This window comes from Lactuca serriola, chromosome 1 (genome assembly GCF_051521515.1).
Source record: "Lactuca serriola cultivar US96UC23 chromosome 1, Lser_US96UC23_V15, whole genome shotgun sequence".
Taxonomy (NCBI): domain Eukaryota; kingdom Viridiplantae; phylum Streptophyta; class Magnoliopsida; order Asterales; family Asteraceae; genus Lactuca; species Lactuca serriola.
This window is the reverse complement of record NC_136408.1, coordinates 24,130,580-24,202,668: the sequence shown is the minus strand read 5'-3', so window position 1 is coordinate 24,202,668 and position 72,089 is coordinate 24,130,580. Positions and strand designations below refer to the sequence as shown.

At 34.3% G+C, this 72,089-nt stretch overlaps 4 protein-coding genes across 4 annotated transcripts; 1 reads left to right on the top strand and 3 right to left on the bottom strand.

Annotated features, from left to right (window-relative positions):
• Positions 1-21,831: 21,831 nt before the first annotated feature.
• LOC145075630 (thylakoidal processing peptidase 1, chloroplastic-like) lies at positions 21,832-23,844 on the bottom strand. The gene is made up of 6 exons (XM_079021814.1): positions 22,839-23,844; positions 22,643-22,711; positions 22,487-22,555; positions 22,300-22,386; positions 22,133-22,200; positions 21,832-22,019 (listed from the first exon to the last, which is right to left on the bottom strand). Exons 1-6 carry the CDS (start codon positions 23,520-23,522, stop codon positions 21,908-21,910), a joined length of 1,089 nt encoding a protein of 362 aa, XP_078877940.1. The 5' UTR covers positions 23,523-23,844; the 3' UTR covers positions 21,832-21,907.
• A 10,098-nt stretch (positions 23,845-33,942) lies between these two features.
• Positions 33,943-36,601, top strand: LOC145075542 (lysine histidine transporter-like 8). The gene is made up of 5 exons (XM_079021770.1): positions 33,943-34,412; positions 34,891-35,024; positions 35,121-35,548; positions 35,746-35,877; positions 35,971-36,601. Exons 1-5 carry the CDS (start codon positions 34,027-34,029, stop codon positions 36,454-36,456), a joined length of 1,566 nt encoding a protein of 521 aa, XP_078877896.1. The 5' UTR covers positions 33,943-34,026; the 3' UTR covers positions 36,457-36,601.
• A 1,768-nt stretch (positions 36,602-38,369) lies between these two features.
• On the bottom strand, positions 38,370-41,706 carry LOC145075457 (B3 domain-containing protein Os01g0723500-like). Its single transcript, XM_079021719.1, has 7 exons — positions 41,316-41,706; positions 40,250-40,760; positions 40,012-40,148; positions 39,424-39,910; positions 39,183-39,346; positions 38,776-39,089; positions 38,370-38,679 (listed from the first exon to the last, which is right to left on the bottom strand). The coding sequence occupies exons 1-6, from the start codon at positions 41,379-41,381 to the stop codon at positions 38,787-38,789; spliced, it is 1,668 nt and encodes a 555-aa protein (XP_078877845.1). The 5' UTR covers positions 41,382-41,706; the 3' UTR covers positions 38,370-38,679; positions 38,776-38,786.
• Positions 41,707-50,443: 8,737 nt separating this feature from the next.
• Positions 50,444-52,603, bottom strand: LOC145075381 (seven transmembrane domain protein). The gene is made up of 7 exons (XM_079021663.1): positions 52,421-52,603; positions 51,517-51,586; positions 51,343-51,402; positions 51,158-51,272; positions 50,969-51,084; positions 50,746-50,870; positions 50,444-50,664 (listed from the first exon to the last, which is right to left on the bottom strand). The coding sequence occupies exons 1-7, from the start codon at positions 52,495-52,497 to the stop codon at positions 50,535-50,537; spliced, it is 693 nt and encodes a 230-aa protein (XP_078877789.1). The 5' UTR covers positions 52,498-52,603; the 3' UTR covers positions 50,444-50,534.
• Positions 52,604-72,089: the final 19,486 nt, after the last annotated feature.

Below are 72,089 nucleotides of genomic sequence, written 5' to 3'. Positions count from 1 at the left end.
TGGAAACCAACCCGGAAGTTAATTGCCTCCTGGGTTTTATTCAATCTGGGACCTATGCTCTGCCTTGGACTTCCATGGATCATAAAGGAACCTCTCCTTCATGAAGAATTTGTTCCGGGCAGAAAGAAACGAGATTTAGTGGGGGAAGGTTGAAGTACACCTCAAATCACTATTTTACCAACTGTTCCTTCTTCCTTCCTCAAACTTTGTCCATTCAAAGCAAAAAAGAAGAAGAAATCTTACATCCCCATGAACTCTTGGTCGGGCGTATTTGAAACGTTTATATAGGTTTTCTTCTGCTTTAGCGAAGAATTCTTCAAGTTCAGCTGCCAATGGTATTTTCCGGCGAGAATCAATCAGCATCAACAGTTTTGATGTATTTGTTGAGTGTAGTTTGTCAGATTCCGCCTTAAGCTTGTTTGTTGGTGTGCTGTATGAATGATCCATCGAAAGTTAGAGAGAGAGAGAGAGAGAGAAAGAGATTTATGTGTGTTTTGTTTTGTTTAATTTTCGAACTAGCCATTTGCGACCAAGATCCCAAAATGTTTGATCAGGCGGAAGAATTTGTTCTAAATCGGTTTGTAGGTGACGACGACAAGCTTTTGAAGTATGTGACTTGGTCAAACACCTTGAATGGGCTTGAAGAGTGATTGAGCTATGTATGAACCATCTCAGAAATCCATATGATATCGATTATTGACTGAAATTTGGATACGATGGCATTCATTTATACCATTTGACAGAGGCGGTGGTTTGGGTTTTTGGAAGAAACCATGAGAGAGAGAGAGAGAGAGAGAGAGAGAGAGATACCTTTAATATTAAATAATTTTTTTTAAATTAAGGCAAAACTTTATAAATGGTCCATGTGGTTGTGAAATGATAGAAATGTCTTTCACTTAATGGCTAAATGTTAACGGAGTTAGCGAAAATGATCATTTGTTAAAATATTTGAAACCACAGGGACCACTTTTGAAGTTTTGTCTAATATTTTATAGTTATATGTATTATTTAAAACGAATACGTATGGATAATCATAATTAACGGTTTAATGTTCCCTTATTATTATAATGCTATAATTAATAAACACTTTTTATAACTTCTTAACCGTTTTATTATTTTTAATATTATATATTACTAACTAGGTGTACAACTCATGCATTATATGGGTTCATTTTAAAGAAAAAAATATAAAATTCTAAACAGTTGAAAAGTTTGAATTTATAATAAAAAAAATAGAAAAATATTGAATTATTAAAATTAAATTGTTTGTTTTTTCTTTTAAATTGAACAAATAATTTAGATAAATATCAAAGGAAACTAATAAAACTTGAATTTAGAAAATTTTAAATTAAAAGGAAGTCAATTAATTAAATTGATATGCATTTATTATTACATTTATTACAATTATTACATTTAAATATTATGTGGAAATTAATAAAATGAAAAAAAACCACAAAATGTCATGTGGAAAAAAAATTAATTGAAAATAACCACAAGATGACATGTGCACAAATCATTGAGAGTATGACATGTGACAAAAAGTTCTTTATTTATTAGGAATGATTAGTTTTATATGTAGTATTTATCATCTCAAACATGAAAATTATTAGAAATTTATTCAAGTACCCTAATTTTTTAGCACTTAGCCTAAAATAGTAAAAAAAAATAGTATTTATCCGAAAATAGCAAACGACGCCGCAAAAAAAATAGTATTTATCCGAAAATAGAGAACAACACTGCAAATGAGGCTAACATGTCTACAACTTCGTCAACTCGTCAGCGGTTTCATTTCTTCGCCTACAGTTTCATCTCAACTATAAAAAAATTATTTTGTCCCATTTTCGAATACATAAAATCGCAGATGGACTATGGTCAACTATGGTTTCCTCTCACAACCTCTACCATTACCTCCGCTATGCGACCAACACCTCAACCACCCATCGACACCATTTCCACCACTGTCACCACAACTGTCATCGCAGACCACCACCTCCACCATTGTGACCACAAGTGAAAGTCGCTGCATACGACCACCATATACGTCAGATAAGAGAAACAATCATCGTCTTATGTCAATGTCGGACCACCCAATACGTCAAAGAAAAGAACAAATTGTATACCACTGTGACAGAGATCAACGAAAAAAAAAAAGCAACCACGCTTTGATACCCATCATTAGACAGCTGATATGAAAAACATCGCCGAAACTTTATTCTCTCTCATCTTGGTAGCCGAAAAATTTGTGGTAGGGTATAGAAGATAGTAAATTTATATACCTTCAAATATTAAATTAACAGTCTAATACTACATCCGTCCCAAATTTATAGTTCACTTTTGACTTTTGGAATATTTTTTCTTTAACTTTGACCTTAAATATTTTTGTTTTTGATAAATAATACTTGATGCAAAATATATGAATGAATTGTATTTTAAATGTTGGTTCATTAGTATAAGTTTTATCAAGTAATATATAATACAAATAAAAATATTTAAGGTCAAAATTAAAGAAAAAAGACTTCAAAAGTCAAAAGTTGACTATCAATTTAGGACTAATGGAGTATATTTTATTTTATACCTGCTAATTTGAAGAATTACTTGTTTTAATAAAAAAAGATCATTTTCTTATCAAAAATTTATTTAACATTTATGTACTCTTTTGTAATAAAACATCGATTTTTATAATAATTCTTTAACTTATTTTTTAACAAAATAAAAAAGAACATATTTTATTTAAAAATAGTATTAATAGGTTACATATAAATAAAATATAAAACTTTTTTTATTTATAGATCTTAAAATAAAAAAAAATGTTTTAATAATTAAATTCAAAAATATTAATTATTTATATATTAAAAATAATAATAATCATCATTATTTTATAATTATTAGTTAAAAGGTAAAAGATTATATATACAATCATTAGTTAATTATTAAAGATAATTATTAAGGGATATGAATATATTAGAAAATGAGTATGGATAGATGGACCCATTTATTTTTCTTACAATGCCTTTCGTTGGTCCAGGTTTAAATACTAGTTTCATTGTAATGGTATGGATAATCTAATATGTATGCGATGCTTTGTATATATAATTACGGTCTATTAAATATTAATTATCACGAGTGTGAATAGCTACAAAAACATCATATGCTAATGCCTAAGGGATGACCACAAGTCAGTACTTGTTATTTGGTTGAGACTTTAAAGTCTTTCTGTCATTTCTTTATATACTTCTTGTTTAGTTGCCTAGCCTTCAAACCCTATATTTCAATCATTGGAAAAGTAAGGTATGTACGGACCTATCAATTTGGATATAACTGTTGGATTAGTGTCTAAGTCCATAACTATTTTGGTATGTACTTGACCCGATGGTGCATGGTCTTTTTGGGTTGCCTTCACCAAAGCAACTTGATTGGAGAAACAAATAAAGAGAGAGAGGTTATTATGATTTATTAATATGTTATAAGAATAATATATTAAAGGAGAAATCATATTTGTTTAATTAATATTGGTCAATAATTAATTAAGAATTAATTTTGTGATCAAATGTAATTAATTAAACTAGAGGGGCTGAATTGTAATTATGTGATAGTTGCAAAATAGGGCAATGGTTATCCTTGTTAAAGGATGGACGAATTCAAGGATAAGGATATCCTTAAAATCGTCCAAGGTCCAAGAGATAGGGGTTTTCAAGACTTATCTTATGGTTGCTTGATGAGCAAGTAACTAGATAAGGATAAGGACTGAAACCCTAATCCCAACCCTATATAAAGACCCCTAAGTAGGGGTGCAAACGAGCCGAGCCGAGCCCGAGCCTGGCCAAGCTCGGCTCGGGCTCGTTTAAGTTATATGAGGCTCGAGCTCGAGCTCGGCTCGATTCGAGCTTTCTTGTACTGAGCTCGGCTCGAGCTCGTAAAGAATTATCCAAGCTCGGCTCGGGCTCGGGCTCGACTCGTTTTTTATCTGACGTGCCTAAATAAGCTTAAGCTCGGCTCGAGCTCGTTAAGAAGCTCGTTTACTAATACCCTAAATCCGTAATTCCTCTAATATATTTATATTTTAATATATATAAATAATAAGAAATTATATTATGTAAAGGCTAGTTTAGGCTCGCGAGCCTAATCAAGCTTAATGACATAGGCTCGAGCTCGAGCTCGTTTAATAAACGAGCTTAATTTTAAGCTCGAGCTCGGCTCGGGCTCGTTTAAAACCGATTTCGAGTCGAGCTTTTAACGCTCCGATCCCGAGTAGCTCGCGAGTAGCTTGGCTCGTTTGCACCCCTACCCCTAAGGCCTTAGGATTTCGTACACTTGATCCCTAGAGCATCTAAGGACGAATTCCTACCTCTCTCCTCTCTCTTTATACCTTCTCCACTTGCTTATGGTGTTTGTAAGCCATTAGAGGAGTGACACTTGTGACTCTAAGCCTTCCAAAGTCAAATCAAGGAGGAATTAGGATTGTTATTGCTACATAACAATCAAGGTAATATCATAAACCTAATTATATGTTAATATCGATTCCCATATGCTAGAATTAGGGTTTATAGTCTTGTATTCAAAGCATGTACAATAGAGAAACCTAGATCCAAGCATTAGGGTTTGTATGAGCACATAGGATGTCTTATGACCAAAATACATCAGTGGTATCAAAGCCTTGACTGGTTTCAATTGTATCGATGTTTGATATGTTTTAAAAATTCGATTTTTGGTGTTCTGCTTGATGGACTCGGCGAGTCCCACTGTGGACTCGGCGAGTTGCCCCTACTCGGTGAGTTCCAGAGGGTGACTCGGCGAGTCGGCTCGTCAGATGGAGGGTATTCCGGGATTTCTTGCTGTTTTTGCTTATGGATAGTTACCTTATCATGGTAGATCAATATTAATCCGATTATATGATATATTTGACAATATTTTTGATCTAATTGAAGATATTTATCAATTAATAAGATAATTGTTTCCTTATAAGATAATTGATTAATTATTTTGAGTAAATTGATAAATTGTTTTGCAAGAAATCATTAAATAAATCAAATATGGATAATTATGTGATTAAATGTTAATTTGAATTATTTGTTATTTGATCATTGTTGTTATGAAATGTTTCATATTTTGCCCTTTAGGTTTTATAGTTTAAATTATTTAAATAGTTGAAACCCTAATGTTTTGAAAAAAAAAGGTTTCAAAACTTGCCCTCAAGTTTTGGAATTTAAATTTTGATTAAATGGTTTAATTTTGATGTATATTTAAATTCTAAACCCTAATGTGTTGAAATGTTTCAAAACTTGCCCTCAAGTTTTGGAATTTAAAAGTTGATTAAAAGTATAATTAGGAATGTTAAATTCTAAAACTCTAGTATAGTTTTGAAAAAGTTCAAATCACACCCTTATGGTTTTATTAATTAATTAAGGTGTATAATTAAAAGAAGTTTAATAAATCCATAAAAGTTTAGGTTTACAATTTAATTGAATTAAAAGTATAATTGTTAAATTAGACCACCTAGTATTTTGAAAGTATAAAATACACCCTATACTATATATAACATTAAAGGTCTAACATTATATATATGTATGAGTAAAAGTCAATCTTACCGTTAGTAGGCCTCATTCACAAAGCTAGTCTATAAGGGGTGTTTAAGGAAATTACCTATAAAATGGCGATTGAATGGGTATCCACTCTTACCCACCGCACTCTTGACTAGTGGAGGGTCGTTAGCCGAACGGGTAGGATAGGACGAAACCTTCCATTATAAGTATAATAAAGTATAAAAGTAACTAAATGTTTTCATAAAATTCCCAATCTTAGTTACTTAGGCAAAAGTGAATTGATGCAATTCCATGAAATTACACTTTGTGCCCTTGCGAAGACGTTAGTGGAGCGTGTGTGGTTTACCGGCACACTAATTGGTTCTAAGCAAAGGTAGCAAAGGGCGACTCAATGTTTGTCATAGTTCGGTGGAGCATGTGTGGTTTACCGGCACATCGAATAGATGATTGTAACATGTGAGGGCACCATGTAAGTTTGCATGGTTATTCACACCCGCTTTGTGATCCTCGGCATCCCAGTCACAAAAAAGAGGGGCATATCGAGATTTAAACATGCCATTGAAAGTTCAATGAATCTCAAAGGATCTAGGAGTTTTCATAGATTTAAAACTTAAATTTCTTTTTCGTTTTTCGTGGTGGAAATTAGTGAATCGTCATTCACTTACCTTCAAATATTCTTCAATTAGGGTTACGGCATCCCTCTCCCGGGTTGTGGAATATTGTGTTGGGTCCTAGCCTTAGTATCTCATTTGGGTGATTTACTAAGGACTCAATCAATCAACTAACTTGAATTCGTTTTCTCCCGGTTTTAAAATGTCAAAGTTTGACAACTATGGTCTTCCAAAATCCCGTGGAACAAGCTTTCCACATGAAGATGATATTCCGCGATTCGATCGAGGAACAAGAAATCATGCTTCACTTCCTCCACCTCCTCCAATTATTCTCCCTAACCAACAAGATCGTAAAATTGAAAGGTTCAATATCACTCAAGCCCTTTTTGCAAGTAAACATAATGAAGGAAAGTCGGTGTGTGCACATGTCCTAGGGATGGAGTCACACATTGATAGACTAAGAATGATGGGATCTATTGTCGGTGAGGAGATGGCTGTTGATTGGGTTCTTCAGTCACTTCCTAACTCGTATAGTGAGTTCGTAAGAGAGTACTATACGATGAACCGCGACGTGACCCTTATAGATCTCATATATATGCTTATTGCTGCTGAATCAGCAATGGTTTGGCACAATAGAAAAGCAAAGTTAATTGGTGAATCGGCCTTCAAGACCTCTATGGATATAGACGATGGCAACGAAAGACATGCTATGATCGAAAAGTTTGATCATAAGAGAAAGGCAATGTCTGAAGTAGTTCCATGTCCTGTTCCAAAAAGAGTCAATTTGCTTTTATTGCCAAGAGAAGGGGCATTGGAAACGAAGCTGCCCAATTTACCTAAGAGATCTAAGAGATGGGAGAGTCGAAACGTATGGCTCTAATATAGGTAAAATCCATTAACTAACTCTTTTAAGCTTCTATTCTAGATTCTTAATACATAATGTGATAAGATTACAATTGATGTTTTGTAGGATCGAAGAAAAGAAAGGAAGCTTAAGGAAGAATTGACCAAATCTAACCATGAAGGAATGGATTTCGATCGCATTTCTCGAAGATTAGATTCTTGAGCTACTACTTAGAGTTAGAATTAGATTGCTAAGAAAGATGTATTAGCATAGTTTTTCAATGAATTGCATTGTAAGGACAAATTTTTCCGCAATAAAATAAATTTTGATTTTTATATTATTTATTTATCCTTGCAATGGCATATATGAAAATTGATGTTAGAATGTTTCTATTATTAGCAATAATGGATTTGGTTCTTATTATGTTATTTATGGAAAGTCGAGATTTTACCAAATAGGGAGAGTTTCTCATCGCCCAAGTTTCAACTGGAAAGAAACTTGGAATCATGCAACTTGGTTGCACGATGAATGAGGAATTTCATATTTGGAAATTAGACTAATTCATTGATAAAGTGTCAAGTGAAGGAATAGGAGATCGAACACACAAAGTTGTGTGTTGGTCAAAGTCCACCATAAGAGTAACAATGATATTCGTCATGATTTACTAAAGGTTTAGTAAATATGATTATACTTACAAGATTAAGTGTAATTATGAATTGATTGAAAAAGTTTAAATCAATAGCAAAACGAATAAGAAGAATCAAGTAGGCAGAAAGATAAAAGTTTCTCCATTCTAAGAAGAAGGGAGAGTAGCTTTTATGCTTTATGATAGGTCTTAATGATTAAGAACCATATTTAAATTGATCCTCTAAGTACAATTGTATGTCTAAGAAGAGGAATCGAGGATTGAAGAAATGGTTAAATCAAGAAGTCAATCATACTTCATTCCAATAACAAGTCTTAAAGTTAAGATTGTGACAATGAGTGAAAAGTATTAAAGGTTTATAACATTCATCAAATGTGGAAAGTTGTGATGTCTTGGATAAGACAAAGACCAACTAGGACCAATTTATGAAGTGTTTTGATAAAAGCTACACTAACTCTTGAATATCTGTTTGTCAAGAAATGGTTAATGACAAGAGAATCTTATATGTCAAGGAGTCAGTGGGAGTCTTAATGGTCTTGAAAAGTTTCAAGAACAAATCAAATAAACCTTATCAATCATCACTAGCACACGAGTTGAGGTTTACAACCTATTGTGTTGACATTATTTTGTTTCTGTGTTATTCCAATTAAGTTAATTATGTATGTGAGTTCTATGAGTTCTCATTTTGAACGCATAAAAGGCAAGGCACCTTAATCAATGAAAGGTACATTGATAGGAATGGGTGAGCTGCTTAACTACTTGGAAGACATGGTGGGCAGCTGTGCTACCATAAGGCAAGAAATCAAGATTAAGAAAGTTCGATCCATATAAGTTTGAATTTGTCGTAAACTTTGGTTTTAACAAATTCACATAGATAGGAACACATACACCGTTTAAATCTAAGTGTCATAAGATTTCCTCCTTCATGAAAATGATTGTAGGGAAATACTTTCACTAAGAAAGATTTTAAGAATATAGTGATTGTAAAATTGCATTCTCGAATTCGATTATGGTTACGGTATCCCTTTCCATAATTTGAATTGTGAGGTTTGGCAATTATTCTTAATTGTTTAGACACACACATGAACTATCTAAGGCAAAGGTGTATAAGTTTAAGAGGCCTTGATAAAAGATTATTAAAGCATTAAGTATTAGAAACATGGACTTAAGAAATTCAATAGGTATTGTCTTTCTGAAAGTTAAGATGTTTATGAATACATGTCGAAGCTAGTGGGAGCATAAGTGTTATGTTTTATAATAATCATCATGATAGTGGGAGCATAAATGTTATGATTGTATGATTATTAAGGCACATATTGCAAAGTTGGCAATATTAATTATAGAAAACAAGAGTTATACCTTGCAAAGTAGTAAGGGTTATAAAGTTGTTTTGCTATAATTAAGGGAGAGAATATTATGCTTCATTTCAAATCAAAAGGCTTAGGTTGAGAAATGTTAATAAATTTAGTCAAAGGTACATAGTGTGTTCTTAAAATTTCGATTATGATTACGGCATTCCTCTTCACAATTCGAATTTTGAGAACATAGCAAATAAAACATCATGCGTCGTGTCCCATACGCTTCGGGTATAGGATCGATTGCAGATGCCTTAGGGCTTGACCATTCTAAAATTTTCCAAATGTCTAGCGCATTTAGAGGGAAAAAGGACTAGAATCGGTTTTGACTACAATGATTAAACAACTATCAAAGGACAATCCAAAGTTCGACGAGGATTGGTCGCTTGTGAGTAGTTGGAAGTATAGTATTGGAAAATATGGAAATGTTTCCATATTGGATGGACCATATCGACATCATTACGAATAGATAAGATTCTATTAAGAATGAGTTGTCATATGGAAAATATGGAAGCGTGTCCATATTGGGAATTGAATATTGAAAAATCTATGACTAGATTAGAAACCTTTATGCAAAAGGATGTTCAAAGGAATGTACTTTGAGTGAGAAACATCATATCTAAGGAATTGTCTTGCAACAATCTCTGATAGAAGACTTTATAATATCATTGGCAATAGTCTTTGTGACTTTGGTGCAGTGACATTATGAAAGGATCATGGCATAAACTGTTAGAATCTAATATATTCTATAAGTAGCAAGAATTTGATATTCTTTCGCTTATAAAAAGGATTTGGAGTTGTGAAATGAGAATGATTGGAAATGTGTTCAATTTGATATGTTTCACAAAGTAAGAACCATAGGTAAATATTGTGTGCATGCTAAGAGCATGAGACAAGTGTAATAATTCAAGTAAGAAGTTGATTACCCGAAACGACAAATAATGAGTAATCGATATGGTGATAAATAAAAGGGGTTTTATTTATACTCAAAGGTTTGAGGCCATATGGGATTAGTATTATTCTTGTGTTTCACCTTTGCATGTTTTGACTTCCAGAATAATTGAGTTTATTAAGAATAATCGAATTATTCGAACGGGCCACAGTCATTCATACGTTGGAAGTAGGTATGAATAAAGACTGTCGTGAATTGGTGTGTGGATTGTCTAAAGAGCATTAGACATAAGCAAATGTTTGCTGCAACGTTCATGAGTGCTTATGAATAGGAATTTGAGCATTAGATCAAACCCACGCTCACTTGGATCACTCCATGAATTGTATCACGAGTGATTGGTGAGACGATAACATCTTATATTCTTGAAACCGAGATGTGTGAGTTGTATCTTGCGAATCGGTTGCACATTGATAATATGTAAACGCACTAGTAACTTGGTGTTATAAAACATATTGTTGTGTGTGATTTGGTTAGTGAGTGCAAGCAAGCATTGTATCAAAGTTTATTTGTTCCTTTTATCCAAAGTAGGATAAAAGCGATATCTTTGGGCCCCTCGATGATTTAGTGATGACAAACGTAAATGCTCGGCCGGGCTAGGGCTAATTTGATTTGTTCAATTAGTCATTCGTCATAAATTGGGAATCGAGATATAGTACAAAGAGAATGATTTGAAATCATATCTCATATGATATCTAGAATGGAGGAATATATGATCCCTTATCTACGGACACGCGTATCTGATAGGATCAGAGTTGACAGCGGCTTTGGAAAGCTATGATTGCAGATCAGGATCTGAAGTCATATGCATAATAGTTGTTAGACTTATCCAAGTGGGAGACTGTTGGATTAGTGTCTAAGTCCATAACTATTTTGGTATGTACTTGACCCGATGGTGCATGGTCCTTTTGGGTTGCCTTCACCAAAGCAACTTGATTGGAGAAACAAATAAAGAGAGAGAGGTTATTATGATTTATTAATAAGTTATAAGAATAATATATTAAAGGAGAAATCATATTTGTTTAATTAATATTGGTCAATAATTAATTAAGAATTAATTTTGTGATCAAATGTAATTAATTAAACTAGAGGGGATGAATTGTAATTATGTGATAGTTGCAAAATAGGGCAATGGTTATCCTTGTTAAAGGATGGAAGAATTCAAGGATAAGGATATCCTTAAAATCTTCCAAGGTCCAAGAGATAGGGGTTTTCAAGGCTTATCTTATGGTTGCTTGATGGGCAAGTAACTAGATAAGGATAATGACTGAAACCCTAATCCCAACCCTATATAAAGACCCCTAAGGCCTTAGGATTTCGTACACTTGATCCCTAGAGCATCTAAGGATGAATTCCTACCTCTCTCCTCTCTCTTTATACATTCTCCACTTGCTTATGGTGTTTGTAAGCCATTAGAGGAGTGACACTTGTGACTCTAAGCCTTCCAAAGTCAAATCAAGGAGGAATTAGGATTGTTATTGCTACATAACAATCAAGGTAATATCATAAACCTAATTATATGTTAATATCGATTCCCATATGCTAGAATTAGGGTTTATAGTCTTGTATTTAAAGCATGTACAATAGAGAAACCTAGATCCAAGCATTAGGGTTTGTATGAGCACATAGGATGTCTTATGACCAAAACCCATCAGTAACATCCCGTTCGAAATAAAGTAATTAAATAATAAACTCGGAAGATGTAAATTTATATTTTATATAATTTTATAATGGCCCTAAAATCAATAATATTTAGCGGGGTGTTGGTTTCGGGGAGCCAAATGATATAATTTGGACTTTCGAGGGTTAAAGTGTAATTCTAAGATGTATTTTGTAAAGATTTTCAGAAGTTAGGGAGTGTTTGGTATCTTTTGGACTTATATTGAATAGAGTTTGGATGCTAAGGGACTGCATGGTAATTATTGGGACTTAAGTTGAAAAGAATGAGAGGAGGATGGACTAAAAATTTTAACATGGTTGAAGTTTGATCATTGGATAGGAGTATATAAACCCGTCACCTTTCTCCAAACCCTAACCCTAGAGGGTGAACATCCAGCCACCAACCCTATTCTTCCCTCTGGCCGATGCCACCACAGTTGTCGCTGATGAAGCCAAGAATGCCGAAGACCGACGTCGTGGCTGTGTGCCTCCATGATCGGACGCGCCTCATCCCTCTTCTTCTGTTTGTTATGTTAACCACCATTCACATCGTCGATATCACGCAATGGCCGCCAATGCATTTCGCCGTCCACCGTTGCTGTCGTTGTGGCTCGCTGTCGCCTTCGTCACCTTGTGCCCAGTTCGTTTCGTCAATGTTCTCCGACTGTCGCCTGCTGCCTCGAGGGCGGTTGTGTTCGGTGTGTTTCAGTGGAACCGTGAAGGTATGCGTGATGTGGTTGTCAATCGGGATGTGTTTGTGTGTTTTCTGTTGGCCAGAGTTCGTGAGAAACCACCATGGTGGCTACCGCCATATCGTCTTCTTTCGCCGCCACCAGCCACCGTGAGGAGGCGGTTGTGTGTGTGATTTGGTGGGTGCATGAACATATTTCATAAGCTTAATGTTGTATGGATCTTTGCTTGGCCAGGAAACCGAAGAAAACTCACCACCACCACCACTGTGAGGTGGTGGCCACCACCTTCTGCCGCCGTTGTTGCTGTCATCTCAGGCCACTATCGTCGCCATACGCCACCAGGTGGGTGGTTGTGTCATATCACGGGAAAAGATGTGTCGTGTGCACCGTTGCTTTGTCGGACTTCACGAGAAAAAGCCATCACCACCATCGTGAGGTGGTGGGTGTCGCCTCCAACCACAGCCTAACGTCATAAGGGTGGTTGAGTGTGTATGTTCATTTGTGTATTATGTTGTATAATTATATTTTGGCTGGAATAATTAAGGAAATTCGTCACCACCACTGTGAGGTGGTGGCCACCGCCGTGAGCCACCGTTGACCACCACTACCCGAGGTGGTAGTAGGTGGTGCCCGACTTAATTAACAATTAATTAACCTAAAAGCTTAACTAATGGACTAATTGGATTGCGATTGGGTTGGAAACCCTAATTAGGGTTTAGAAAACCCTAATTTTGGATTTGTTGGATTGGACTTATCGTCACCCGCGTTTTGGGCCATTGGAATTAAATTATGAATTACACCCGATTACACCGTATGATTTACCTAGTAGAATGATGGACTTACTGGATTAAGTCGTTAATGGGTTAAGTGAGAACACTTAACCCTAATTGTCATTTTATGTGAAAACCCTAATTTTGCTTGGGCCTTGAGTTAGGCCTTTTATCGGGCTTGGTGATTGGGTTATTGATAGGTCATCCAAGAACAAGTATATGGGCTAGAATATTTGGATTCGGCTTTAGGATAAGGCCCATAGATGGGGTCATAATTAGGCCTTGGTGATTATAAGATATTGGACCATTGGAATGCCCAGTGTTTGGACTAGAATAAATGGTTAGGCCTTAAGGTAAGACCATTGTTTGACCTTTTAGGCCTTTGGAGTGTGAGCTTGGGCCTTGGGCTTGAATCAAGCTAGGTTGGGGTAAAGTAGTCTTTTACCCCAAGAATGGACTTATGGTTATGTGTTGGGACCCAATTATTGATTGGGTGTCGTTTTGATGTTGACAATTCGGGAATCTATCACCCACCAGCTAGAGTTTATCCGCGGGACTTCAGCTGTGTGAGGTGAGTTCTTCTCACTATATCAACAGGGTCTAAGGCACTGAGGTCGGACCTTTATGATTTATGTCCTGGTTATAGGATGATGCTATGTTAGTGATCTGTTACATATGTATTATGGTTATAGGATGATGTTAGGTTAGTGACCGGTTACGTTGGTATCCTTGTATGCAGGATGATGCTATGATTAGTGATCTGTTGGATCAGTTTGACTGTTTTATATGCTAGCATTTGTTATCTATGTGTTGATTTATGATTGGGGATGGGTTGAGGCGGACCCGCTTTATGTTGTAGGCCAACATACCCAGGGCGACCCAGATAGAATGCAGAGCCAGTAGGGCGTACCAGTCAGGCTGAAGGCCCGGAGAACAGTCTAGACAAGCTGAAGGCCCAATGGGTGGACTAGACATGCTGAAGGTTTTGAGAGTAGGCCAGATAGACTGATGGCCCGGTGAGGGCGGTCCAGTCATATTGTAGACACTAAGAGTGGGCCAGATAGCCTAATGGCCCGGTGAGGGCGGTCCAGTCATACAGTAGACTCTATATGCATGTTGTTTGTTATGATATGGTTATAGATTATATGACGTTGGTATTTTAGGGGAACTCACCTAGCTTCGGGCTTACAACTGTTGATTTTGTTTCAGGTACTTCAGATGATCGTGGGAAGGCGAAGGCGTGATCGTGCACCTCCTCATATTTTATGATTTTGATTCCTGGGATACTCTGACAGGAAACTATTTTGAAAACACTGTAATAATTAATGGTTTTTGAATGGTTGAAAAAGTTTTAAATTGGCTTGATTTTTATGGATGTTACATTGGATGTAATATTTTTTAATTTTTAAAGTCTGAAAAAAAAAAGATTTTTATTTATCTTTATTTTAAATCAGAGTGATTTTTATAAATGTGGAATTGGCCATATAAAATGTATCTCCGAAGAAAATGTTTTTTCATTGATTATTAAAATTTGGGATGTCATAACTGATACAAAACATAAGCATAAACATTATTGACCTTACATCAACTTATTGTACTAAATGCCTAAACTCCTCGAATCTCTCAGTGGATTGTACCTTCAGATTGTTTCCTGTGATATAAAGAAACTGAGTGGGTCAGGTTGAGAAACCTGATGAGCACATAGGGTTTTCGACCCATAATCTTTTAATTATATATTTTTCACAAGAAAAAAATAATCCCGATTACTCATTCACGTTATCATTACCCTTTAATCCCTAATGCTAGTCTCAAGAGACCTAGCCTAAAGGATCTCAATGAGTAGACAATATTGTTTCGGGGAATCTGTAGCAATATGTGTCAACAAGGTAACCCTGAGGGGAATAGAGTATCCAAACAAACAACTTTTATTTTCCCTAAAAAGTATGATCTGGACACCTACAGGTGACGAATATGTTAGTGTTCCACCTGACTACCTAGAATAGTTAGTAATCGTCAACTATACTCTGTTAGATGACTGGTACCGATAATACAATGTATGACCTTTCACCATTATTTTATTTTGCCAAAAACCCATTATTTTATCTTCCTTAAAACCCATCATTACCCAATACGAATATGATAAAGTAATTTGTATAAATAAAATCATATTATAGCACAAATATCAAGTACACAGATAGCAAACACATATAACATTTAATAGATGTTTCATATATATGTATAAGCCGAAAGTAACTATGCACTCACATGATAAAGTGGATGACTGGTGATTTAGGCAGGGGTTCGCCTAACACCTTGACCTTTCACCTTCATGTGACAGAGATTTCTTAGATAGAAGTCCAGAAACTGTAATGGAAGTACTCTGTCCTGATAGCTATTAGTTGTCGGGCTTCTAGGGACCTTAGGGCCTCGTGGAAGACTAAAAACTAACGAAATGGGTTAAGGTTGAGAGAAACTCAAGATAGAGATTGAGGAAGGAGGTGGAAATGAAGTGAACTTCGACTACTATTTATATACGAAAATAGCAGGTGTGCGATGCATACCTTATCTGGGCATGTCGCGCAAGTCATCGGGCGATAATGTGGCTCTACTGAAATTGTGATACGTGGTGAGTTCTTATGGGTTGCCAGAGGCACGCGGTGCCCTTTGTCAGTGCGTGCTTGCGTGAATTTTTTTTAAACTTCAAAAGTTTGTATCTTCTTCATACGAGCTCCATTTTCGACACATTTTATATTCATGCGTACCTATCGACGAGACATACAACTTTCATTTAGACTATGTCGGCTAATTTGACTTTAGTTTTAAAGTTATATTTTTAACAGACTTAGACTGTTAAAGTCTGTTAAAAATTCATAACTCTCTCGTCCGACATATGTTCTCGATTGTTTTTATATCGACAGACTCCTATTAACGAGATCTTCAATTCTCTTTTAGATTATTTTCCTAAAAATTGACCGATTTCAATTTCGGTTTCTGAGTCGTATACTGCTACGTTGAAATTTTGAAAAATCATAACTCCTCTCACAAAGTCATATTTGGACATTCTCTATATTTCCATTCTCGGTTTTTCAACTATTGCGGATTTCGTTTAGATTACATAGGCTAATAAGTAATCTATAAAAAATTCACTTTTTACGATACACAAGGTCGTGTCGCTTAAATCGCGAAACTTCGAAGAAGAATAACTTCTTCATACGAAGTCGGATTTCATATTTCATTATATGTGTGAAATCATTGTCACATACACTATAATTTTAGCTATGATTATTTATCCTAAATAATAATCTATCGAAATGTCATTTTATCGCTTAATATATCTTAATTGTATAGCTCGAATTCACGAATGTTACATTGGACAGTATTTATTCAATCAAAATATCATCGAATGTGTTTTAATGCACCGATTTGCAATTTCGTGAAAAGGAAACACACAAAAAAAAAATCGACTTTTTTCCTATGCATGTTTACAGATTGCATATTTTTTGAAGAAAAAACTATCAACTATGCACATATGCTTCGTTAGATGAGTCACAAGAAAAAAAAATATTCGGTCATATTTACACATTTTTTGTCATTTTCTTTTTTCATGTGTGATGCATATGCATCTTTCGTGGTGTTTTATTGAAAAAAAAATCCTAGATTCTTTGAATTTTTGAGTTTTCATTTGAACATAATCCTATATAATATTATGTTCAACTGAAAACTAATTGTTGTGTAAAAACACGCTAAATAAGTGTTATTGTAAAACCTCATATGGTTGTGCTTGTTACTTGTAAGGTCATCCACAATATATTATCTTGATAAAGTTTAATGGATTTCCACATTTTTAATGGCGAGTCTAGAACAGAAAACCATGTAGTTCCTTATTAGTGGCAAATCTAAAAAGAAAATCATGTAGTTCCCTAGTTAACAGAAATCGATAAAAATAAAAGTGTCAACGATGCTTGTGAAGAACCTGGTCGTATAACGTATAAACAACTCGTCCAATCGTACTCTTACAAATATTTTTCTAGAATCTTTTTACAGACCATATGTGTTCACAATTCACATTCTCACAGTTTATAAAAATATATTTAAAGAGACAAGAGCAAAACGAGAGACCGAACTTGTTAAAGCAAGAAATGTACATACAACAAAACCTCAAAGACGAGATGAGTCATGGGCGATGGAGAGTGAGAGTTATTGACATTTTCTGTCTTCAATTATAAAGCGGCGAACAGAGACAAACGGATAGGGTTAGGGTTTTTTTTTTAAATTTTACTTTAAGGTTTCTTAGTCTATTTTTTTTATGGTTTATAAAAGTTAATATTGAGCATGACTTATGAGCTTCTTTTTTATCAGTGTGGTTTCTTTGTTTTTTTAATTACATTAAACAGTAAAGAAATATATATTTATTATTTTAATTGTAAATATGTTGCTAACAATTTACGTATTTTTCCTCAGTTTAAAACATTTTCGGACTCTTTTAGCATAAGAAACAACCTAAACTCTCAATATCTTTACCAAGTTACTAAACCAAAAAATGTAAGGTGGTTTCTAAACATTTTTTAAGGTATGTCCTAAAAGTTTTGTTAAATAAATTATAAGCAAAATTGAAAATTTAGGTAGGTCCTAGGACCTACCTAGATTTAGCTTAGCTTCGCCTCTACACATTATCATTTTACATTACATACAACTCTATAAAAAAATCCTACAAAACATTGAATTCTATAAAGTTCAATGGAACATTACCAAAACTAATTTATAATATTTTTTTAAGAATTAAAAAACTTTCATTTTTCTCATTGAAGAGTTCGGTGACCATTGAATTTCAAATTCATTAAATGCCAATTGTATTGGATCGGTAGTTCTTGGATGATCCTAAAAGTCTAACGGATAATAGAACCAAACTGATATAACATTCATCCAATAGTATATCCAATTAATATTATCCAATAGATATCTAATTACCATCCATCTGAAGTTTACAAGTTTTAAACTTTTTTTCTATTTTATTTTGGTCGAACTTTGGTCCTTGAAGCTGAAGTGTCTAGTCTTATTAAACATAATTGTGTGTGGTTTTATTTTTATTTAATGTTAGTGTATCCCATATGGAGGTGACATGGTCCCTTATGTCAATATATTTGATGGAGTCCTATACTCTCCATAATATTTATTTTAGAAAGGCGATTGTGGGTTGCACATATGTTTATATGGCATCAGAGTCGGTGTCACACACCCCCGTGGCTAAGAACATCCATCTCTATACTCATACTCATCGAATGTTCGAATCTGAGAGGGACTGTTAGTATATCCCACATTGGTGTGACACAGTTCTTTATGTCAATATTTATGTTTGAGTCTTCCCACTCTCTATAAGGGCTCTTTTGTAGAGTTTATTATATGAGATTCCACATATATCTTACATTTATCATAATTATATTTGGTTGTTATTGGATAAAAACTAGATTAGAATTTGTTGTATAATGGATAACTAATCAAATATACCGATGGATACAGATTGGATCGATTCTTAGAAAAATGTTGCAATTGACTACTTTGAAACTTGAAAATGACACTTTGGTTTCTTGTGAAGTTATAATTCTATTTTTAGAGCATTTATTATTTGTTTCAAGGACCTTATTTTCCATGCTTTTGAAAACATGTCGGGTGTAGCTTTTTTTAGCTAATGTCACATCAAATTTATTTATATGCATAAGCAAAGAATATAGTTGTCCACTTTCTGCTTGCTTTTAAGTTTTAACCAAGGTTGCCAAGATTAAGATCTTATTTAAGATTGTTTTAGGTTTTGCAAGACCGTGATAGAAAGATCCTATCAAAATAAACTTATATTCAAATTTGTTCACAAGATATTGGAAGTAAAGTATACATTATAACTTGATGTTGATTAAGATGTCAATAGTGGAAACAAGTTTAACTTCTTAAGCATGAACCATAATTTTTGTTGCTACAAACAGTAACAATTAAGAGGAAAACATCTTAATTAGAAAAGGCCATACTTATCATATACAACTAAAGGCATAAGATCACTAACGGATTAGTATGAGTGTGCTCTTCTTGATTCGAGATGAATCAATGAAATTGTGATGCTCTACAAGACTTCTTGGAACTTGCATACTTGATTTCAGGTTGAATAGACAATTTTTGAGACTTGACTATATAATAAAACTAAAGAGGTGAAATCGAGATCGTAGTGTGATCGGAATTGTTTTTCACTTGTAGGATCTTAAAATCGTAAGATCTTATAATTAAGACCGGGATCTTAACAGCTATGGTCTTAACACCTCTCATGTTTCATCCTCCACAATTCTTGCATTTAAACAGCCTTCAAAATCCATATTATCAACTTGTATTGTTTTGTGATTTGTAAGTTATGAAGTTCTGGTATCAGATTGTTGATTTCTCTTCACAAAGCAACCATGGAAAGAATCAACCTGATGGATATTATGTTTAGTCTCAACTCTCAATTCCCCCAATGAGATGAAAGCATATGCATATCCATAGTTAGCTATCCAGATTTTAATTGAAGTCTTTTTCTTTCTAGCATTTTTGGTATCCATATTTAGCAATTTCCTAATAAGACACGGAGAGAGACATTTATAATTTGTGGGATATCATCGTCGTGTTATTAAAATGGTAAGTAGGTGGATGAAAATTCTTTAATGCATGTTTGTGCTATGATTTTGACGAAAACGCGTTACTTTGTATGACCATATGAATTATGATGTGTGCTTTTGTACAATAGCAAAATGTCATTGGATAATTTGCTCTAAACATAAAATATATATATATATATATATATATATATATATATATATATATATATATATATATATATATATATATATATATATATATATATATAATGAATTTAAAAAAAAAATAATGAAAAAGGGCACTTTGGTTTCATGTAAAGATGTATAATTATATTATCTACTCTGGTTTGTCAATGCGTTGAACGTTGATCTGTTTCCTAGTTCAATTTTCCACGCCTTTGGAATAATGGTTGGTGTTGTTCGTTATTAGGTATGTCACATCAAAAAATTTATTAAGAAAGCAGAAGCGAAGAATCAATGTTTCTCATTGTTATTTTATCACAAACTAGTAATAAATAACCAAGCATGTAACAATGGATTAAATTGTATTCAATTAAGTATTAAAACGTTTCGTTAGGTAGGTTTACATCCGGCTATTGCAAAATATTGAAGATTGTTTTGAACAATGTGACATCTTCGTATGGTGGTTTAGCCAAACTCTACATACATTCGTTGTGGTATCGAATATCGATTCACATCACACTGGACCACAAATACATGATACATTGAATATTAAGGTTCTTGAAAAGGATGTCAAGGTCTTTCGCATATAGCATACCTCGTTAAAATTCCACATCCTTTATATGCATATCAACAAAAAAAATTTATAATATCTGTTATTCAACAAATAATAATAATAATAATAATAATAATAATAATAATACCAAACCGATTTATCATATTTTTTGCAGTTGAAGTTGTGTCACTATGAGTCCATAATAACTTTCCAAATATATAAACTTGGTCTTGTATACTTTGTTTTCGTTTTGGTACCGACTAGGGATTTATCAAACTGGTCTCGTTTGAGACCGGTTGACCACCTGAGACCTGTCCGGAAAAAAAATATCGGACTGTTCTAAAAAAAAGAGATCAATTTCAACCAAACAAATTTATAAATCAGATCGGTTTCAGTTTATTTTTGGACTGATAATGAATCTTGTGTGTGGGCTGGACTATAGGCAAATTGTTGTGGGCTTGTGGAGAGGGTTTGGAGTTATTAAAAGATGGGACGTAACAACTAATAAGTTAACAACTAACGTGTAACACCTTGGATTTTTATTCATCCATTTTTCATCATATGTATTCACACTTAAGCAGATAAGTTTTATAATACAGATATACAATAAGATGCAACTATGCTTTAAAAATCGAAAGGAAAAAATGTTTAACTCAGTAATCGATACATCAGTACTATATCAACTCACAATTTGTACTATATCAACTCACAATTTATATTTTTAAGTTCGATTTAATCATAAATTAAATATAATATATTTGATGTATCTAGTTTATTTTTCGAGTTTGTCATGTTTTGTAAGCAAAAAAATAGTTGATAATGTAGTTTTTATTAAAAGCTACTCAAAATAAATTTTCAACTAGATTATAGAATTTTTTTTTTTAATTTTTCTATATATATCCTTTATTAATTGCAATAAACATATTTTTATATTAACCTCTGTGATTTTACAATTTTACAGCTAACTTTTTATCAAACGTGAGCTACTAACTTTTTTACCAATTAAAATTGAATTGGATAGTTGTGTTTTGAAACTCGAGTAGGAAAGGAACGATTGGATAATGAATACCTTAAGTCTAACACCAATGCAATTTGAACGCAACTATTTTTAAGTGTTGGAAGAAATAAATGTTCAGCATCAAAATTCTACTCAATTATCTTTAAAGACTACAAGAATTGAGTGATTTCTTTTCATCTTTACTCAAATTTCATAACAAAACATTCATCAACAATTAAAAAAATGAACGAAAATACAAATCCTAAAACAGCCGCAACCGACCATCAACACGGTTACCCAGATAGTAGTTATATATTGAAGAACGACTGCAAACTATTCACAATGCTCAAAAACAATGAGCCAAAAGTTAAACAAATTAAAAAAAAAAAAAAAAAAAAAAAAAAAAAAAAAAAAAAAAGAGGGACAAAAACCAAATTGTCAAAAAAAGGAGTCATTCAAGATTCACCCTCTACCAAAGATCAGGGTGACAAGTGTCAAGAATGTGCAACACCTCTTTTCGCTTGATATATCGTGTCTGAAATCTTCGTGGGTGGCCAATAGCGGAACACAGACCTACCCACAATGTTTTTCACCGGAAGTGGACCCCTGCACCATCACATCACAAAAATCATAAGGATTGTAATCTTGATACAGGACTAGACTGACAGTATCAGTCCAATGCATGTCAAACACAGTATAAAAAACGACGCACGCATTACCAGTCGTGCGAGTCATAACTGTTGTTACGGTTGTCACCCATCACAAAGACACACCCTTCTGGCACAAGCTGAACCACAAACAACATAAACATGATTTGAGATTAAATCTTTTGTTCTAATTAGCATAATGAAGGCTTTATATGGAGTTGAAGGAAAAAAAAAGTTACCATAGGTTTCATTTCGTATTTTAATGGCTCTAAGATGAATTCTTCATCTTGTGCTACACCATTCACTAGTAGTTTCCCTCCTCTTACCTAAAATATGGAGCGAATTTAACATCTTGGAAAGATAAATGCTGTAGATAATTCATAATTCCTTTGAAAAAAGTAGGATGATCATAAATCATAATCTTACCTCAACCCAATCTCCAGCCTTTGCTACAATTCTTTTTATAAATACATCACCAGAACTGTAGCCAAATTCCTACAAGATTATTGATACAAGACAATGAGCAAACAACAAAACACAGAACTAATCAAAGATACTTATAATCAAGAAGTGGAATCGCACCTGAAGAATGGGAGGAGCCTTGAAGATCACAATATCTGAAACTTCTGGCTTCCGAAAGATGTATGAAACCTAAATCAATAACAAGCAAAAGCTCAAAATCTTGCATACAATCACTATGTGAATTGAAAAGCCAAAACGGCGAAATTGGCAACCATCATTCATATAGTGTGTAATAAGGTTAGAATTGGGATTATACCTTTTCGGCCATTATGCGATCACCCACATCAAGGGTAGGGCTCATGGATGCAGAGGGGATGGATCTTGGTTCAGCCAACTGCGATCGGAATAAGATACTGACACTCAAAGCGGTGAAGGCAGCCTTAGCATCATCGGAGCAAACATTTAATAGTTTTGAAAACCAATTGTTCCTCTCAACGATGATTTTGGTACTTGCAACATTGCAGGTTTTCACGCAATCAGAAGTAGTCTGATTGGACTTCGTCGAGCTAGTACCGCCTTTATCAACCTCCGTACTGTTAATCTCGTTACATGGGAGCCACTTCGACCCTTGGAAAAACGGAATCATGGAAGACGCCTTCAACGGCGAAATCCCAAAAACCCCAGAACCACCACCAACGCCACCACCGGTAGCCGTTGACTTTACCAACGAGATCAATCCAACAACGAGGGGAGAAGGTTTGGAGGAGGTCTCAACGCCAAGAAAATCACATGCGAGAGTCGCATACGCCGAAACCGAACACCTTGAACCCGCCGTTGCTGCCGGACCGTACCCGGCGACGGGATCTCGGTCGGGATTCTGGAATATACGAGGACGAGAAAAAACCTCGTGAAAAATTCGGCATGTATTGGATTTTCCGGAGGCGGTGGCTAGGTTTTGGGCCACGTAGCCGGAGTAAGAAACAGTGAATCTGATCGCCATACACGCAATTTTGATTAACAACAAAAAGATTTGGAAAATTGCTTCTTCGGTGATCAACTGTTGTGACGTGAAAAGAAAACTCACAAAGAAAGAGATCCCATTGAAAATGAAGGAATCAGTGAGATTAGGAGGGTGGGGTTGAATCGAAGGGTAAGATTAGAACAAGAAGCGAAGAATCGGGAGCTGAAAATTGGGGAAAGTGATGAAATCGAAAAACCCCAAAGCTGAAAACAACCTGAGATTTCCTCCGGGAAGCGATGGAGAGATCTCAAGGGTGTGGAGACGAAAGAGACGAGAAGAAACAAGGAAAGCGGAAGCCGAAGGGGATAAGTGATTTTGTTTATACGGGGCGGCTGCGCAATTCCTCAACCTAATCACCCCTATTTTTCACAATAATTACAGTAATACCATTCTGACTTTAAGTTAAGATGCGTTTTATAATATTTCCAGTTTTTATTATCTGTTTCACGAATGTATTTTGATGTATTATTATTTTATCAGATCAAGACAATCATATTTATGAAGATACATAAATATATGTTTATAATAATGTAATTGTTTAAAATAATTCATTAGAATGTAAGCAAATGAAAGTTTGTGTTCATAAAATAACATTAATTTAATAGTACTTAAGAAAAACAATTCTAGTTTAATGACTGTTTTAATATAATGATGTGTTTTGTGATTATTTTCTTAAACACTAGTTGTGAGACCCGTATTTTATACGGGTTGGATAAAACAAAAAATTAAATATAAATATTAAACAAAAATTTATTTAAATCTAAAATTTTAGATTTCAAATTTAAAGTTTAAAATTTAAATTTTCAAAGTAACATATTAAATACTATATGAATAGTAATTTTGTAATTTATTAGTTATTTTCAATTAAAACAATTATTAATTAAGGTGTAAATATGATGTGTTAATTAAAAAAAAATAAAAAAATGACAAATGGAAAAATATTTATTCAAAAATACCAAAAAATAACATGTATCCAAGTTAATGAGATAGTGACATGAGAATTTGAACTATGATATCGATCTAATCGTAATAATAAATTTCAAATCGGTCAACAACACAATAAAAAATCCTTTTAAATAGGTTTTTAGGAAAAAAGAAAAATAAAAATATGTAAACCACTATCTCATTAGTAAACACAAACTATAGTTATAAATTTATTATGTTTGTAAAGATAATTAACAACTCTACTTTATTATTTAAAAAAGAGACAAATTTTGACTTGGTATGTATAATTCTTTTGTAAAGATAATGTTTTTATGCCTTCAAATTTGAAATTTTGTAAAAGGAAATAGTAATAGTAAATTATAAATTTGGTCATTGTCTTAAAAAAAATAAAAAAAAAAAAAAAAAAAAAAATTCAGTCTAAATCTTTAGATCGCCTGTATATTTGCGGTTTGTTTCGGATATAATCCTTATCCTATATTCTAATTGACTTAAATATTTTGGACTAAGCTTCCAATTTCGAGTAAAACACAAAAATTGTATCGTTAATAAATACAAATATAAGGACAATATTAGTATAATTTCAAAATTTTAGACCGAACTTGCATTTTTATATAAAACATACGTGTCAAATTTGTAATTTACTTTATAATAAACGTATATGCTTAGAAATAAAATAAATGAGTATTTAAGTTAGTATATCTAACAACTAAATAAATAATTTATGTTACAATCATATTCAATCATAAACTTTATATTTCTCTTAGTAATACAATATAGAAAAAATTTCACTGTTTTGAAATATATAGTTTTAGGGATGTAGTATGAAATTAGAGTCTTGGTATTTAACTATTTATTATCAACAAGGAGTCAAGGAGTACACACTACGAAAGGTTGTGGGGGTTGTTTGTAAATATTTTAACTGAAAGTGATATTAATGAAAAAGACAATAGATGGAAGGGTAGAAGTGAAAACGTCATGGACGAAGCATGTAGAAAGATTGATGACGTAAGCGCATACGGTATCAGCCTTTTTTTAGTTTTGACTGAATCTGGTGGGGATGTTCCCCAGCAACAGGATCATCATCTTTCCTTTTCTTCTAAAAAAAAAATACTAATATAATTGTCAAAACAACCATTTGAAGAAGTAAAAGTTGTTAACTAAATAGACATAAACTTCAAATAAAATTACAATTTAGTCTCATTAATTATTTAAATGTTATATATGTATAGTTTTCAGTATTTTATTCTTAATTATAAATAGTATATACTTAAATATTTGAAATGTATTTACTAATTATATAAATTTATAAGCCAATATTAAAAATAATTTATTAGAATGAGAAACTAAGTAGTAAGATTCAAATAAAATGAAATATCATGACTAATATCGAAAGTTCCTTGCTCAAATTTTTTCAGACTCTCTTCAAGTATATCTTACAAAAATATTTTTTTTTTTTTTGTGCCTAAATGTGATGAAGTGATCCGGTCCTTTTCCGGCCGGATAGTCATTTGAGTCCATTTTGACCACTTTGCCCATATGTTAATTATGTATAAATAAGATGATATTTTTGTTTTTTCAGCACTATCTCAAAGAAGTGAAGAACTCTCTAATATCATCTTAATTATAGACAAATATTTGTTTTCAAATCTAATAGTCTTCTCTTCTCAATTTTCAGTAACTTATCTATATTTCTATATATCGTATTTCATATTCTCTTGTTTTTTCAAGTTGGTAGGTGTTTTTTCTTTGTATTAAAAGTTGGCATCAAATTAATTAGGTCATGGGTTTGATATCATTACAATTTTGATAAAATGATGAGAGATATAGAAAGAGTGTGATGTGAGTTTGTGATCTAAGGGAGGAGGGAGTCGTTACCACTGAACCCACTGAACCCACTGCCAAATCAGTTTTTCTCTTTGATTTTTTTTCATCTTTCCGAACCCACAACACACGGAAATCCTATCTTTTTCAACCCACTCAATTAAAAAAATACTAAACAACTAAGGTACAAGTCTTAAAACATATGGTACAAGAGGAAATGAGAGAGAGAAAGTAGAGAGATAGGATGAAGTGGGTTCGTGAAACCAATTAAACAATCCGCCGAAGAGGGAGTGGCACCGGCGGTAACTCTATTGCTAATTAAGATTTTACCTTGATTATTTTGTATATTTTTTCTAATTATGTGGGTTGAGAAAGATAGGATTTTTGTGTGTTTTGGGTTCAAAAATCAAAGAGAAAAGCTGATATGGCAGTGGGTTCAGTGGGAACGACTTCCTCCTCCCTAAGAAAGGGTTGTTATTAGACCAATTTGGCAATCCATAATTGAAAAAGATTAAACTTCAACCAAGATATGGATATGGAGTAAATCGGTCAAGATTCAAATTTGATTATTTAAATCGAACATTATAATGAATAATATGTTTTTTAGGTCTTATTTGTTGATGACTGGTCTGCATTCTCAGCTGTATGGAGTTTGTGTGTGTGTGTGTTTTTTTTTTTTTTTTTTTTTTTTTTTTTTTTATGATTGTTGATATGAAAATATGGGATTTAGCAAGAGCGGATATAAACAAAGGTTTTCATTAAAAGTGGTGTATCTTGTAAACTTATGACGTTTGTTCTCTACTTGTCTTCCACACAATTATTTATGAGTAAGGTCTTAAGGATATCCTATCACAGGAGCTCATCGATATTTAACACTTAGCCCATCAAAAGAGCCCAAAATTGCATAGAAACATAAACGGAACATAGTTAACGACATAACTTCTCTCCTTAAAAATTTACAATTCACCACAATAACATTATGAGCTTATTCAGAGACTCGCACATAATTGATTTATATTCCAAACGGCTATGTAGTCGGTTTTTTTCCCAAAAATATAGAAATAAAAATAAAAACATATTTTTTTTGGTACCGATTGAATTTATAAAACCACGACCTAAAAAGAGGTTTTGAAAAAAGAAACAAACTACGTATAGAATATCAAAAGGAGAACAAATGTTTATTTTGTTGATTTCACTCTAATCTCATAACCTCATATATTTTTGAATATTTGTAATGTCTATTCTTCATTATTTCTTTGATCTTTCCACATATTCACGATCTTTGGTTAGAGGAGCCTTGACCAACAACGAAGTCATCGATAATATTGAACATGATCGGAGAAATAGATATAAAGAAAAAAGAAATGGAAAAGATACAATACAAAAATACATTTAACACACATTAAATAAATAGTACAATGCATTTATAAATTTACAAATACATTCTAAAAAATATAAAACAAATTTTTTTAAATCCATGATATATCTATTATGAGCACGAAGTTGGTGAATCAACTATAATCATCCATAATTGAAATTCAATGTTTATCAGTGACATTTCATTTGCAACTTCAGTTAGTACATCAAAATCAAGTTTATCCTTATTATCATGTTATACAATGCACGTAAATTATATAGTTTCTTAGTTAAGTATTCAAAATTTATGTTTTAACAACAAAATAAATATAAATCAATGATACTTTCGGCACATTTTGGCAATTTTATTTTTTAATACAAATAAACATGATTGCGAATTTGGTTGCCTCTTTTCATCATTTCGTAGAGGTACCGGGTGCGTAGTTGAAACTTAGTGCTTAGTTTCATAGCATGCTCATATACTTCCCATTCAAGTAAAAATATAAGTTTATATATAAAGAATAACACGTGGATATTCTTTTTTTTTTTTTTAAATCTATAGTATTGACTATTGAGTATTGACACCTCATATCTAATTAATCTGTGAACTTGAGTCTTCATTCACTGGTTTGAAGTTTGAACGGAAATTTACATGGGTGTAACTTAATTCTTAATAGAGTTTTTAACCAAAATAGGGTTATTGAAAAAAATATTTACCAATCTAGTATAGTTTCAAAAATATTTACCAAACTAGTGTGTTTATCATTATTTCTATGATAAGGCTTTAAATTTATGAAGAGTTTGGAACACTGTTAAACACTTTTTTGATTATCTTTGAAATTTAAATGTTATATTTCGATAATTATGATTCTTTTTCCACATGGTGTATCTTAATTATCACGATTTTCCTTTTTCTAATTTTACCACATAAAAATCTATAACCACTTGAGAGGTTCAAGTTACTTTTTGTCATTTGGGTCATTTTTATAAGTATATTTATGGACCCATCATCATTATTTTAATGTTTTTGATATCATTTTCTTGGAATTTTAGCTTCATATATTATTATTTTTAGTTATAGAATTCATCCAAGAAAGGCGGAGTACTCAAAGCTGCTTTTGTAGGAAACAAAAAGTGTATAATCAGAGGGAAGAGTAAGAGCATCTTCAGCTCTTCCAAGTGCAATGCACAAACATCTTAATATACTTATATGATAATTTATCTAACACCATTAATTTATGAATAACTCTTTTTATAAATTTATTTCATATAGTTAAATCTTTATAGGATCTTTAAATGGATTTTTACTTTTTGTTTAATCTTGTAATATACATTTACAACTAATTTAAATAATTTTGATAAATAATGTAAATTGAGATGTAGAATTCCGCACTTTGATGTCAAATGCTCAAACCATATTATGACTATTACTAATGTTTTTGCGATTTTTATCCCCATGTGACCGCTCCAATAATACGATTTACCATCTTTTATGTTCAATCTTATAAAGGAATAAAAAAATTAATATGTATACATTTTTACCGGACAATTTATATAAAAAATGTTATTATTATTTTGTATTTGGGGTTGACCATTACGAATTTAAACTGCACAAATCGATATACTTTTCACTCTGATAGTATTAACCTTTAATTATAGGTTTATGTTTGCTTTAAGTGTCGTTTTTATAGAAAAATAAATGGTTAAATATAAAGTTGATTATAAGATGTACATATTTAGACATAAAAATTTCAAAACGAATTAAATTAAACTTTAAACGTAATTTTAGATTTATAATACATTGTGACATTTTATTGTAGCTGATTTGCTTAGATTTGCTTATATGACATGCCACATAAATGAAAACCTATCCAACTATATTTATATGGAGTTGATGTGGCGTACACGTCTCAACTCATTTACACCCTAGAGACCAAACTAATGTTCCTTCTCCCAAATCATTCGCATCAATGAGATAACCATGCCCAACAAATGGGTCTAACACCATTATGTATTTTGGCTTATGCACATTTATTATTTGAAGTTTTTTTTACTTCATTTAATAGTGGAATCTCTTATCTTTTTCAATATATATATATATATATATATATATATATATATATATATATATATATATATATATATATATATATATATATATATATATATATATATATTAAGATGATCGAGTATTACAGGTTTATTCGGTTTTTTGAGACCAAGTATCTCATATCATCTTTTCTAATCATCTTATTCAACCAACATCATGTAACTCTCTCTCTCTCTCTCTCTCTCTCTCTCTCTCTCTCTCTCTCTCTCTCTCTCTCTCTCTCTCTCTCTCTCTATATATATATATATATATATATATATATATATATATATATATATATATATATATATAGGAATGACTTCTATGGAAAACAAATAACTAGGACAACATCTACCGGAACCAACAATCAAATGACACGTGTCCATTACTTTCTTCACAAGTAATGTATTGTGGAAGTTATTTTGGAAGTGATGTGTTGTCATGTTATCATTGGTTCAAATATGTGTTGCCCTAATCATTCATTTTCCATATAACTCTTCCATATATATATATATATATATATATATATATATATATATATATATATATATATATATATATATATATATATTGTTAGGTGCATTTTGTGCACCGTTTTTTCATGTCTATTTCTGTTTTTTCATTGCATTTTAATTTCTAATTCTTGCATCTAATTAACTATTTGGGCACTTGCATGTTTTATTCGAAATGCCCAGTACTTCACTATTTTTGACTTATTTTGTATGAATTATGGAGCTTGTAGCATTAAAGGCGAGCACGGAGCAAGGACCATGAAGCTTGGATAATAGAGCATGGATCATGGAGAGAATATGAACCAAACGTGTTATGGGTTGAAGTTAGAATGAAGACGAAGTCAAGTTTAAAGACTAGTTGAAGTTTTAGCAAAACACAAAGTTTAATTTAAAATAAATGGTCAAAACACGTGTTCGTGCAGAAAACGCATGGCCATGTTGAAAACACATGGTCATGGGGCTAAAAGGCATGGTATGGGCTAGACCGTGCGTAGATATCGAAGCTCTTATTTATTTTTGAACAAACACATGGTCATGCCAAAAGCTCATGGTTTGAGTCTGACCATGTGTTTCACCCATGAGTACATGAGCAATTACTTTTTCGTGCTAAAAAGAGGAATCTGGCTCATTATTGGAGACAAACGGTTTTAAGAGTAGCATGAGGCCATTTTGGAGATTTTTTTTGAGCTTTTGAAGAATTCCAATCATTGCAAACATCTTTGATTTTCATTTGTAAGCATTAAACACTTCCAATTTCATCTTTTTGGTTGATTTGTTCTTAGCCATGTGTGGCTAGAATCTCTAATTTCTAACTCTTGTTCAAAACATATTGATTGTTTTAATTGAAGTGTATGACTTGATGTTTGATTTTTGATTCAGTTCTTGTGATTATTTTCTTGTTTAAACTAGAATCCTTGAATTTGATTTATGTTTGATTTGCCACTTATATGAATTGAATTTTTGTGTAGTTAATTAACTTTTAGGACACATAATCGTTCTATAAAGTTAATGATTGGTAACAAACAATATGTTTTATTATTGTAGAACATATATCATATGTTTTCATGCTTTTCGGGCGTATGAGAAGAAATGAACATTATTGGGAAACTTGTTCAAAACTTAATATACTTTTTAATACAATCTAAGAGCATGTTTTGGTTGAATTAGTAAAGCAAGGTCTAGTCAAAAAGCATGTTTTGGTTAGATAATTTTACAAGCGATAAGTATTAGAACGTGTTAATATCTTTCAGTATCAACTTAGAATAGTAATCATGAATTACATCAAGTCATAATCAAGTTAAATGACAACATTGAGAACTATAACTAGAACCATTTCAACAACTTGTTTAAAAATCTGTTTAGTTATCTGCATGTTCTAAAAGTAGATTGTTTTTTACATTATTTAAGATTTTGCATACAAATCCCCCTTTTGCGACTAAAGTACTTTGTGCAAAGAGGTATGGACTTTTGTCGTGTGTTTTTTAGTATCGACCATGCTTGTCTTGTATTGCTTTTTAGTGCATAGAAGCAATGTATTTGGATTCTATAGTACTTATATTATTTGTTGAGTTTGACACACCTAACATATATATATATATATATATATATATATATATATATATATATATATATATATATATATATGGGTTTAGGGAATATGTAGCTGTTATGTACCTAATATTAGGTATAGAACTATAAAAAACTACATAGTTTTAACAAAATTCAATCAAATCTCTCTACCATATTTATTGTATTCTCTATTAGACTAGATAATAGGATTTGTAAATATTTTTATGGAGTTTTAAATATTTAATTTTGCACTACAAACTATGTATAAAAATACATTATCAACTACCTATAAATCTTCATATTCAAATTTAACATAGAAAACTATAGTGAAAGATTGAAATTGTTCATTAAAAAGACAATAAACTTTTTCCCTTAACACATAAAAAAGAACCATGCAAGTATATATATGGTAGGTGTCAAAAAAAGTTATCAAGCCTACTAGAGGTCTAATATAAACAACACATTCAAAATACATAGATGTTGAAGATAAATTATGAAATAAGAAATAATATGAGCTTAAAAACAATAAAAAGAAGTTAACAATTAAAAAAAATTATTTTTTTTAATCAAAATGAAGTCAATTTTGATGGTTCTATACCTAATATTACATACATGACAGCCACATATTCACTTTTCCATATATATATATATATATATATATATATATATATATATATATATATATATATATATATATATATATATATATATATATATATATATATATATATATATATATATAATTTTGAATCTTACACCATAGGTCTTCCCCTATATCTTCCCCTATATTCATGAATTGTGCCCATGTAAACCTGCTAAAACAAAGCTTCAAAGATATGCAAAAATAAATAAAAATATGAACTGGGCTATTAAGACCTGCAAAAAAAACGAGCTTCAAGTAAATGAAAACCCAAAAACATGAAAAGCCCTAAATCCATACAGGCTTTGACTGATTTCAAGAACAAAAAAAATCCAAAATAACAAATATTGATTTGTGTTTGTTTCATACCCAAAATGACAATTTAAGGATTTGTTCTCCCAAAAAAAGAACACACGTCATAGACACGTACACACATCATTTGGATTTCAGTTTGTGTTTATTTCGGATATAAAATGATGAATCCATGAAAAAAAAAACTTGATTTCACGATTTGTGTTTGTTTCTTGAATCAATAAAGACAAATCGGTCTCCCAACAGAAGAACACACATCATTATGATTTTATTTTCATGTTTGTTTCGGACTTAAAATGAACAAAAACTTGCTTTGAGTATGTAGAGTTTCATATTTATGTGTGTTTTTGTTCCAGGAGTCTATTTATTTTGTTTGATCTCATATTCGCATTTATGTTCTTGTAATCGATTTTAACTTTTGAAATGCTTCTTTATTTTTCTTTTTTGTTCTTGTACAAGACTTTGAGATTAGCTCTCAGCTTTGTTTCCAAAAATGTGATGTTAACCAAAAAAAATATGACTGAAAACTTATGAGAGGTATAGGATGACCGAAGATCCCAACATAGATATCAAATAATCATTAACCTACGATATCTTATCATATTAATATTTTTTGAACATGATATCAGAACATTCATAATGGTGAGTTCAACGAGAGAGTTGAATGAGACGATAAGTCTATGTGTCATTCAATGGATGAAAAGTTCAATGACCATTGAACTCTTTAATGGAAAGAAAGAAAGTTTTTAATTCTTAAATATTTAGTATAAATTACATTTTGTAACATTCTATTAAACTTTATAAAGTTCAATACGAAAAAAATGATGAAGTTGTATGATTTATAGAAAGATGTTTTGGCAATCTATTAAATTCTATCGAGTTCGATGTATTATGATACGCTAAGAGATAAATAAATATCTAAGGCATAATACATTGCTTTTGCAAGTGATTAACCCCACACTAATTCAATATTATGACTTGAGTCCATTTTACATATTTACCGCTCCATTTCCAGCTTTTCCCGACACACACTTATTCCTCATTATCACCGTCTCGAGATCCGTCGCAATTAACCCCCCACTTTCCACGGTCAAGATCTCCTCTTCACAGACTTTCACACCAAAACCACCTTCAAAAAAACATTCTTTATGCTCCTTCTGCCACCAAATATTTAACTTCACTTCCACTTCCACATCCACTCACTCAAACCAAACGCCAAAAACTTCATCTCTCGATCTCATGGAAGAAAGACCCGAAACGGAGCTCATTTCGATACCGGCGACGCCAAGGGACTCCACGCCGGAGATACTGACGCCATCAGGACAGAGGTCGCCGAGACCACACTCCAAAGAGGGTGGGAAGTCGTCGACGGCATGGACACCGACGTCGTTTATTTCACCGAGGTTCTTGAGTCCCATCGGAACGCCGATGAAGAAGGTGCTGGTGAACATGAAAGGGTACCTGGAGGAAGTCGGTCATCTGACAAAACTTAACCCACAAGACGCTTGGCTTCCGATCACCGAGTCCCGGAACGGCAATGCGCATTACGCCGCTTTTCATAACCTCAACGCCGGCGTCGGATTCCAAGCTCTGCTTTTACCTGTCGCTTTCTCCTTCCTCGGCTGGTAATCTTTTAACCTTTAAACTATTCAAAAATCACTTTTTAACATGTGTATAAAGAGTTTATTTATTTATTTATTTATTATTATGATTATTATAGAACAAATTTCAACAAAATGAATTATCAAAAATATCATAAGTTTGTAAGTGTATTTACGCTCATGCACTTTTTTCTAGTTTTTGGCGTATTTTCGGTGAACGATATTTATTTTGATAACTTTCAGAGTTTTGTACTTTGTGCATAAAAAGTCGTATCTTGCTTGTTTTTGTCTCCTGTGTGACGGGAAACAAGAACATCCCGTGTTGTTTTAACCATTTCTTGTCGAAAAACATCATGGGTTTTGACCAATAAATGGTAAAGTCTTTATCTTTAATTAAAAGAAAGAACGTATCTCTTTTCATTGATTTTAACTTTTTATATATCGAAATTTGTAGAAGCTGTATCTTGAATTTTACTTTTGGGTGTCCAAATCATGTAAACAGGAGTTGGGGGATTATTGCATTAACCATAGCTTACATCTGGCAACTATACACTTTATGGATCTTGGTACAACTCCATGAAGCAGTACCCGGCAAAAGGTACAACCGATACGTCGAGCTCGCCGAAGCAGCTTTTGGTAAGAATTCCGGCCGACAATATACAGTCTAACTTTTTGGTGGATAAAATCGATGAATTGGGTGATAAATCTGTTCTCTGTTGTTTGTTTCTACAGGAAATCGATTGGGTGCATGGCTATCGCTGTTTCCGACAGCTTACTTATCCGCAGGGACGGCGACGGCGTTGATTATCGTCGGAGGAGAAACCATGAAACTATTCTTTGAAATCGTTTGTGGGCCTCTTTGTTCTTCAAATCCGTTAACGACAGTTGAATGGTATCTGGTTTTCACGTCGTTATGCATCGTGTTGTCTCAGCTTCCAAATCTCAACTCCATCGCCGGACTCTCCCTTGTCGGAGCGGTGACCGCCATTATCTACTCGACGATGGTGTGGGTCCTCTCCGTCAGCCAACCGAGACCACCCAACATCTCTTATGAGCCTCTCGCGTTACCGACATTCACCTCTTCCATATTTTCCGTTTTTAATGCACTTGGGATCATAGCATTTGCATTCAGAGGCCATAATCTAGTTCTCGAGATTCAGGTAAGTCAAACTTTTATTATTTTGACTTCAAATTTTATTCATATAATTAAACGATTTCACTAATTAATTGATTCTAGATATATGAAGATTTTGGTATTAATATTGTAACGAAATAGATATGAATTTGAATTTTGAAAATGGTAACCTTGACCTCAAAAAGTTAAACTGAAAGTTTTCTGGTGTATATCTTCTCTCAGTCGACGATGCCATCGACATTCAAGCACCCAGCTCATGTCCCGATGTGGAAAGGAGCCAAAGTTGCATACTTCTTCATCGCCATGTGTTTGTTTCCGCTAGCCATCGGTGGTTTCTGGGCTTACGGAAATCTCGTAAGTGCATCGATCGTTTTCATTTTTCAACGTTCTTCAAAACTCCATCGACGACGCTTAATTTCTAATAATCCCATATTTTCAATGTTTTAGATGCCATCAGGAGGGATTCTGAACGCACTATTCGGCTTCCATGAACACGACATTTCAAGATCGCTTCTTGCAACCACCTTCCTCCTCGTCGTCTTCAGTTGCCTGAGCAGCTTTCAGATCTACTCCATGCCGGTTTTCGACAACTTTGAAGCCAGCTACACCCACCGGACAAACCGGCCGTGCTCAATCTGGGTCCGGTCAGGTTTCAGGGTGGTTTACGGGTTCATCAACTTCTTCATAGGTGTAGCACTGCCGTTCCTCTCCAGTCTCGCCGGACTGTTGGGAGGGTTGACACTTCCGGTGACATTTGCGTACCCTTGCTTCATGTGGGTGTTGATCAAGAAGCCCACAAAGTATAGTTTCAATTGGTACTTCAATTGGTCGCTTGGGTGGCTTGGTGTTGCGTTTAGTGTGGCGTTTACGATTGGGGGGATTTGGAGTATTGTTGATAATGGGCTGAAGTTGAAGTTCTTCAAGCCTAGCTAGTTGATTGAAGATGATGGCATGATTGTGGTTTAATTTTTGATTATGCATAATTCGATATATACAGTTTCTCATATATGTGTAATATTGTATGGTGGAATGGAAGTCTTAGAATATTATTTGAAAACTACAAGATTTAATCATCCAATACAGTAGTTATGTTGATCAATCTTTAATTAATCTTATGTAATTATTTTTAAGCGTAAGTGTGACTCATCCATATTTATTAGTAAATTATTAGTAAAAGTAATATTTTAGTAAAACATAAGATTTTTACCATAATTCTTGCAATGAAGTAACCTGAAGGCTGAAACTGATATTGCTTACATGTAGGGCTGTTAATCAGGTCAATCCGATCGGGTTTCGGGTTAAACGGGTCGGGTTAGTCGGGTTTTTTATAAAAATAATTTCACCCGGAACCCGACCCTATTAAGGTACGGGTTATTCGGGTTTTGGGTTTATAGGGTCGGGTTATTCGGGTTAATCGGGTTACAATGTAAGACATAAATATTGTGCCATATTTATAATAAGGTTTATTTTCAGAGGGTTAAATTAGGATGTGTTAAATCCAAATGACTTTGAGTACATATGGTTTATTTTTCTTGTTTGTACTATACAAGTAAAAAGCTTTATGCATTTGATTTGAGGTTGTGTATTTTTTATTTTAGGCCACCTAAACTATTATTGCATATTATTTTACTATGCTACATATTAATTTCCAATTGTACAAAGCAATATTTTGTTCTATAATTGTGTTGCATTTTATTTTCCTCTTTTTTATGCCACATAATGTACAAAAATAGAAGATGTGAGGTGGAATAAAATACATAAATATTGTAGTATATCTTTATTCGGGTTAACCCGAAACCCGACTTTTATAAAAAAAAAAATCAACCCTAAACCCGACCCTAACTATAGTTCGGGTTTGTCGGGTTAACCCGAATAACCCGATTAAGAATTTTGACCCTATAAAACCCGACCCTAAATGTCTTAATCGGGTTATGGTCGGGTCAGGTTAATCGGATTCGGGTTTTTTTGACACCCCTACTTACATGGTGCAATTCTTTCCGGTCTGATCTTTCACCTTATCGTCCGGCCCAATTGATTTTAGAACAGCCCAATTAGTTGTTAGGACTTAGGATGCCATATCACATATTCATAAGCAATAATGGTTAATGAAATCCTTCTTTTTTTTCCTTAAAAAATCATCGACATTGGCATGCACAAAACTATCATTAAACTAATAGTATTTGTCGAAACTTAAAAAACAACAAAGGATATCAAAGATTATAAAACATTATGTTCACATAATATTTTATAGCCTTTTTTCATTTATGTAATCATTAGTGCCAACAAATGTTGTTTTTCGAATTATAGTGTACACTTAAACATGATAAGTATATGAGAGGACTTTAAATAATATACGAAAAATATAAAGATAAATTTGTTAATTTCTAAAAAATGTTTTTTGAAAAGGTTAACCATTGAAAATGGTCTCACAATACTTTTTGTTAAATAAAAGTTAGTAGAAAGCTAAAGATGGTTGTTATTTTGGGTAGTGAGGTTAAACTTGGTAATATGAGATTTACCAAATGGATTTGGATTTTGAAGGTAGCTGTTGAAGTCTTTGGTGGTGGTTTTCATCATAAGCTATTTTTGGGCTGGTTGAAGACTTTCAATAATAGATTTTGTGTCTAAAGGTTTAAAATCATCACCAGATTTCCTACTTCCTGATTTTATTCAGTTTCGGTCAATTTTACCCCTGGACTTTATGCTACTGGTGAGTTCATTTTGTTGTAATTTGATAAATGACATTTATAACCAAGTATTTATCCATTGTTTGATGTCACAAGAAAAAAGCAGAGAGTAGTCTAATGTATAAAATACACAGATGTTTAAGCAAATGAAAGCAGAGGTGTCACTAAATCAATTTTCTTTATTCCAGCAAAGTGCAATTTAATGACCCAGCAAAGGAAACTAAAGATTACCATTTATATACAAAATCCAGGTTAACATGAAGCAATTTCATGACTCTAATATAACCATAACGTTCTTTGTTACGAAACATGATACAAAAAGACACAAAACATATATGATATGATGCCCATACATCATGAGATAAGTCTTTCCTAATTTAACTCTCATATTATATACGGACATCAATCACACTCACATCACCTCAGATAGATCAGCAACATCTCCATTAATAAAAAAAAATACTCCAACCTGCAAAAACATCAACAGTTAGCTCTCTAAAATGTCGAGTTTATTCATGAAAAAGAAAAGATACCAAAAATAGAAAAAAGGAAAAAAGAGTGGAACCTGATTATGAACTAAGTGCCTAACTGATTTGAAGGTCCAGTTGCAGTTGCAGTTAACTGATTTCCAAGACTTGATATGTGGACACGCATTTCACAGCTTCCAACAAGCTCAAAAATACAAATATCTCCCATTTGAATCCCATTCTCACGCACAAATCCCATCCATCCTCCACAAAATGTATGCAGTGTATGCATTGTCTCCACTTTCAGTGTTGGAATTGAATTCACTGTCCAGCATTCCCCTTTCAGATTCTGAAGAACTATCTCTGTTCTGCAGCTAGGTAGGTGTTCCATTGAAAACTGATACGGAACTTTCTGTTTTATTTTTTAAAAAATAAAAGCTTGTTAGTTGTTAGTTACATAATAACAGAAACAAGTAACAAAAGTTTTTAACAAACAAATACTCACCAGAGTGTATGATCCACTGACATTGAACTTTTTCATGACTCTAACAAAATAAGGAAAACTAGAAACAAAAGATTCAGCAGCCATTTTTTCCTCAGGTGCTGACTTCATTGACATACACCCCGTCATTGAAGAACCCCTTTTTTCTTGTAACACTCTTTCTTTCCCTATCAATCCTTTCACTTCTTACTATCCTCATTAAAAACTAACACAAATTATTAATTTTAGAATTAAAAAACAATACCTGGTTTTCCATTTGTTGTAGTTTTCGATTGGGACCCAACAACAGACCCTTTAGCAGCAATACCAAGTTTCACCTTTTCAATGGAGAAGGCAACCTTCTGACCTTCCATCATGGAAAGCTTCTGTGTTTTGCGTGACTTTCCTTTCGCTTTCTTTGCCAACTTTCCGGAAGTTTTATGAGTCAATGCCTTAACATCACTACTACCCTGTTGTTGTTGTTGTTCTTCATACTCTACTGCTTCTTGTCTAACTCTAAGAATATTCACACGCATTTCACAGTTTCCCACAAGTTCAAATATGCACACATCTCTCACATTTATGTTGTTCCCACGAACAAAATTCAACCACCCACCACAGAATGTATGTGAAGTTTGAACTCTGGTTGTTGGAATCGAATTAACAATCCAAGATTCTCCTTTTAAGTTTTGAAGAACAATCTTTACTTTGCAGTTTGGAAGATACGCCATAGCAAACTGATATGGAACATTCTGGATCATCATTTTCATTTTACCCAATCAGAATCATTAACGCTTTTTATATATAAATAAGCAAATAACCATGACATATGAAAGATATGAAAGATACAAACCAAAGTATATGAGCCACTTATGTTGAATTTTTTCATAACTTGGGAAAAATGAGGGAAACTTGAATTGAAAGTTTGAGCAATCTTCTCTGCTTCTGAAGCTGATATTCTTCCTAACTCTTCTTCGTTAGGACGTACAGCTGAATCAGTTCAGAAGAACACAAAAAGGTGTAATGATTTTTTTTTTTTAAAAAAAGGCATTAAGAACAATGAATAAACAGAAAGTAATAAGCTTTTTTACCTGATACAGGTAAAGCAGGAGTGATGGAATTCTTTAAACCAGTTCCACAAAACTCTGAACCATTCAAAAAGTCAGCAACTCCATCCATGGTTTCTTGTTCAGATATGTTTGTGGGTTCATTGTGTGATTGAGAGCTTCTTGGTTTCTTTGGGACTCCATCAACCATATTTGACAACAAAGATGTATATTCCCTTTCCCTTTTTTTACCAAAATGTTGATCAAAGATGCTTAAATCTTGATGGCATTCGGCTGAAAATGCAGTCTCTTTCTCACAAGAACTTTGATCAAAGATTTGAACTGTGAAATGCAAATTACCATCATATCTGAAAACTAAAGAGTCACCATTTTCTAAGAAGTGATCTCTCACAAAAGCTGCCCATCCATCCAAGATAAACAAACCATCACTTTGCTGTGCCAAGTCAGCATGCCATGTGTTCCCACTGGGACCCATCAATGAAACTGTTCCACATGTTTTCCCTTCCAAATGTTTCCCAAATTTTGAAGGTATTTTCTGCAACAGTAAACACAAGTATCAATCACATAATGAACAGTAAAAAGAGACATAACAGTAAATCATAACAATGAGAACCACTAGCTATATGCAACAGTTCTTGGCTGTATCTAACTTTCACAAATCACCATAGGGATTCTAAATCAGAAGATCATAACTATTTATGATTTATGAACATATGATTTCATCAACAGGCTTCTGAATCTGAATAAAACAGCCCTAAATCCTAACCAAATTGGTAAAAACAAATTCACATCGGAACTACATTCGACTTTCTCTAACTTTGGTAACTCTACAGAAGATTGAACATTGATGATATCATTAAAAGCCCCCATTTATGCTAATCTCTAGGTATAAATCTGTAAATGTGATTGTGAGTCCTATAATAACAGTAGAAAAGATTTTTGATGTTCGTCTTTGAACTTCGATCATTAACTAAGAGAAAAACAAAATGCAGACGTTTATGACACTCTTTCATGATTTTTGTGATTGTTTACGTATATGTACACATGCGTCTAAGGAAGCAAATGAAACATGAATGAGAATTTTTTTTACCAGTTTATCGAAGCTTATGTTAGGGTTAAAACCCTTGATAAAATGAGGTCTTCTGGCATCCATCATCTCTCGTTGTATCAGCTGATTTTCTGTAAAACCCTAGAAACAACTCAAGAAAATTACAGACATTGAGATGCACCGTGAATCAAATCAACCGTCCCTTCCTATATAGTGAAATTTTCAAGGAAGATATAGTGAATCGAGAGAGAGAGAGAGAGAGAGAGAGAGAGAGAGAGAGAGAGAGAGAGAGAGAGAGAGAGAGAGAGAGAGAGAGAGAGAGAGAGAAGAGCCGGAGAGAGAGAGAGAGAGAGAGAGAGAGAGACAGAGAGACAGAGAGATAACAGAGAGAGAGAGAGAGAGAGAGTCTACGGTAACCCAAGATACAGCCTTGTGTAGAGGAGTAGACCCCGGACAGGAAAAGGTTTGGGCCAGGAAAAGAATGGGACAGAGTGACGTTTGTTTTTACCAAAATGACCCTGTGGCTGTGATAGATGACACTGATCAAAACAAAACAGATTTAACTAAGTGTGTTTCCTCAAGATTTAACTAAAGAAGTCAAACATTTACATGTACATTTACATTTCAACACTAAAAACATAATGCATTTTATATTATATTGATATAGAGAAAACAATTTTTCAAGGATTTATTAAAAAATAGTCTGAACTTCACATATTCTACCCATATATTTGCAAAGGGTTCCTAGCAAAAACATGGTGTATTTAATAATACAACGTTTCTCTTTTTTTTTTCTTCGTAATTCTCATTACGAAATGGACCATTTAACATATTGTTCAAAATAACCATATGTTGACAATGAAATGTGTGGACATTGCAAGATGCATATTTGTAGATAACACGATGTCATTTTGCCTTTTTATTTATGTTTCGTATTTCCGACGACGAAATGGATCTCATTGTGAAATGAAGATTGATGATCGGTAAATGTGGAACTTTTCTTCATCATTAGTTTTTGACAAAATTACAAGAATGGTCCCTGTGGTACGTCAAAACTAGCAACTTTGGTCCAAAATGGGTTTGGCTCGCAAGGATGGTCCAATAGTTTCGTTTTGTTGCGAGTTTAGTCCCAAAATTTTAAAACTTTTTATAATGACGGATTTGCCCTTGGTATTTTCCCTTTTTTAATTTTTTTATCACATAAATCAAAAAAAGAAAAAGAATATATATATATATATATATATATATATATATATATATATATATATATATATATATATATATATCCCTCTCTCTCTCAAGAACAAACCACAACCGATGCCGTTAGAATCCCTTCCTCGACCTCCCTTTCATCTCCAAATCGTCTATCTCCCTCGTTTCTCACTTCTCCGGCGAAGATAGCCACCACAGTCGACTGTGGTGTCTCCTCTGCCTCCCCCTGTTGTGACCAACCACCATCCAACATCCCAAATCCAAATCCATAATGGGTGTTCTTCGTTCTTGTTTTGGATCTGAAATAAAACCCAAATCCAAAAGTTGAAGGTAGGTATGTTCTTGGTTCCAAATCTGAAACGAAGATGAAGACCTGGAGATGAAATCTTTCTCTCCATGCAAGTATATGTATTCATTCTCCTTATCTCAAATCTATCATTACCATCCATCGATTTGTTCTAGCCGTCGGTTCAACCATCGTGTGTCGCATTTGTGAAAAAAAGAACTTGCACATAGTTAGGGTTTGATGAGCAGGAGATCGTCTAGAAGAAAAAGAGATGCAACCAAGTCTGATTCAAGGTTTCAAATTTTGATGTAGTTCTAATTTTTTTTTTTAATTTTGGATTGAAATCATGGATTTGTTCACGCCAGTCACAAGGAATATAACCAAATGGAACTGAGTAGATAATAAACCCTTATCATCTGTGTGGGGTTTTCTTATGATTTCAACAGATTTTGATATCAAATTTTGATTTTTATAGGTTGAACTTTTGTTTCTGAGTTCAATTTTGATATAATGTTTGATTATGATTTAGAAGACGATGAGCGGTACAAGTCGTAATCAGGTATGCGCAGATCTACTCATTTTCTATTTCTAGATTTTTTTGATTTGGAAGGGAAGATGAAGTTCATCACAACCAGCCATCACCACCAGAGATTGATTTTGTTCCTCAACAGCTTCGTCTTTTTTCCATATTTATATTCATCCATGGATTTAGCAAAAAGAGGGGAAAGGGAAACATAAATATTGGGTAGGGGTTGCAGAAAATGATTTGGTTTTACGTTTGTCTCACAATGGTGGTTATTGGTGGGTTTAGTTGCAGGGAGCAAGAACAAAGGGGAAGCGAGTGTGTGTTGTTGATTGTCATTGTATGTATGTGTTCTCGGGTATCGAGAGAGAGAGAGAGAGAGAGAGAGAGAGAGAGATTTTATTTTTGTTTTATTTTTAATTGTTTTTTAATTGTTGTAATAAAAGAAAATTGGAAAATAAAATAATAAATGTCAAATCCGTCATTATAAAAAAGTTCATAGGAAATTGGACTAAACTCGCAACAAAACGAAACTATTGGACCATCCTTGCGATCCAAACTCATTTTGGACCAAAGTTGCTAGTTTTGACATACCACAGGGACCATTCTTGCAATTTTGTCTTAATTTTTAGTTCGAAACCATTATCTATAAAGGTTGGTAAATTTCCTTGGTCGATTTCATCAACCACAACCAAGATATATACAAGAGATCCATCAGATCAAATTCACATGCGGGAATATTAATGTGTTTGGTTTTGAGAACAAGTAACAATGTTACAAGACCGATTGTTATATGTAATGTCTTTTCCACAACTTAAATGAAAAAGGGGGTGTCGCTTTTGTTGTATGTGAAGCCAAGACGAAAAGATAGTTAGAAAACTTCTGATACCAAGCCTACAAGGCTTGCTTTAGACCGAAAAATGATTTTCATAGTTTGAGAACATAGTTGGGATATGATGTGTATTGAAAGTCCAAAGGTTGCTGCATGTAAACGATTTCTTGAAGATCACCGTGAAGAAATACGTTTTTCATGTCAAATTGATGAACATCCCAATCTTGTCCTATAACTAAACTGGCAATTGTATGAATTGGAGCAAGATTCACAATGTGACTAAATGTTTTGTCATAATTAATGCACACTTCTTGACATTTTCCATTCACAATCGAACATGCTTTGTATTGTTCTAGGGAACCGGCGACTCAAAATATATGTGAAAGATCAATGACACCAAATAATGTTAATATGGGACGGATGTGACATAAGTTTCCAAGTGTGTCATTTAAGCAATGCATTATATTCAAGCGTCATGGCCCCATTCAAATTACGATCGAGCATAATAACTTTTGGGTTTCTAGGAACGGGAAAGATGTTTTGAGAGAGTGGATTGCAGTGAGAATTAGGTTTAACAACCCTAATTTTGGACCTAGTTTGCATTGGATGGGAGGCATTGAATAGTGGGTGATGCAGTGGTCATTTGGGTTAGAATAGAGGATTAGGTTTGGGAAGGGTGGTTTTGAGTTTGATTTAGAGATAAGGAAGATGTGAGATAACTGAATTGCGACAGGTGTTGTCGAAGTGGAATGATGAGTGGGAGGAGGGTTGGTTATAGTATATTAGTATGAGTTGTTTGGAGTGTTGATGGAGGGGTGGTCGGAGGTTTTGGAGGATTCATATACTGTAACGCCCAATTTCAGGTTTGAATTACACTTTGTAATTTTGGGATTGTTGGTTGGCCACGATGCAGTGAAAGGATTACCACAACATGGAATTTATGCATAAAACACGTGTTTCATTAACGACACCACGACGTGGCATGATGCTTGCTACAACGTGGTAACGGTATAAATGCAAAACCCTAATCTTCGGGCTTAGGTCCCTATTTAAGGGAAATGATGGCTAGAATTTCCTCCACCCTCAGCCTCCATCACCTCTAAAGAGCCTTTGATAAACCCTAACCCCCTTTTCATTCTTGATACGAACTAAACACTAGGAAACCTGTTAGTTTAATCAACTGATCACTGTTTGAATTGACTTGTTTGCTAAAGGATTAGTAATAGCGAACGTGAACCTAATCATTTTAGAAATCGGTGAACATGAATAAATAAATTTGTGTGAACAATTATCTATGATTTTAAGATATAATCTGTCTAAACCAAAGTACCTAAAGAGATTTGTCTTCCTGTCAGTTTATCGAGATTTGCTATTTAGTTGTTCGTTTGAGATTTAATAAACCCTTTCTTTACTACTTTTGTGTGTTTTGTGTAACCTATAATCAAACATTTTAAATTAATTCACTACCGTTCCCCTTGAGTTCAACACCCTTGCTTATCAAAGCTATACTATACTCGATCAGGTTCACTTCCTGTAAGGTGTAATTTAGATGCGAAAATTATGAATTATAAATAAAAAACTAGTGTCATTCTTGATATCACGTTGTGGCCACCAATTACCACGTGTGGTTATGCTATTATTTGCAATATATATCTCACCTCACTCGACGACACGACGTGGTCGACACTTTCCTACGTCATAGTTACTACACATTGCATGTATTTGCAATCTTTTGTACCACATTTTAGAAGTTGGCGTTCTTGATTTCATTTTTCCGGGATATTCAGAAGCAGCAGTTCCACTTTCTAGTCTTCTAGCAGTTTATAGAGCAACTTTTAGCAGCCCCATTCAATCTTGCCACAACTACCCCATGAGAGTGTGTTCCTTTTTCTCCCTTTTTACTATTTTTATAAGCTTAATTAGTTTTATGCATACAATGAGGGCATTGTATGAAATAAGTATGGGGTAGGGGTCGACAAAAGAAATTAAAAATGACTATATTAGGAAAATTTAAAATTTTAAAAAACTTGAAATAATAGTTTAATTTAAGAGAATCTAGTGATAATTTTTTTTTTGCTAATACTGTATGGGATGATCCGATGAGAACTCAAATGTTTACCCGGGCCTACACATGTTATAGTGTATTTGTGGCTTCCCATTCTTAGTGAAAAGTCATGAGATATGAAAGGTAATCTGGTAGTTTATATGACATAATACGTTTTGCATCCTAAACCTGAAATCTATCCAGGAGAGCTATATAGTCATTGACTAATACTTTAACCAATAAGGGTTGAAGTTAAGCACTCATGCTTAAGCATGTATGTTTTGAGTGAAAAAAAAGTGAGTTATACATGTTAAAAAAAGAGAGAGATAAATTATCAAAAAGTTGTTAGAATTTTGGAGCTATCAAATTATGAAGATCAAAAGATCAAAATTCTGAAGAAATCCAAAAAGTTGAAGATGCCAAAAATCAAACAAAAAGGTGGTGAATTCAAAGAAATCAAATATCAAATATCAAAGAAATGAAGAATTACAAGAGCTTTTATGGTATCAAAAGTTGTAATTTCTAGATTATGTATGCTTGGGTAGCTTTAAAAAAACACCTTGAGGTTAAGAAAGATTTATGAGGATTAATTTGGAGGGTTGCGGAAACGAGTGTTTTATAAACTAAGGGGTGAATGTTCATAAGGATTGTGAGTATTTAGAAGTTGGAGGTTTCTTAGGAAAAATTAGACACAAATACATGCATTGCGGTCTTGGGATAATGGTTGGGTTTAAAATGGATTATTTTATGTGATATTGGTAAATTAAAAGTAAATTTGTTTGGAGGCAAACAAAGGCTAAGTGTAGGGTATTTTGATATGTGTTTATACATATATATATATATATATATATATATATATATATATACCATATCATATCTTGATATTTTAGTCTTTATTACACTTATTTAGAACTAAAAGGTACTTATAATACTTTGACTTGCAAGTTACAACTATTATATGTTGCTGGAGCGGAAATGGAGCAAAAAACCCGAGAAAACAGAGTTAGACTGCAAATATGAAGAATTGAGCTGAAAGCGGGCCGAACGCCCTGCGTTCCCATGATGAACACTCTGCGTTCGTGGCTTGCTGTTTACGGGATCGCTTGGTGGAACACGTTGCGTTCCTTGAACCTAGGCGTTGCGTTCGTTTGGAGGTGTAAAGTTGTTATATATTGACATTTAATTCGTTCTAAGGAGAGATTCCGACTTCTAACCTATTTTAGTCGACAAATAACTTCTGGTAAGCCGTTTTGAGGGTATAGGAGGCGGCCGGAATGCCGTTAAGCTGACAGGAGCGAAGATCTGAAGAATTAGAGAGCGGATTCGTGTCGGTAATCATGTGGTTTGTTATCGTGACCATGTTTAGCATTCCACTGTGATACTATTATGTTTTTACTTTCTAATTTTGGTGTCAGAACCATTTACTTTGAGTTTATGATTAGATAAAACCTTGATTTGTGGATTAATTGCTATATTAGATTGTTTTATGCATGTTTAATTTATCTTGATAAGCTTGTTAAAAGATCCTTATGTGTTAATGACAGTTATTCTCTGTTACTTAAGTATATCGAGTTGTATGAACATCTGCTTGATTGTTTGCCTTTTATGATCTTGATGACCATTAAGATTATATGCCTATGAATAGCGAACGTGAAACTAGGGTTAACTAGAAAATAAGTAAGTTAATGTGTGAACATGTGTGATGACCGACCACAAATGAGTTAATTGGACAACCAATTTGATTCACTATTATTACAGGTCTTGCTTGATACGAACTGAACACTAGGAAACCTGTTAGTTTAATCAACTGATCATTGTTTGAATTGACTTGTTTGTTAAAGGATTAGTAATAGCGAACGTGAACCTAATTGTTTTAGAAATCGGTGAACATGAATAAATAAATATGTGTGAGCAATTATCTATGATTTTAAGATATAATCTGTCTAAACCAAAGTACCTAAATAGGTTTGTCTTCCTGTCAGTTTATCGAGATTTGCTATTTAGTTGTTCGTTTGAGATTTAATAAACCATTTCTTTACTGCTTTTGTGTGTTTTGTATAACCTATAATCAAACATTTTAAATTAATTCACTATCGTTACCCTTGAGTTCGGCACCCTTGCTTATCAAAGCTATACTATACTCGATCGGGTTCACTGTCTGTAAGATGTGATTTAGATGCGATAAATTAGAAATTATAAATAAAAAGCTAGTGCATTAAAAATTCACATCACTTATTTTTACTCTTACATATGTAAAATTTGGTCTTTTGTCGATGGTATGCAAAGTTTTACAATATTATTTTTTTAATCGTACAATATATAAAGCTTGGTTTACACTCTCTTGTTGTTTTCTTTTGTATTACTTAACTGAGCTATCTAAATACTAAAACTGAGATGCCTTGTAGGTTGTGTAATAAAACTTAGAAGGTTTCAAGTGTGTTAGTGTAACTAAATGAATTAGGACAAAATAGTTGAGTGTATTTGTATATAAAGGTCATTAAGGATATATTGTGTTTTGAAGCTAAATACATGTTTGATGTTTCTTCTTTCCCTCCTTTTAAAGTTTTGCACAATTAGATGTCTTAATTTTAATTATGTGTTTAAAAAGAATCTTATATAAATAAAAGGGTCACTTATTATAAGTAGTTGTTTTATTTTTATCTTGAAAAACTACCTCATATATCTTAAAAAATAGTTTCATATATTTATTTAATTTTATATAAATAAAAAAATATAATTATCTTAATTAATCATTTATTGAAATAATTGATTATGAGTTTTTATTATAAAAAGTTTAATTATTTTTGTAACCGTTGTTTCCACGGGCTATAACCTAATGTGTGTGTGTACAAAATACATCTGCGATTTGGTGTCCCGATTTGAAAAATTAAACATGTTTATAACATTTGTAAAATAGTAGATGAAAAACCTAAATAGCAGATAGAATCTAAGGCGACGTTTGGTTCACAGAATGTTTTTGAAGGAATTGGAATCTGTTCAGGAATTGAAATATGTCTTGAATTGGAATCCAATTCAATATGTTGTTTGGTTACCCGTAAATGGAATTTGAATTCAATTTTATATTTTGTTTGGTTGGCGGAAAATAGAATTGGAATAGTGTAAAATAACATAACTATCCTTCTCGGTTTTTGGTTACTTTTACTTTGTTTTATAATTATATGTAAAGATATATTTATAAATTATAAAAATAGTAAATGCATGTGGTGGTGGCGGCGATGGTAGTGGTGATGGCGGCAATGTGTGGTGGTGACGAAGGTGGAGGTGGTGGTGGCAGTGGTATCACTAGTTTTGATGGTAAAGGCAATTGTGGTTGTGGCGGTGGGTGTTAGTGGCGGTGGTGGTGGTGGTGGATGTCGGTGGTGGTGGCGGATGTTGGTGGTGGTGGCCCGGTGGGTCTAGGTGGTGGCGACGATGGTGGTTGTTGTGGTGGCAATAGAGGTGGTGGTGTTGATGATAGAGTTAGTAGTAACAACGATAGTGGTAGGGTGGTGGTAACTGAGGTTATAGGTGGTGGTGATAGTGGTAGTGATGGTGACGGTGGTGGTGGTAATGGTGTCGGCAATGGTGGTGGTGGTAACGGAAGCGGTGGTAGTGGTCGATGGTGGTGGCGAACGTGGTGGTAGTGGTGACGACATCAGTGACGATGGTTATTGGTGGTGGTGGTGGTGGGTGGGTGGCGAAGGTGGTTGTGGTGGGTGGTAGTGGGTAGTGGTGAAGGTTGTCGCGAGTAGTGACGGAGGTTTTTCATATTTATTGTTAAAAATGAAAAGAGTAATATGATAATCTTTAACATTTCCACTTGAAGGAATTTAAATTTCCTCGTCTTTTAGATAAAATTTGTTTTCCTTCGATGAAAGAAAAGTTTGACACATTTAGAAATCCAATTCCTTCTCAAAACTTGAACCAAACATAGAAAAGTGATGGAATTAAATTCAAATTCCTTCCGATTCCAACAAACCAAACGACCCCTAACAATCTTTGATTTTAGTAGCTATTTTGCAAAAAAATGTTTTTTTAGTTATTTTGTGAAAACTAATTAGCAAATTTGGCTAAAGTAGTAAATTTCTCATATAAATATACGTTTAAGTATTTATATTTAGACATTAATCTGCTGATGTAGTATTTTGTCTCATTTCTTGAGTCATTCATTTTCATAAAAATTTTAGAACACAACATAATTAAGGGTTTTATTTTTTTTGTTGTTAACGAAAGCTCATTTCTAAACAATAGTTGTGGAATGGGGCAAAACAAGTAAAATCGAAAGACAGATTGATGAATTTAGTCTAAATTTCTACAAGAATAACAAAAGTGCCATTGAGGCTAAAAAATCCCATTCATCTGAATCAAGCAGATGATGATGGTCTTTGACAGGCTGAGAAAAGTTGCCAGCTGATCAAAGCCATGGTCAACGAGGTCAACACTTGAAAACCCACAACTTCCGGAAGATGCCATTTCAACCCCCACCTCAAATAGCTACAAAAACATAAACATATGTTTTTATTATACAATAATAATATACGCTTTTTTGTGTATTAAAAAAAAAAAAAAAAAAACCTTGTGATAGAAGGCATTGTTGCTACAATTCCTGCACATGCGTATATGATAGGAATCAATGTCTTTGGCTTGTTTTTCCTTAACCACATCAAAGATCCCAATGCAGCAAGTGATAGACTTAACATCTGGATTTTTTATTCAAAATAAGAACAATTCATTATAATCTTGTTTTTGAAAATGTAGTAAACTTTTTTCTTTTTTTAAAAAAATTGAAAATAAATACCAGATTTGCATTTGCTTCAAGGCCTTGAAGAATGTAATCCCAAGTGAATTCAAGTCCTCTAGCACCCACCCAAAGTGGAGCCAGCCTATGCAAAACAGAATCAGCAAAAGCCCACCCTGTCATCATAAATTCATTAATTTTAATTAAACAATTATATAATGATTATATTATTATAATAATGTGACTCACCGAGTCCAACGGCTTGGAACTTGTGATTTTGTGAGATGTTTCTGTGAGTCAACTGAGTCAAGGCAAAGTAAAGCCCAGCAACATCGATAAAACCAATCAAAGCTTTCAACAGTTCCTACAAAAAAAATGAACATTAAAAAGACAATGAATTTATTGGTGAGTTGATAATGGAAAAGAAAGTTTACCTGAGAGGGATCAAAACTGTCGCTTTCGGAAACTTTAAGAAATGTAGCAAGGCAAACAAGCTGTGGTCAAATATTTGAATAGAAATGATAAAATTAGTTAAAAGAAGATGTTTTTTATGAGTTTTGTTTATAATTTTGAGTAATTAAAAAAATTGGTGAAGAATGCATGCATACCTTCACTAATGCTGTGCCAAGATAGACAACAGCAGTTTTCACAGAAGTCCCCAATGTATCATACTCAGATCTTTAGTAAAAAAGAAAAAATTACCATGAGTTTATGTAAAAATATTCAACTTTTTATAAATCATGCTAATATTATATACCACATTTCATAGTATTGGTTGAATGGATATTATGATCATAATTCACAAACACTGGAGTCATCTGGTTTCCACCTAGTTTGTTTCCATGTAATTAAACAATCTGAGTTTTAACTTCATGATCCATCACACACAAATGACGAAATTCCCAAGAAACAATGAGTTTAAAGTACCAATATGGTTTTCTGAGCTAAATATTAGCAAGTTTCTTGACTATTAGTTCAAATTTAATTCATTAAATCTCTTAAGTGTAAGCATTCTTGGTGTGAAATACACAAATCAACAATACGCTTTCACAGAGCTAAACATAAACAAGTTTCAATTTCATTGACAAAATTCCCGAAGAGCAAACAAAGTCCCAAAAGCATCAATATAGAAACACGAGCTAGAGAATTACCAGTTTCTCACAAATCTCAGTTGTTCGATTAATCTATAGAAATGTCCGACGAACATAAACTCAACGTGGAAAATCCAATCTAAAGCTATCAACTAAATTCTTTACCCCAAACTAAATCTTCATGATAACGAAATTACAATGTCACAGCAGAAGGTACAATTTACATACGGTATTATACAACAGTACAAATAATTAATACCCAGTAATCGCTTTCAATCATTATGGTTGCAGCATTCGATAAATGAACTCTTAAATTCTTAATTGCTTAACTATATTTCTAGCTGAAACAATCACACTAGAAAAGTAAATCTGTAGATACGATGCCACAAATTAGGTCATTAATTCGAGAAGAGAGACTTACAGAGGAGTAGCGGAATAGTATACGGCGTGAGGGCCAAACGTTAAGATTGCACAGTTGAAGAAGTGAAACATCGTCATCGTTCTCTCTCGCCTGCAAAATCGAGAATGGAGAGAGATCCAGAGACGAAAAACCCGATCAGTGTTGTGTTTTCAACTGCGTGATCACGGTCATTCGAGTGAGGATGATCACATAGAATCCGATCTTAAAGTGTAACTGGGCTTATGTTTTAGGGTTTTACTAATGGGCTACAAAACGAAATTACCCTCAAAATAGCGGGCTCTAGTCCATGTTCGAATTAGATTGCGTAAGAATTAAGATATTCGAATAAATTATAAAACTCCATTTTCAAAGTCAATGTTCAAATACTTATTCATGTCAAGATTAATATAGGTTATCGCGTTGTTATGGTTTGACCAACAAAGTCAATGTAATGAATATGTGTAAATAATTAATAGTATTTGTTAAGTGTTTCGAGTATTTGGTGAACTGATATATAACTAAAATTTAAAGTCACGGTATTAGAAAGACATACATGGTCAAAGGGTTCGATGGAATTACAAATTTTAAGTTGTTGTGTTATTCTATATTTTAGGCCAAGTCTCATATATTAGAAATACAATTTATATCATTCAAATGGAACGAATTTTCATCAAAAGGATCTACTTACAGGACATATACATGGTCAAAGGGTTCGATGTTGAAGAGTAGCAAGGTCTGGAAGTGTTTAAGAAAACATCGGCTAGTGGCTATCAGCTGATCATTAACTGAAGTGTACATAAAGCCTGCAATTTATCATCATATAAGCTACTAATGAAGACAACAATTGATCGTTTACTAAGGCGCTGTTTGTTTTTCTGAAGCCAAAATGTCTGCAGTCTGCGGACCACATCTGCAAGCCTCTGCAGCAGAAGAGGTGGACCAAACGTCTGCAGTCTGCAATAAGAAGACTGTTTGTTTTTTAACGTCTGCAGGCTGCTGAAATAAACTGAATTTTAAAAAAAACATTTTCACCAAAAAACAACACATATACATCATAATTTCACATTTTCAGCAAATAAAACCACAAATAAACACCATTATTTCATAATTTCCGCAAAAAAAATCATATAAATATCTTTATTTCATAATTTCAGCAAAAAAAAAAAAACATAACATATAAACATAATTATATGACAATTTAAGCAAAAAACAACACTTAAACAACAATATTTCAGCAAAAAAAAATAGCACCTAAACATCAACATTTTGATTTTTCAGCAAAAAAACAGAATATAAACATCATAATATGACAATTTCAGCACAAAACAACACTTCAACAACATTATTTCAGCAAAAAATAGCATATAAACATCAACATTTCTATTTTTCAGCAAAAAAACAGCATATAATTATCATTATATTACAATTTCAGAACAAAACAACACTTAAACAAAATTATTTCAGCAAAAAAGAACATATAAACATCAAAATTTCGATTTTTCAGCAACATACATCAACAAATATTGTATTTCAGCAATATTTAACATAAATTAAACAAAAGAATGACTGTTTTCGAATTTTCAGCAAGAAAAAAACAAGGAAAGCTACATAAACATCACTTAATTTCAGTAAAATGAAGAGTTTTTCAAGAAAAATATTCTTTAATTTCGTACTAAAACAAGAATAATCATCAGAATCATAAGAGTTCTTACTTGTTTGTTGCGTAGAGGAGTTGTTAGCTTCAATGGGAGATTATTCTCTTGCGATCGGAGAGGAGGGCGGCAGTGGGCGGCGGTGCTGATCGGAGTTGATGAACGTGAAGACAATGATGGAAGCGAGGAAAGATGCATCGATGGTGGAAGGATTTGAGGGTGAGAAGTTTTGATGGAGGCGCCGATAGAAAGAAAATAAAAGGCGTGTTTTTTTAGGTTAAAAGGGTTTGCAGACCTTAGAAGTGGTTGGCCCATGTCTGTGTGGTAAAGACCTCACGCATATGTTTTTAGATCTGCGCACTTCGAAAAAACAAACATGCTACAAGGGTATATGTATGCACGTGGTCTGCGCGGCGCAGACAAAAGTGATTTCGCAGATCTGCAACCAAAAAACAAACACCTCCTAAGTGTTGATGGAGTACATGCTAACATATACTCAACTTCTACCGGTGAGAACATTTTTTGATGTGAGTAGTGCCTCATTAGGCCACTCGGAGTGGCTTCAGCAAGCACCTCGGCTAGTTCAGTGAACACCGGGCCAAGCCCTCGGCATACCAAGCTCGGCTCGGCAACTCGGCTAATAGTTGCCAATGAGAGAGAGTGTACTGGGTTAAATGTTTATGAATGTCGGAGGGTCCTTGTGACCGTTTTTTAAATTTCTTTTCAAAAAATCCTCCGTTTTTACCCAATATAAATACCACTACCTCTTATATTTTATCACACTTCATCATCTTCATATTTTCACTCAACAATACAATTTTTGTCAAGAAAAAATGGCTTCCACTTCCAACCCAAAAGTTCAAAAAAATACCAAAAAAAAAACACTCAAAACCTAAAAATCTCACATTCTTCGGCAAATTTCGTTCAAAATCAAAGCGATCAGTCAATTTATTCTCCACCAAATTTACACTTTGGTGGTGTTTACTACCAGTTTCAAACCAAAAACCAATATCAATACCAAAATCAATCATAATATCAAAACCAACCTCAATTCCAAAATTATTCATAATTTCAAAGAAGACTCAAATTTCAAAACCAACCACAAATAAACTTCTCATCCCAAATGAAAACTGACTTAATCCATTTGATGATCTTCCCGACTCCCCAATGAATTTCCAAACCTAATTCCAAACTCAAGGGAAACCTGAAGTCGTCCCTGAAACGAAATCGGAACCGGAAGAGCATCCACCACAACCTAAAAAAAAGTGGAAGGACGACTCCAAAGAAATGGACACCGACCAAATAAAAGGCGTTAGCTCCTGCATGGGTGGATGTTTCTGAAGATCCAGTGCTCGGAAACAACTAATATTGTCCAACTTTTTTCCAGAAAATTACATGACATTTTCTTACGGAGATGAATCTTAGAGTGTGACAACTGCAAATTCTGGGTCAAACAAAGTCAACCAAGTCAAACGCGACTAGTACTAGAATTCGAGGATGAGCGCTATGTTTTCTAATGTTCCTAATGTACAACTTACAAGTATTAATACGAAGTACCTCTTTTCTCACCAATTAATAAAAATCCTATATAGGATTAACAACGTGAAATTCGATGGTACAAGTATGTATTATTTTGGTATTGATATGGGCATATTTAGTTATAAAATTCATGCATTATCTTAATACTTTATGTTGATTTTATCTCATTTAATGAACAAAAGGTGCTTAATTAGTTTATAATTTCATTTTTCAGCAACAATTACATGCTCGGATGGAAAAGGAAGCGGAATTGGTGATTGGACACTTGGATCTTGGATTTTGAAGAAAGAAGGATGTTGTTGGACAGCTTGACCCCTCGTCAGTGTTTTGGCCATATATCATGAACCGTAACTCCGATTGACGAGATTCAAAATGTTCTGAAAAGTAGACACAATTTCGGACGACTTTCATGTTTTGAGAAAATGTTGATTCGAAACGTACTCGGCGAGTTGCATCGAACTTTCGCGTACACGGGTTTTAAGTGATGTACTCGGCGAGTAGGTCACTGGACTCGCCGAGTAGCCTCTGTTTTGTGAAAATCTATATAAAGGGACTTTCAGATCGATACCCTAGCACATAGAGAAACCCTTGGAGGCCAATTGTCGACTAAAGGTGCTGCTGGAGCGTGGGAAGCAAGGGAATCAACCCTACATTCAATTTTAAGGAGAATCAAGGCAAAATCAAGTTTACTCTTTACCTAATCTCTTGTTTGAACTATGTTTTTACCAATTGATTTCGTTTTTGAGCTTGTTTCTTCTGTAATCATGAGCTAAAACTCATAACTTCTGTTTAGGTAGATGAATTTGTGAACATGGATTGATTATTTGATTAGGATTAATTTTAATTGGTGATTATGTTTTATTAAGCTTGTTAAAGAACCTTATGTGTTAACAATAACTATTCTTCCGTTAATAAATTAGTAATTAAGTTGTATGAACATCTCTTAGTTATTAATTTCATATGATTTATTGTGACCACATAGTTGTATGTCTAGGAATAACGAATGTGAAACTAGAATTAACTAGAAGATAGGTAAGTTAATGTGTGAGCTTGTTTGATGAACATCAGCAAGAGGTTAATTGAAGGGCCAATTTAATTAACCATTACAAGTCTTGTTTAACCCGAATCAATAACTAGGAAATCCGTTAATTTAGACAACTGGGCACTGGCCACTGCTTGAGTTAATTTGTTTCCTAAGGATTAGTAATATCGAACGTGAAACTAATCATCTTAGTCGGTAGCCAATGAAGAATTAATCTGATACATTGAAATCATCCATGGGAACAAATGAGTCGAACCAAAACAGAAGTCCTCTTTATTATTGAATTTAGTTGTTTTATTTGCTTAACTCTTAGTTTCTTAGTTTATGTTTTAGTTAATTGTTTAAGTTTCTAGTCTTGCAAACTGGAGAAAACCCATTTTCTATTACTTGTTTTATTTAGATAATATTAGCATTTATTTTAATTGTTTACCGTTTTCTGTGTTCGATACCCTACTTGCTTGAACTATATTACTAATCGATAGGTACACTGTCTTTCGTGTGTTTATTTTGTGTCTAAGTTAGTAGGATTAAAACTAGTTGGTTTTACACACATCAGGTATAAATAATATTCACAACACAATGTGCTAATACTTTTAACGATGTTGAGACTTTTATAATAATTCAAATTTTCATGATTCAAATTTATTAATTATACATTATTTTACCACACTTTTTATAAAAAAAATATCACTCTTTTTATAAAAATTACCACACTTTTATAAACTACCAAGATTTTTATAAAAATAAAGAAGAGTTGACTTAGAGGATAAGATGGTTACATCCTTCCCAACAAAACTATTACACAACATAAAACCGAGTCTTTATTCAACATGTAACCATGCATGCCACCCCCTCCCCTCTCTCTCTTAACTTGCGGCCGAGGGGCTCCCAACCCCTCACCATCTTCACCTTTCTTCATTTTTCTCTCAAGAACAAGCACAAATCCTCCATAGATTAATTCCTCCAAGTTGGTTCTTAGATTTTTGGTAAGCATTTCCTTGTTAATCTAGTGCTTTTACACATATACATACTAGTTTTGTTACATTTACACACATTAACATGTGATAAAATCCATAGGGTAATACCATCTTGTAACGCCCGGTTCCTGGTATGTATTTAATTCAGAAATTTATACATTTTTGCATAGAAAATCGACGAGTTGGAGGCCCCAAACTTGTTGAGTAGGGATGGATTTGGACGCGGGTTGTGAAGTCTACTCGACGAGTTGAGAGCCTCAACTCGACGAGTAGGCCTGGCAGAATGAAACCCTAATTTTTTGGGTTTTGCACCCTATTTAAACACCTTAACCTGGCCTCACCTTCAGCCTCCATTGTCCCAAACCCTAGCTACGAAACCCTAATTCACTTTTGTAGTGTTTTGAGCCATTTTTGTGCATTCTTTGTGATTTTGAAGGAAAGGATTCTAGAAGAAGGAGCAAGGATGTGTAGGAGAGGAGTAGATCCAGGAGTTGAGCTTCATTTCTGATTCATCAGATGTATAAAGCTCCTATCTTGTCCATTGGATGTTTAGATCTAGTTTTAGAGTGTTTTCTCCATGTTTTGGTCCAAGAATGTTGGTCTTTGAACCCTTTAGATCTAGGGTCTTTAAGGGACTTCATGGCATAAAGGTGCCAACTTTATGGCCATGAAGGTCCCATGCAACTTGTGGAGCATCTTTTTGACCATTTGAGCCAAGTAGCCCATGCAAGCAAGTAAAGGCAAGAACTTTACGTGGTCAAACTGTCCCTAAGGTCCAGATCTATGACCCATTGGCTTATCTTGAAGTTTTGATGGCTTTTGGAGTTGGATCTAAGCCATTTTGAATTAGGGTTAGGGCTCGTTTCTTCTTGGATGGGTCTTAATGGGTAAAGTCGGAAACTTTACCCTCCTAGATGAGTATTTAACCTAGATCTGGAATATAGGACCTAGATTTGAAGAATAATGACTTAATACATTAAGAAAGCTTATCAAACTAAAGAACTCGACGAGTTCATAGAGGAACTTGAAGAGTTGGGTCGAAGTTCCCCGATTCCATGAAAGGCAGAACACGACGAGTTCAAGGATGGACTTGACGAGTTGTATTGAAAAGTCCTGATTCTGCTATAGGGAAGAACTCTGCGAGTTAGAGGGGAACTCGACGAGTTGGATCGCGATTCCAGGGTTTCATGGTTTATGGATGTAACGCCCTAAATCAGGTACGTCTTAAAACCCTCAAGAATTCACATTTTACATAATTGGCCCTTTAAGTGCGCTGGGCGTACTTAAGTGTACGCTTAGCGTACTAGCTATGGTTGGTCGCGGAGGAGTTGGACGTACGCTGGGCGTACCAGAAGTACACCGGGCGTACGTGCCGAAGGTGTAAACCCTAAATTTCGGACTTGTGACCTATTTAAACGCCTTTAACCCCCTTGAGCCTCACCCTCATCAGCTCTCTTCACCTTCAAACGTTCCTGGAACCCCTAATAGCCTTTGTGAGTGCTTGTGAGCCTTAAGAGTGCATTGTGGTCCCTTTTAGTGTTCATTCCAAGAATAAGAAGTGGTCAAACAAGCTTGGGACGAGTTGGTGCTTCAAGGATCTGCATCTTGGTCATCTTACAAAGCTTCTGGAGGTAAAACACTTGCATCTTTCCACTTGAATCTCTAGATCTAGCTAGGGTTTTCTACCTTGTCCCTTTTGGTTGATTTTGGACCTCCATTGGTGAGTTAAGCAACTCCAGAGGATGGTAATGATAGATATGAGGTCCCTTGGTCCTTTAGTAGCATAAAAATGGAGTCTTGATGGAAGTATTGGCCTCATGCATGGGTTAAAGACCTTGAAAAGGTCTTAATGGAGGTGTTGGGTGTATATGAGCCATGTAAAGGCATAAAGCTGCCAACTTTATGCCTTAGGACATCTTAACAAACTTAGATCTAGCTTTTGGACATAAAGGAATCGGGTATTAAGCACTTAATGGAGAAAGTGCTTAATCTGGTAGTATGTTGGGTGTACCTAATGTACGCTGCGCGTAGTCCCAAGACCCCAGTACACTACGCGTACCGGGATGGTACACCGAGCATACGCATCATAGTTGGGCCAAATCTGTTTTGGGCCTTTGATCCATTGGGCCTCATTTGGTTATTGGACTTGGTTTCATCCTGTGAATTATGGGCCATTTCATCTGTTATGGGCCATGGATATATTGGTTGGGCCTTAATGGGCTAAGAGGCCCATTAATGATTTTGTACTTGGACTTTGGGCCCATTAGCAAGGGAAGGATAATTAGGCCTCATGGAAGCATTGGAGTTTGGGTTTCTTTTGATTAAGTAAGGTCTTGGCATTAATTAATATTATTATTCAGCACGGGAGGTTACAGACTGTTAGGAGAGCAGCTTTTGTATTCAACGGACAGAGGTGAGTCTCCTCACCATACTCATGGGTCTAAGGCACCAAGGCCAGCCCATTATGTGATTATGATGTATGTGTTAGTCATTATGTGATTTGATATGCTATGTGATTGTGTGTTTTGCATGGAAGACCCTGGGGGAGCCCGTGGCATTGGATATAAGACCATGTGGGGTAGCCCATGGCATTCCTAGGTAAAGACCATGTGGGATAGCCCATGAAATTGGATGTAAGACCATGTGGGGTAGCCCATGGAAGTCCTAGGTAAATACCATGTGGGGTAGCCCATGACATTGGATGTAAGACCATGTGGGGTAGCCTATGGCAGTCCTAGGTAAAGACCATGTGGGGTAGCCTATGGCAGTCCTAGGTAAAGACTATGTGGGGTAGCCCATGGCATTCTTACAGGTCTTATGTATGCATGGCTTATGTGATATGTGTATAGCTTTAATTAGCTAACATGATATGTGTGTGTGGTTTGTATGTGGTATGCTCTGGGGAACTCACTAAGAATTTCGCTTACAGGTGATTGATTTGTTTCAGGTACATTTGAGCCCAAGGGCAAGGCAAGGCGTTATGGCGCAGCATGCACTCTATTTCTCTTCCACTGGTATGATTTGGGGACACTCTGATGTTTTCTTTTAAATAAATTTTAATGAATGTGGATTTGAAAACAATTATGATTGGGATTTCATGAATTATGCAAAAGTGTTTGACTAATTAAAAATGAAAATTTTATTTGAAAATTTTGGGTCGTTACAAGTTGGTATCAGAGCCTTGGTTTGAGAGATTCGGGCACACTCTCGGGTGTGTCAGGACTCAAACTAAGGAAATGGTAAAATTGTTTTCAAAAGTAACATAAAAGGGTTTTCAAAGGAAATGAAAAGATGAGAGTGCAACGCGCGTGATCACAAGAGCCAAGTAAGTAGTTCCCCAATATGTTAGCCATGTTATACTGATATTTGAGCCTTGTTGATTATGTGGAAACTTGCTATGTGTATGCTTTTAGAATTGTATACGGTTAGGAGCTTATAGCCTCAGAATGATTGATTTGGCCTTATTTCCTGTTCCTTGTTTGGTTTTGGTCCTAGGGTAGAATATTTTATTTGAAAGTCTATTTGATCCTTTTCTGTGTACAATTTGCATGCATAAAGGCAACCTGTTATGATTGGTCTGATTGATATGAGTAGAGTAAATCTTAGGACAGCCTGAGATTGATATATGTGGTAGTTGTGGGATATGGTTTGATTATAAGACGAATTGGAGTTATTAGGCAGGGCAACGGGGAAAGTACAGGTAGGTGTGAAAGGTAGTATTAGGCCCGTACTACTGGAAGCACATGACCTGTACCCGAACCAATGTTAGATCTGACGACTTCAAGAAGGTCCGGTGTGGGAAAATCCCTTTTATGGAAATCCTAATCATTGTGATTTGTGATATTTCAGTTCAGCTTGGTGATGACACGTTTTGGATCGGGAGGATCCGGATCGAGATCTGGATCCGGGGCAGGATCAGGCGACACTACAGAGGTCATTGATGAGAGGCTGCGCGACCTTATTGCAGTCGAGGGTACCAGGGGCATCCTTGACACTACCCCAGTCATTTTTGGGATGGTCGAGGAGGGAATTATCGAGATCATGGAGGAGAGACTCAGATCATTCGGGGTTGAGATTGCTGCGGGCTAGATTGGGGCCCGAACTCCCTCCTTCCGGGAGTTCAAGGCGTGTGGGACGCCGGAGTTTTTCGGGGTCAGGGACCCCATTGTCAGCCGACGCTAAGTGGTGGATATCGAAAACGCCCAACACACGAGTTCTTGCCCGGATGTGGCAAAGGTTGGGTTTCTTCTTGTATATTGAGAGACAAAGCCCAGGATTGGTGGGGCGAGGTTACTAGACAGGTGGGACCAGCCGGGGTGGCTGAGATGACATGGGTCGAGTTTGTTCGGCGATTTGATTTGGAGTTTGCACCACTCATTGAGGTGTAACGACTAGTGCGGGAGTTTCATGATTTGCACCAGAGCACCGAGACTGTGGCAGAGATCACCGCCAAGTTTTGGGAACGAACTTTGTTGATCCCACAGTATGCTACCGATGAGGAGATGAGACAGACCCGATATCATTCCATGCTGAGGGATGATATCCGGGAGTTTGTGAGCTTTATGGGGTGCAAAACCCTAAATGAGATGGCGGAGAAGGCCCGTGAGAGTGAGATGGAGTTGGATTCCTACACGAAGCGAAAGACTAAGCAGGTATAGGCAGCAGGGGGTCAAGCTAAGAAGCCTAAGACCTCCGATGCTTCGAGTAGAGGCCAGCAGGTTTGGGGCTGGTGTGCCAAGTGCGGGAGGTTTCATAGCAGGGATTGTCGGACAGCTGGGATATCTGGATGTTACTCTTGTGTTCAGTAGGGCCACGTGAGCAGGGATTGCCTCGTGAAAGGTTTGATGTGTTTCCACTGCAACCAGACGGGCCATAAAAAGGCCGACTGTCCGAGGTTTCAGGGAGGGGGAGTGTGACAACCCGAACCTTTTTCCGTTAACGTTAGACGATTCTGTTACATAAATTTTTAAATTTTTTATTTATTTTCGTCAAATTCCTATGGTTTGGAAAATCATTTAAGATATATATTTGAATTATATACATATGAGTCGGAACCAAAATCACGCGAAACCCGAATTTCCTTCAAAAATCAGCAGATTCCGGCCTGACTGGTGTTCACGGCTGTGAACCCGATCATGGTCGTAAACCCGATCAAAACCGTAAACTAGTTGACGGCTAGTAAACCCCACCACCGACCATGAACCCCTCTATATATACGTGATTCCTACCCTCATTTACATTTTTCTGGCCGAAAACTTCCTCATTCTCTCTCTAACCTCTCAACCGCAAACACCAAAATACCCTTTTTTCTTCTGAAAATCATCAAAAATCACCTTTGGGCAATATTGTGGAGCATCAAAAACACGTTTTTCGTCGGATCAAGAATCGTTATTCTTGAGTTTATAGTCGTACAACCTTCAAATCTTCAAACCTTCAAAGGCCGCAAACCGTTCACGGTCGTAAACCCTTTAAGGGACAGTTCATGGCCGTAAACCCCTTTCACGGCCGCAAACCCTCCCTAAGTGGTGAACTTGACTAAATAAATCCCCTTTCCTCGATTTAATCAAGTCCCGGATCCCGTTAAGTGCCGCGTACATCAACCCGAGAGTCTTCATTTCCAGTTTCGTTGTCCGATACTTTCACGCAACTAACAGTGAGTTCATGCCCCTATACTTTTATGATTTTAATGTTTTCAGGGGGAGAATACAAGACAAACACAAATGATTTGTGAATTTAAACAAAAGTATTTCAAAACACTTAAAACTGATGTAATGGATATAGTCAAACGGTTTCCACATTTCATAAAAATATTTAGATATTTTAATCCCTTTTGTATTATGCTGAGCATAAGGGACGTTTTTGACTTACTGGAAAATTGCATAGTTTTCAGATCAATTCAAGAACCAAATACATATTACTCATGCAAACTATAATAGGTATAGTTTGGGATTTCAATATACATTATTACAAATTCAGAGCTTATACATTGCTAAACATATAAACTATGACATACTTAGTTTATGATATTCTCGGGTAACAAGGATATTTTATTATATAATTATTTAAATATAATTATTATTCTATAAAGTATACACACGCGTTCAAATACAATAGATCAATACAGAACTGCATGTAAACTAGATTATACATAATTGTGAGACTCTACTTCAAAATTGTACCCTTTTGTGTACTAAACTAAAACCTATCATAGCATAACCAGAGTCTGCTGAAGGGAGAGCGTGAGATTTGTGATTATATCTATTTGGGACTGACAATCCCACACGTGAACTGCTATCTATAGTTAGGCAGGCATGCATGGAGTGACAAATGTCGTATATCTGAAATTTGAAGAACGTCGTAAAGGTCTCTAGGTCATATCAAGCATGGTTATACGACTCACAATAGTATAAACTAACCCCATTGTTTATGGGATTTCATTATTCTTTAATTTTATTTTCATTGATAAAACTAGCTTATAATACAACTAGAGGATTCCAAGGATTTCAACTCAAAGTTTAATTTTAAGTAATGAAACTACTATACATACTGGTGATAATCAGGGTTTTCAAACAGAACATTCTATACATTACTGGTGATTGCCAGGGTTTTCATACAAAGGGTTTTCATTCAAAACAACGACATATAATTCAACTAGTGGTAACCAGGCATACAAACTAATACATTATACACTACTATAGAACACAATAACAAACATATATGTTAGAAAATGTTGGATTTTCTTGGGAAATATACAAACATTTTACAGATTCAATGACAGATTTTAATTACAAAAACATGCTTATGAACTCACCAGCTTAATGCTGATGCTCTTTTCAAAACCGCTTGTATTCTCAGAAAATTAGTAGATAGGTACCTCAGCAGACTTTTGAGAAGACGGAGCATATAGAGTCATGTCTTTATTTTGTTGCTTTTGATGTATATAAATATGAATCAAATAAATATAAATACCTTTATATATATATATATATTCAATGTAATGGTTGTGTTTACTTTGATTACTATGGTGCAATTGTTGTGATACTACATATGATGTCATCCACCCCCGAACGTTTCTGCCGTTTTGGTTTGGGGGTGTGACAGATTGGTATCAGAGCTATTGTTTATAGTGAATTAAGTATATCGAACCTTACATGGTATACAAATATAAACACTAAAGGGGGTGAAGTGCTCTAAAACTAAAAGTATACTTTAAAATATAATTATTTTACAAGAAGTATACAAGAATACATAGGTACAAGAAGCTACAACACAGTAAGAACTACATAAAAGTATTTAAGGCGAGTTGGACGCTATGGTTAAACCTGATGGGTTTTGGCTATAAGAACATCCTATGTGCTCATGCAAACCCTAATGCTTGGATCTAGGTTTCTCTATTGTACATACATTCATCCAAGACTTTAAACCCTATATCTAGCATGTGATAATCATTATTAACATAAGAATAGGGTTTATATCTTAAGTTGATTGTTATGTAGCAATAACAATCTATTTGTTCTTGTAATTGGCTTCTGAAAGCTTAGAGTCACAAGTGTCACTCCTCTAATGGCTCACAAACACCAAGAGCAAGAGGATGAAGAAGGAGAAGAGGAGAGGCACCCAAAATGTCTATAAACCCTAAGGAAATTAGTTAGCCACGTTTTTGGTGCCCTAGGGGTCCTTAAATAGTGAGGCTATTCGGGTTATCTGACAAGGAAACCCTAATTTGTCTGCTTAGGCCCTAAGCAGCCCATGGACTCCCTCCTAAGAGGCCTTGGATGATTTCTAATGGGTTTCCCCATAGAATTCATCCACTCCTCTAATATGGAGTTCATTAGCCCAATATTCAACTATCACACAATTGACAGTTCCAGTCCCCTTTATTTAATTAATATCTTATAGCCACAAAATTAATTCTTAATTAATTATTGACTAATATTAATTAAACAATATGATTTCTCCTTTAATATATTATTCTCATAATATATTAATAAATCATAATTAATCCTCTCTCTCCATAATTCATCCTATCAAGTTGCTTTGGTGAAGGCAACCCAAAAGGACCATGCACCATCGGGTCAAGTACATACCAAAATAGTTATGGACTTAGACACTAATCCAATTGTCTCCCACTTGGATAAGTCTAATAACTATTCTGTGTATGACTTCAGATCCTGATCCACAATCGTAGCTTTCAAAAGCCGCTGTCAACTCCGATCTTATCAGAAGCGTGTCCTTTAGATAAGGGATCATATATTCCTCCATTCTAGATATCGTATAGACTGAGACATGGATTTAAATCATTCTCTCTGTCTATATATTGTTTCCCAACTTCCAATTTATGACGACTGACAACAGACTACAATTGAACACATCAACTTAGTCCCGACTTGGCCAAGAGCTTAGGGTTTCATCACTAAATCATCAAGGGGCCCATAAATATCGCTTTTATCCCACTTTGGGTAAAAGGAATGGATAAACTTTGAGTTGTAGTCACTCACCAAATTACACACAAAAATACGTTTTATAACACCAAGTTACTGGTGCGTTTACATATTATTAATGTGTAACCGACTTGCAAGATACAACTTACACATCTCGGTTTCAAGAATACAAGATATTATCGTCTCACTAATCACTCGTGATAAAATCCATGAAGCGATTCAAGTGAGCGTGGGTTTAATCCAATGCTCAAATCATATTCACAAGCACTTATGAATGTTGCAGCAAACATTTGCTATGTCTAATACACTTTAGGAAATCTACAAACCAATTCATGACAATCTTCTTTCATACCTACTCCCAAAGTATGAGCTACTGTGGAACGTTCGAATAATCTTATTATTCAGGAAGTTAAAACATGCAAAGTGAAACACAAGAATAATACTAATCCTATATGGTCCAAACCTTTGAGAATAAATAAAACATGTTATTTAATCACCATATTGATTACTCATTATTTGTTGTTTCGGGTAATCAACTTCTTACTTGAACTATAACAACAGTTGTCCCATGCTCTTATCATGCACACTATGTTTACCTATGGTCCTTAATTTGTGAAATAGATCAAATGAACACATTTCCAATGATGCTCATGTGACATCCCCAATTTCACGGCCAGAAAAGACCGATTTGTTTATGCTTTGTTTTTAAAATCAGCGTAATCTTTTAAAAGAAAACAGTTGCGGAATTTGATCCCAAAACGAAAATATGATAAGAATTTATCAAAACATTTCTTTAAAGAAATGTATTTTCATTATATAACAAAAACTCGGGATGTCATGTTCAATACAGACCAAAAGCATAAACAGAACAAAGTAGACCTTACAACAGTTGTTCATAACTACTGGCCTATAATCCAAAATCTCTCGTTATGTCAGCCAACTTATGCTCCCATGTCATAACCTATAATACAAAGAAAAACTGAGAGGGTCAGGCTTGGGAGCCCGGTGAGCATTTTCCATCCCACAATGTTATATCATATATTTATATATATAGAACATTCAAACTTGTACAATTTCACCATATAAAGGCAACTCTTATCCCACCCCATCGATCCTCATAATGACATGATCTAAACTCACGTATCTAAAAGTTTTCCTCTTTACCTGATCCCTACTCACGGATCTAAAACTATCCTCTTCACCCGATCCATACTCATAGATCTAAAGCTAATCTTTTCACCTGATCCATACTCACGGATCTAAAACTAACCTTTTTCCTCTGATCCATACTCGCGGATCTAAAACTACCTGATCCATACTCACATATCTAAAACTACCTGATCCATACTCACGGATCTAAAACTAACCTCCTGATCTGATCCATACTCCCGAATCAATAATTGTACCCAATCCATACTCCCGGAACAGGGACAATTAACTATACCTTAATCCTGTTCTAATCCATACTCCCGTATCAATAACTGTGCCCAATCCATACTCCCGGACTAGGGACAATTAACTTAGTCTTAATCCATACTCCCGAACTAATAACAAGTTTTATCTCTTTACCTGATCCATAATCCCACATCTAAAACTAACCTCTTGATCTGATCCATACTCACGGATCTAAAACTAGCCTCTTGATATGATCCCTACTCACGGATCTAAAACTAACCTTTTGATCTGATCCATACTCACGGATCTCATCTACCCATGTCCTACCCAACATATTTGTAGTTACAAAATACATATATAGTTTAACTCATTAAAACCTATATAGTTCATCCATTCCACCAATATCTCAAATAAACAACAATATATAAACACATATCATGTATTTCATAGCAAATACTTCATACTTATGTGTTAGAAGAAAGTAACTATACACTCACTTGATCAGAAGATGGTCGGAAAACACTACGACTCTAAGAGTAGTAACTCTTCGGTGAAACTGGGATATCTTCACACACCGGGTTTCTCGCGGACAAAGTTTCGGTTTGGAAACTCTTTTCTTCTCGGGATCTTCAGAGCATCGGGACTCACTTTGGGTATCGGGATGATATCGAGGCTTCGGGGGTATTTCTTTGCACGTAAATCAATGCAATACGGGTGAGAGATGAGAGAATGAGCAACCAAACTCGGTTGGCCCTTGATTTCTATTTATAGGGAAAATTTCTCATTTTCCACGTCGTGGGCACTGTTTCCACATCGTGGGCTTGGTCGTCACTGCATGCGTCATCGCAATTTGGGTCTGGCAGACTCCAGGATGCGTCAGAAAACATGCCACGTCGTGGGCACTGTTTCCACATCGTGGCCACTGGCACAGCTTTGGGGTTCGCGCCCCGCACTTCAGAAATTCATAACTTTCGCATACAAACTCCGTTTTCGACGTTCTTTATATCGACGTGTAGGTAAAAACAAGATCTACATGTTTCATTTAGTCTCCGTTGGCTAATTTTGACTTTATTTTTATTATATTATTTTTAGTAGGCCGGGACAGGAAAACTCTGTTATAAACTCATAACTCCTTCGTCCGACGTCCGTTTTCGTCTGTCGTTCCATCGTTGCACTACTATCGACGAGATCTTCAATTCTTATTTAGACTGTTTCGGCTAAATATCGCTCGATCTCATATTCGAACTTCAGGTTGTACACTGTTAAGCCGAAATTTCGAAAAATCATAACTTCCTCATACGAAGTCAGATTTAGACGTTCTTTTTATGCACGCTCGCGGTTTAACGTATTCTACGACTTTCATTTAGATTTCTAAGGCCAAATATCGCTCTAATGTAAATTCACTATTTACATCGCGCTGTGTCGTGCCGGTTCTGTCGCGAAACTTCGACATGTCAAAACTTCTTTTTTATAACTCGGATTTCGGCGTTCTTTATATGTACAGAATCCTTGTAGCATATACTAAAACTTAGTTAAGATTGTTCATTCTAAATAATCTTCTATCAAAAAGTCATTTTTGATGCTTATCTTCTCTAAATTGACTAGCCCTGATCTACGGGCGTTACAACTCATTTCACAATTCCTAATCCATTACTGTAAGAATACAAAATTCTCACCACTACTAGAATATGTTAGATTCTAACATTTGATGCAACGGTCCTTTCATAATATCACAGCGCCAAAGTCACCAAGACTTTGCCAATGAAATTACAAAGTGATCTATTGAAGATTGTTACAAGACAATTCCATAGTCATGAAGTCTCACATTCAAAGTACATTCCTTTGAACATCCTTCTTGCATAGAAGTTTCTAATCTAGACATAGATTCTCAACGTCCAACACCCAATAAGGAAACATTTCTGTATTTGCCATATGACAACTCATTAAATAGAATCTTATCTATTCATAATGTCAATATGGTCCATCTATGACTATACTTCCAACTGTCCATAAGCAACCAATCCTTGGCGAACCTTAGATTGTCCTTAATAGTTGTTTAATTATTTTAGTCAAAACCGGTTCTATTTCCTTTTTCCCTCTAAATTCCCTAGGCATTTGGAAAATTTTAGAACGGTCGAATATTACAGCGTATGTAATCGATCCTATACCTGAAGCGTATGGGATACAATTCATAAAAAACGTGATACTTTACCAGTTTCTTACTATAATATCGTCATAATATTTATATTCGTTGTGTTCTAAAAATTCGAACCATGAAGAGGGATGCCGTGATCATAATCATATTTTGAGAATGCAAATAATAAATATACTATTGGCTAAATACAATTAAAATTCTTGATCTAAGCTTTTAGATTGGAAACGAAGTATAACATTCTCTCCCCTAATTATAGCAAAAACAACTTTTCAACCACTGCAACTTTGCAAAGTGAAACTTTTGTTTTTCTATAATTAATATTGTCAACTTTCAATACTTAAATAATAATCATGCTCCCACTAACATGATGATTATATCCATTCCAGCATAACATTTATGCTCTTACTAGCTTTGACATGTATTCAGAAAACATATGGACTTCTAGAAGACAATACTTATTGACTTCCAAAGTTCATATTTCCAATACGATGTGCTTCGATAAGCCTTTATCTAAGCTTCTCAAAATCACACACCTTTCCTTAGACAGATCACATGTGTGTCTAAACTAATTCGGAACTTATATTACTAAGTCCCAAATGTTCAGACTAATTGTCAAATCTCACAATTCGAACTATGAAAAGGGATGTCGTAATCATAATCAAATTTGAGAATGCAATTTACATAATCACTATCTTCTTAAAATCTCTCTTAGTGAAAGCGTTTCCTCACAATCATAAAAATAGAAGTTTGTCAACATGATAGGTTACAAACCTCAAGTCGTGTGCTAGTGTTTACTCTTGATTAGTTCTTGAATCTTTTCAAGATCTTCAGACTCCCACTGACCTCTTGAAATATTAGATTCTCTTATCAAAAAACATTTCTTGATAAAGAAATATCCAAGAGTTAGTGTGTGTCTATATCAAGAGAAAACATTACACATATTTGGTCTTAGTTAGTCTTTGTCTTCTCCAAGACATCACAACCTACCAATTTCAAACGTGCAAGAGTAGGAAAAACAATTTTCTACTTCACATTTGATGAGTGTGTGTCACTCAATTCACAATCTTGGAGTACGATTCTAAGATTTGATTTTGGAACGAAGTATGAATCATCCTTTTGATTTAACCATTTAACAATTTCCGATTCCTCTTCTTAGCCATACTAGTTGATATTTGCATATTTAGCCTCATAATAAGTATAGATTTTTTATCATTTATTAGCTAATTAATTGCATATCATGGACAGAAGGTACTTAATAATGCTTGAATTGTGTTTTCAGTCCGAAAGTGAAGCTCTGAAGCAAAAGGAAGCAGGAGAAGCGGTTGGGAGCTCGTAAATTGAACAAAGAAGAAAACCACCAAAAACAACACCTACTCGGCGAGTAGGGTTGACTACTCGGCGAGTCCAATCGAAGAATCGAGAAGATAGAGACTCCGTGACTTATCATGTACGGGAATAAAGGGATGGACTCGGCAAGTCGTCAATGGACTCGACGAGTCGTTTCACATCTATAAAGATAACTTCTCAGATCGACATTCGACATTCTGAAACCTTTCTGGAGACAATAGTTGCGATTGAAGAGTCAGAAGAACCCTAGAGAACAAAGATACAACCTAGAATTCAATTCTGAAGGAGATTTGAGGCAAATTCTCATCATTCTACTTAAGCTTTTGTTTTCCATTATGGCTAGGCAATTAGAATTCGTTTATTTGCTGTTAATTAGCTCAATCATGAGCTAAAACTCTTAAACTTCTGTTTGGGGATACAATATTGATACTATGGTTTGATTTATGGTAGGATTAATTTAACGTTGGTGATTTTGTTGATTTTAGCTTGTTAAAGAACCTTGTGTGTGAATAATAACTATTTTTATGTTAATAGGAAGATAATTAAATAGTATGAACATCTTTTAATTGTCAACCTCATATGCTTATGTGACCACTTCATCATATGACTAGGATTAATGAACATGAAACTAGAATTAATAAGAAAAATAGGTAAATTCATGTATGAGCTTGTGTGATGACCATCAACAAGAAGTTAACTAAAGTATCAAATTAGTTAGCTATTACAAGTCTAAATTAACCCGAATAAATAATCTAGTGAATTAAATTAAATTAGACAACTGATCACTGTTTGAGTTAGTTTGTTCTCTAAGGATTAGTGAAGTGAACGTGAATCTCATCACTTGAATCGGTAACCAATAGAAGAATTAATCCATTGCACTATTACCATAATATCAACCATAGGATCAATTGAGTTGAACTAAATAGAAGTCCTTCCCATTATTGAATTTAGTTAAATCTTTGCTTTTCTAGTGTTTAGTTTAAGTGATAGTTAGTAAGTTTCTAGTCTTGAAAAACTAGAGAAAACCCTTAATTATTAATTAATGTAGATAAAATTAGTTTTAGTTTTAATTTACCGTTCCTTGTGTTCGATACACTACTTATTTAGCTATACCACAATTGATAGGTCCACTGCCTTTGTGT

Bases quoted from the DNA above. Each gene is read 5' to 3' on its own strand.
- LOC145075457 (XM_079021719.1), bottom strand. From the start codon at position 41,381: ATGATGGATGCCAGAAGACCTCATTTTATCAAGGGTTTTAACCCTAAC. The intron at 40,761-41,315 runs GTAAAAAAAATT...TTACTGTTGCAG, and splicing joins ACATAAGCTTCGATAAACTG to AAAATACCTTCAAAATTTGG. The intron at 39,090-39,182 runs GTGAGTATTTGT...AAAATAAAACAG, and splicing joins TCAGTGGATCATACACTCTG to AAAGTTCCGTATCAGTTTTC.
- LOC145075381 (XM_079021663.1), bottom strand. From the start codon at position 52,497: ATGACGATGTTTCACTTCTTCAACTGTGCAATCTTAACGTTTGGCCCT. The intron at 51,085-51,157 runs GTGAGTCACATT...TTATGATGACAG, and splicing joins GTTCCAAGCCGTTGGACTCG to GGTGGGCTTTTGCTGATTCT. The intron at 50,871-50,968 runs GTATTTATTTTC...TAAAAAATCCAG, and splicing joins TTGAAGCAAATGCAAATCTG to ATGTTAAGTCTATCACTTGC.
- LOC145075542 (XM_079021770.1), top strand. From the start codon at position 34,027: ATGGAAGAAAGACCCGAAACGGAGCTCATTTCGATACCGGCGACGCCA. The intron at 34,413-34,890 runs GTAATCTTTTAA...TCATGTAAACAG, and splicing joins GCTTTCTCCTTCCTCGGCTG to GAGTTGGGGGATTATTGCAT. The intron at 35,549-35,745 runs GTAAGTCAAACT...ATCTTCTCTCAG, and splicing joins ATCTAGTTCTCGAGATTCAG to TCGACGATGCCATCGACATT.
- LOC145075630 (XM_079021814.1), bottom strand. From the start codon at position 23,522: ATGGCGATCAGATTCACTGTTTCTTACTCCGGCTACGTGGCCCAAAAC. The intron at 22,556-22,642 runs GTGCGATTCCAC...ATAATCTTGTAG, and splicing joins AGGCTCCTCCCATTCTTCAG to GAATTTGGCTACAGTTCTGG. The intron at 22,020-22,132 runs GTAATGCGTGCG...GTGATGGTGCAG, and splicing joins AGTTATGACTCGCACGACTG to GGGTCCACTTCCGGTGAAAA.